General features: G+C 37.4%; 2 protein-coding genes and 1 long non-coding RNA gene across 3 annotated transcripts; 2 read left to right on the top strand and 1 right to left on the bottom strand.

Moving 5' to 3' along the window:
* Window positions 1-17,065: 17,065 nt before the first annotated feature.
* Window positions 17,066-22,686, top strand: LOC140139420 (uncharacterized). Its single transcript, XR_011857113.1, has 3 exons — window positions 17,066-17,246; window positions 20,365-20,454; window positions 22,570-22,686. It is a non-coding gene; the product is annotated as an uncharacterized lncRNA (long non-coding RNA).
* Window positions 22,687-23,959: 1,273 nt separating this feature from the next.
* On the top strand, window positions 23,960-34,968 carry LOC140139419 (uncharacterized). The gene is made up of 7 exons (XM_072161181.1): window positions 23,960-24,071; window positions 25,389-25,511; window positions 26,557-26,688; window positions 28,048-28,194; window positions 29,279-29,374; window positions 31,657-31,875; window positions 34,180-34,968. The coding sequence occupies exons 1-7, from the start codon at window positions 23,972-23,974 to the stop codon at window positions 34,242-34,244; spliced, it is 882 nt and encodes a 293-aa protein (XP_072017282.1). The 5' UTR covers window positions 23,960-23,971; the 3' UTR covers window positions 34,245-34,968.
* A 20,787-nt stretch (window positions 34,969-55,755) lies between these two features.
* Window positions 55,756-60,237, bottom strand: LOC140139418 (fucolectin-6-like). The gene is made up of 3 exons (XM_072161180.1): window positions 60,146-60,237; window positions 58,181-58,399; window positions 55,756-57,577 (listed from the first exon to the last, which is right to left on the bottom strand). Exons 1-3 carry the CDS (start codon window positions 60,201-60,203, stop codon window positions 57,513-57,515), a joined length of 342 nt encoding a protein of 113 aa, XP_072017281.1. The 5' UTR covers window positions 60,204-60,237; the 3' UTR covers window positions 55,756-57,512.
* Between the last annotated feature and the right edge of the window lie 11,852 nt (window positions 60,238-72,089).

Genomic DNA, 72,089 nt, shown 5'->3' with positions numbered 1-72,089 from the left:
TAAATCTAACTGAAGGAATTAAAATGATACACAGGTTTTTCTCTCAAAATCGCTTCCCATGGACTTGGGTGGGTTTTGTATTCATGTATTCATTAATAGACACTTCCAAATTTTAAGAACGAATTCAAACTTAACGGGATATTAAATATAACGAAAAATGTGTTAAATTAACTGAGAAAACCTATATTTCAAACGTGGTTGTATGACCCTCTTTGTTTCGCTCCCTTTTTATTGTGACAACTGTTATTTGATCAGAATAAATTTAGACACGCCTGTTCGATTTATATCAGGAAGGTGAGAACCAGTGTTATTTCAATGCATTGGAATAGGAATAGAATTGAATTTGATTTAGGCCATTTTTCAGTTCAATTCAGTGAAGTGATCGAAATGGTTTTTTTTAAATTGAATTCCATTAAATTCATTTCAGTTCAATGTTTGTATTCTTTCATTTCAATTCAATGCATTGAATCGAAATGTATTTTTTGTTCATTTCAATTCAATTAATTGAATCGAAAATGCATGCAACATTTCACCTTATCAGTTACAATGAATTTTCTCCCTGAACTGCTTTTAGCCAAATGCCCGGTAAAATATATCAGTGTGTCGGTAATAAGAATTGAATTTGAATATGAATTGAATTCAAATGCTGTGAATTGGAATTGAAATTGGTTAGCACTTAATTTCAATGAATTGAATTGGAATTGAATCACAATGATTTAAAGTAGAGAAGAACTGAATTAAAATAGAGAGTTCCCGTGTTTTGGGTTACCCGACATCTTGGAGGGAAACCTAAACTCCGTTTAAAATTTTCAGAATACCAACACTCGCGCAATAATTAACAAATGTTATTTTGTAAAATGTAGCACCAATAGGGTCATTGACCAAATCAAAGGAATGAGGAATACCGCGGTGCGAATCACGTTATAAACACTATTGTAGTCCGTTCCGCTTGAAAACACGGGAACTCTCTATTGCATCAAAATGATTTTATATAATTAGAAGGTGAATCTGAATTTAATTGAAATTCATTTTCCGAATCGAAATAACACTAGTGAGAACTCAATACCAGTGGTTGAAATCTAAGATGTAATTAATGAAGGCCTACAATGCATTATGGAGGACGAATTGCTTTGATCAAAGCATGAAAATTAATGAACAAAGACGAATTATATTTGTGCAAGTACTGTCCATGCAGCAGGTGAGACGATTTCAATGCGCTCTAGGACGAAATCAAATGAACATTGTATGAATCTTTTTGATCAAACTATGAATTTATTTGACCCAAGACGAAATTTAAGTTTACAAAATAGACACTTCCAAATTTTAAGGACGAATTCAACGAAAAATGTGTTAAATTAACTGAGAAAACCTATATTAGCCTAAGATTTCACGCGTGGATTTTGAAAAAATTTCAGCCGGCAGTAAAAAATTGTGGAATCAAAACGGTAATTCTGACAAAACTATGATATATCGCTCACGGTGATATGCGTTAGAAGGTTGGGAAAAATCCTTCTTTAGCGAACTATATTACTTTGTAAAGCTAAAAGGTTGATCAAAAAAAAAGGCTCGCGGGCAGAGTTGAAGCCTATCAAAATTGAAAATCTTACACTAAATGACTGAATTTCACGCCTAAGTTTAACACTAGGATTTGAAAAAAAATACAGTATCAAGCATTACAGTTTTTCCTGACATTTACTGAAAAGATGAAAATTATTGCTTTTCATTTGGCCGAGAAAATTAATTTTACATTGAAAAGGTGTTACTCAAAATTTTGCTCATTTCAACACCAAATTCGATCGTTTGTATTGCCTCATTAAATGACTGAGTGAGCCTTGTGTAGAGACTATATAGGCCTACGTAAAATATGTTGACACTTTCCATGATAAATCAAACAATATATCTACCAGTACCAATCATTATTTTTTGAATGCTTTCGTTAAGGGATCTAAAATGAGCGTGTATTGCGCGCGTTTCGACAGTACTTCAAGTACTGTTAAATATCAAAAATTTATTGCATCATATTTCCAGTTTATTAATTTCTGGCCAATCTTAAATTAGTGTCCTTTATCAAAGTCCTTAGGCAAAACTTCTTTATCCCTCTGCATCTTAGTTTTCGATTGGTATTAGTGAGTGAAGCGCCCTCACTGGCTCGCGTCTTCCTTGCAGTACACTTGCATATCCTTGCGTATAAAATCCTCACACGAAAATGGTGCTGCTTTCTCCAAACATTTATCTCCTTGCGCTGCTTTCTCCAAATGTAACTCCTTGCGCTGCTTTCTCCAAAACTGGTGCTATTTCCACCTTTCACACAATATCTCCAGGAAGCAGGACTTCGATGCAGTTGTCCCCACTTATATTGACAGTTGAGTTGGATCAAAAACCCAGACTTCAGCAAGTCGACAGAAGAATATATATTCCTTTTTTGGACGAAGTACGTTCTTTGACGTATTCTAGCTCTTCTCCGACAACACTGGCAGGTAGTAGTACATTGACTACATAAAATAATTCTGGTTTGCAATTTCCTTTCTATGAAGGAATTGGACTGTAAGCATATTAGCTAGCTAGCCCAGATCAACACTATAAACTTTGAAGAATTATGTTTACATTGTCTTATAATATCAAGCACTGGGAAATCCCATTATTTTAATAGCCAAATGTGATCTTGGGAATACCCAAGTCTTAATTATAACATTAACCTTTCTCATGACATCACTTCCTGAGGGGAATCCCATGACATCACTTCCTGAATCCATATGATGTCATCTTCACTTTACAATCTCAGGGAATTCCCATATGATCCAAAATTAGAAATGATTCAATTTGTTTTTGATCAAGTTGATGCAAGAAAGGGAATCCCTAAAATGTCTCATGCAATAGAATTTAATTGTAAACAAAGATAAATCATCAAATTAAATTACTCAGGGCACATCACAATATACTATCCGGTGTATTCCATGGACTATCATACACGCATGGAAGCAGTATGTACGTCCAAGCCCACAGAGGGTCACAGAGGTTGAAGGTTTTATATGCATAAAGAGCCTTCAAGCAGACGTGCAGTCGTGTAAAATTTTGTAAAGTTACGTAATTATTCTTTTAATCATGTTCATGTCTATTGCCAGTTCGAGGGTACCTTTGCACAGTTCCTTGCATTGCGGACATAGATGAACTCCTGGATGGGGCAGCTTTAATTAGCATGAGGCCGCATTGATATGTAAATAGCGTATTGTTATTTAAATTTGTGCCCAGACGTATTGAGGGCGACAGTCATGTAATCCAGACGGAGAATGGCTGCATATGCCGGGCATGTCAATTTGCTGAGTGAAGGCTGATAATCACCTTTCTATATAGGTAATAAGCTAGTATATTTCGTGTACCAGTTGGTTATAACAAAAAATTAGTATCATATTAAATATATTAAATGTATAAACTTTGAAAGTTACATGAATTTGAAGAGCAGAGCTTCAAAATCTAGCTAAGTCAGGTGATATGAAATTCTGCTGCGTGACCCCTCTGCGTGGTAGAATTATATTCATAAAACATTGAATTTAACAGATATCATGGGCAGCCAACCACGATTTATCAGCATTTAAAATATATGTTAATTAACAAAGATAAATAATAAAGAGTACGACGAGGGGGCCTTCCAACTGAGTCACGTCTATGACCAATTGATCCTGAGGGCGTCATCATCTTCCGATGACGTCATACCATCCAACAAGGGATCTATTGGCATATACCATTAAGAAAGGCAACAGATAGGATTGCCGAAACTGTATGGAAAACGTGAGTTTTTTCTTGGAATTTGTACTATGAAAACTTTGATATACAAATGGCAATTAACTAGTAAACAAGCCTGAAATCTTAAAACGTTGCCACGTGATTTCCCGAACACATGATATCAACATGTGACCACTATTCAGATTTACCGTAAATATTTGGAGTATGCTTGCACATCATGCACATACACTGTGCATTTCTTTACCTCCGTATAAAATCAATAATTCATGCTGGGAGCCAAGTAACATTGTCTGCTCAGTGCAGATTGGTATTTTATTTTACTTGAGAGCATAATAGAAATACATAAGACGAATCATGGCGCCATGATGGAAGGTCAGGTCGGGTATCAAATGTTATTATAACTTAAATACTACTTGTATTTCCCACCTTGCCTCTGTCACATATTTCCTTCATATTTATTGACAGCAAGTCCTAATTTTAACTTTGCTATAGCAAAATGTCATTTCATATCAAATTAGTAGACTTTCTTTGAAAAAACATATCACTGGTGCCTGATGGGAATACCCGTCCGCCATTTCATTAAACTGGATCGTTTTCGCCTGGTTTGTGCCCAGATGTATTGGGGCGCGCTATACTCTCATTGAACAGGCAAAGTTCGCAAAACTAACAACGTTGTTATTTGCCAAACTCAATTAACATGATCCAAGGGGTCGAACATGAATTATTCATAACGAGCTATAACGGATCGATAACTGGCCTCACTTTCTAGCTAGTGAATTTAGTGTCACCCCCTTGGACATACTGCAGTTACTGTCCGTTTTCCTATACACAATACACAGTGCTCTCACCATTGACGCGCGACCTTTACAAATAGTGTATGAGAAGTATATTGCATTTGCCTAGTTAACATCACTGTGTGAAAAATAACCGGCCAATATTTAAACTATTCTCCAAACTTCTAGCAAATATATTTCTCTAACATGACCTAAAATTACAGCTAGGTTAGATGTTCAGAAATAGTCGCACTTTCGTAGAATATGAGTGAGGGCAAAGCATAGCTAGCTCATAGCTAGCCAACTCCCCGTGTTAATTGAATGGAGATTTGACCGAAAATATTGAGCTATATTGGTAACGGACAGCTCCGTTCTGAAGGATGCCACAAAAACGGTACAAGCTACATTAAAACTATTCTATGAAATTCTAGAAAATATAGTTTTGTAACATGTCCTAAATTTTTAGCTAATTTAGGTGTTTGGAAATAGTCGCACTTTTGTGTTTTAGGAAGGATATGTAAACGACAGATAACACCAAAAATATGAAGAAATTATTTCCAAACCGTGTTAAGTCAACAATCATTATGTTGCTAATTTTCAAGAATGCTGGTTAACAAAAAGCAGGCCATTGTCTCATTTCGTGAACAAAGGTGAACAAAGGTTCACATACCATTGTTTCCTTGCGTTTCCTTTATAATCAGTTACCCAACTGAAGCTGTATTATAGCACCTCATAGCGATACCGCACATATAAAACAGACACATGTGCACAACCAGAGAAGATCCGATTTAATCAGTTGAGCTGTTTCACTGAGTGTTATCTTGGTTTAATAGCTTTTAATGGGTTTTAAGTCCTGCAAAGGTCGAGATGAATTCTACTGTAGGCATGACTGCATCATGAACAGTCGGCAGTCCTGTATACACAGTAGCCACTTGCGACTATTAAAGGACCAGCTTCCAACTTTACCATTATGGCCACTATCTACCAATAGTCCAGGAGCAAGATCCCACAAGGGGCCTAAATAAGGACTTGGTTCACCCTCCACTACATACAAGGTTTGACACCATAGGTAATTAGTATGGACCCTCTAGATCACTGCTAGGTAGGTAGTGGACTCAAATTGTGGTATCACTTTTTTTTTACAGGTCATTTTATGTATGGACGTATAATCGCATAAAATCACAAAAAGAGGACAAAATTAAGGGGTAGGGGAGATATAAACTCCAAGAACTCAACTTTTACTCGTGATTTTGAATTCATTTTGGTATCAATATGTAGCTAAATGATTTTCCTAACTTTCTAGTATTATTTTTAAACAAAAACAGGTTTCATTTGAGCATATTTGGAAGTATATAGTCCATAAATGAGTGGTAATCTAATTTTTAAACCATATGTGTAAAGTTTGACATTGGCCTCAAATCTCACAACTATACCACTTTATATTTTCAAAATTGATTCAGTTTCCATTTTTAATTTTTTAATTTAAATTTCAATGTTTTGTTTTGTTTTTAATGTTAAGCATATCAAGGGAAACATTATTGTAACAGTTCCAATCATTATAATATGTATGAGTTCGTTGGGGGTGTCTGTGGGACGAGGTGTGTGTGGGGTGCTGGGTGTACATAGGGTATGTGTGGGGGTGAGGGGAGGGGTGTGTGTGTACATATCTTAATATGTCACTACATGTACACTGCACCAACTTCCATTTACAAAATCCAACAACAATACAACAAGTTTCCATTGATGTAATATTTTGAATATTTATGTGTAGGACGTGAGTAACCACTGGGAAAAAGACAAACAATGTTTAGAAAAAAACCCAAAAAACCCAACAAAAACTGATTTCACTCGTATATCAGCATAACATGGATAAATATTAAGGGGTAGGGGAAAATAAATCATCCGAACTCAATATTTTACTCATGATATTGACTTCATCTTGGTATTAAATTCTATTGAATTCAATTCAATATGTAAATCTAATTGATTGTTCTAAATTTTTAGTATTATTTTAAAGCAAAGCGACCATTAGTTGTCAGGTAGATACACAGACACTGTGAGAAAAGGGTACGTTTTCTATGTCTAACAGCGTAAATATGACAATATTAAGGGTAGGGGAAATATAAACTGCCATAACTCAACTTTTACTCATGAAAATGAATTCATCTTGGTATCAAAATGTATCTAAGTGATTGTTCTAACTTTCTAGTATCATTTTAAAGCAAAGCAACCATTAGTTATCAGACAGATATACAGAAACTGTGAGGAAAAGGTAAGTTTTCTATGTCTAACAGCGTGAAAATGACAATATTACGGGGCAGGGGAAATGTAAACTGTCATAACTCAACTTTTACTCATGAAAATGAATTCATCTTGGTATCAAAATATATCCAAGTTATTGGTCTAGCTTTCTAGTATTATTTTAAAGCAAAGCAATCATTATTTGTCAGGCAGATATACAGAAACTGTGAGGAAAAGGTAAATGTTCTATGTCTAACAGCGTAAAATGACAATATTAAGGGGTAGGGGAAATTTATAACTGCCATAACTCAACTTTTACTCATGAAAATGAATTCATCTTGGTATCAAAATGTATTTAAGTGATTGTTCTAACTTTCTAGTATTATTTCAAAGCAAAGCGATCATTAGTTGTCAGGTAGATACACAGTAACTGTGAGGAAAAGGTAAATATTCTATGTCTAACAGCTTAAATATGACAATATTAAGGGGTAGAGGACATATAAACTGCCATAACTCAATATTTACTCATGAGAATGAATTCATCTTGGTATCAAAATGTATCTAATTGGTTGTTCTAACTGTCTAGTATTATTATAAAGCAAAGCAATCATTAGTTGTCAGGTAGTTACACAGAAACTGTGATAAGAAGGTACGTTTTCTATGTCTAACAGCATAAATATGACAGTATTATGGGGTAGGGGAAATGTAAACTGCCATAACTCATTTACTCATGAAAATTAATTCATCTTGGTATCAAAATATATCCAAGTGATTGGTCTAGCTTTCTAGTATTATTTTAAAGCAAAGCGACCATTATTTGTCAGGCAGATATACAGAAACTGTGAGGAAAAGGTAAATTTTCTATGTCTAACAGCGTAAAATGACAATATTAAGGGGTAGGGGAGATTTATAACTGCCATAACTCAACTTTTACTCATGAAAATGAATTCATCTTGGTATCAAAATGTATCTGATTGGCTATTCTAACTTTTTATAAACAAAGCGATCATTAGTTGTCAGGTACATACACAGAAACTGTCAGAAGAAGTCATTTTCTATATCTAGCAGCGTAAGGGACCGTTGACACACACTAGTCTTGTAAGGGGGAGGGGCCTGATGCAAAAAAATTTCATCGCAAAAGACTGGGTAGGGGAAATATTACCATAACTCAACTTATTAACTGTGAAGGGGAACACGGGAATACAAATCGTTGCACCAAAATTTGAATGTAGTATTCGATTGAGGTTTCTTACGTTAATTGGTGCAATTGGACCATTTTTAAAATTTGACCTTTATGATATTTTTGATATATTCGACGTTATAACCCCTGAACTAAGCTTCGTAGAACTATGACAATTGTCTTTTTTTTTTTATAATTCTTAGCGATGAGAGGAACAATTTGAGATTACAACATTACAACATGATAGGATCATTTTTTAGTATTGGCCCCATTATGACCTTCAACCCCTCGTGGGAAACTTAATTGCTCTTAAAATAATGCCAGAAAATGAGAACAATCAAATAGCTACATATTGATACCAAAATGGAATTCATTTTCGTCAGTGAAACTTGTGTTTTGGTGATTTGTATGTCCCTTACCCTTAATATTGTCATATTTTACGCTGTTAGACATGGAATATCATAACATTTTCATACATTTTATGTCTATCTACCGGACAACTAATGGATTAATTGCTTTTAAATAATACTAGAAAGTTAGAACTATCAAATAGCTACATATTGATACCAACATGAATTCATTTTCATCAGTAAAACTTGAGTTTGGGTGATTTGTATGTCCCCTTACCCCTTAATATTGTCATATTTTACGCTGTTAGACATTGAATATTAACATTTTCATACATTTTATGCCTATCTACCGGACAACTAATGGCTTAATTGCTTTTAAAATAATACTAGAAAGTTAGAACTATCAAATAGCTACATATTGATACCAAAATGAATTCACTTTCATCAGTAAAACTTGAGTTTTGGTGATTTGTATGTCCCTACCCCTTAATATTGTCATATTTTACGCTGTTAGACATGGAATATCAACATTTTTTCATATTGTATGTTTAACTATCTGACAACTAATGGTTTAATTGCTTTTAAAATAATGCCTGAAAATGAGAACAATCAAATAGCTACATATTGATACCAAAATGAATTCATTTTCATCAGTAAAACTTGAGTTTTGATGATTTGTATGTCCCCTACCCCTTAATATTGTCATATGTTACGCTGTTAGACATGGAATATCAACATTTTTCTCATATTGTATGTTTAACTACCTGACAACTATTGGTTTAATTGCTTTTAAAATAATGCCAGAAAATGAGAACAATCAAATAGCTACATATTGATACCAACATGAATTAATTTTCATCAGCAAAACTTGAGTTTGGGTGATTTGTATGTCCCTTACCCTTAATATTGTCATATTTTACGCTGTTAGACATTGAATATTAACATTTTCATACATTTTATGTCTATCTACCGGACAACTAATGACTTAATTGCTTTTAAAATAATACTAGAAAGTTAGAACTATCAAATAGCTACATATTGATACCGAAATGAATTCATTTTCATCAGTAAAACTTGAGTTTGGGTGATTTGTATGCCCCTTCCCCTTAATATTGTCATATTTTACGCCGTTAGACATTGAATATTAAAATTTTCATACATTTTATGTCTATCTACCGGACAACTAATGGATTAATTGCTTTTAAAATAATACTGGAAGGTTAGAACTATCAAACAGCTACATACTGATACCAAAATGAATTCATTTTCATCAGTAAAACTTGAGTTTTGGTGATTTGTATGTCCCCTACCCCTTAATATTGTCATATTTTACGCTGTTAGACATGGAATATCAACATTTTTTTTCATATTGTATGTTTAACTACCTGACAACTAATGATTTAATTGCTTTTAAAATAATGCCAGAAAATGAGAACAATCCAATAGCTACATATTGATACCAAAATGAATTCATTTTCATCAGTAAAACTTGAGTTTGGTGATTTGTATGTCCCCTACCCCTTAATATTGTCATATTTTACGCTGTTAGACATGGAATATCAACGTTGGTTTGTACGTCCCTAACCTTTAATATTGTCAAATTTTACGCTGTTACACATTGGAAAATTAACATTTTATCATATTTTATGTCTATCTTATGGTTTTTCTGTTAAAAATAATACTGGAACAATCAATTAGCTACGTGTTGATACCAAATTGAATTCATTATTATGAGTAAAGGTTGAGTTATGGTGGTTTTGATTTCCCCTACCCCTTAATAATGCCATATTTGACATGGTTATACATAGAAAAGTAACCTTTTCTCACATTTTATGGCTATCTACCTGACAATTAATGTTTGCCTTGCTTTAAAATAATACTAACACATTTGAACAATCAATTAGCTACATGTTAATTCCAAAATTAATTCATTATCATGAGTTGAAGTTGAGTTATGATGGTTTATATTTCCCCTACCCCTTAATATTGTTACACACGCTGCTACATGTGGAAAAGTAACTATTTTTTTACATTTTCAGTCTATTTTCCTGACAAACAGCGGTTGATCTCACCCCGCACATATAAATATTCAAATTAATACATGAATGGCAACTTACCAAACAAATTTTGTTAATAGAACTTATATAGTTCAGCCGAGTGACATATTAAGACATGTAAAACACCCCAACCCTGAACCCTATACACCCCCCGCACCCCCACCCACATACCCCCCCCCCCCCCCCCCACAAACCCACAAAACACAAACCAACATGCAAGCAAACATGCACATACATAAATATTTGAACCATAACATTAAAGTTTGCCTAGATATGCTTGATATTAAAAAACAAAATTAAAAAATGGAAACTTGATTAATTTTGAAAACAGAAATTGGCACAATAGTAAAATTTGAAGCCAATGTCACAAAAACACCCTCCCTACGCATTGTTGTGAAAAATCTGATTTTTCACTAGTGTATGGACTGGCCACTTCCAATCATGATCAAATGAAACCTAGGTTTGCTTTCAAATAATACTAGGCAATTAGAACAATCAATTAGCTACATATTCATACCAAAATAAATTCATTATTATGAGTAAAAGTTGAGTTATGGGAATTTATATCTCCCCTACCCCTTAATGTTGTCCTATTTTTTGTGATTTTATGCGATTATACGTCCATACATAAAATGACCTGTAAAAAAAAAGTGATACCACAATTTGAGTCCACTACCTACCTAGCAGTGATCTAGAGGCTCCATACTAACTACCTATGGTGTCAAACCTTGTATGTAGTGGAGGGTGAACGAAGTCATTTTTTTGAGGTTGCTGCTCCTGTACTACAAAGGACCCGCAAAAAATAAGGTTTCCTACATAGTACATACAGTTGTTGGTGTCATATAATATATTGGAGCATGTTTCTGAAGCATATTGGAGAAAATTTCTACCAAAATCTAGAACATTCCAGGCATATATTCATTTAAGGGGGAATAACACCCTGATTTTCATCAGTACCCCTCTTCTTTTTTTTTTTCTTGCAAATTTATCAAGTACATATATATGTTCATCACCTCATGTCATGAACTTATAAAATATATCTACATACAAAGTGTTTTTAAACCATTTTAGTAAGCCATTTTAGCCCTATATATTTTTTGTTTACTGTAACCTAGTAACTGAGATGTGTGTTTCATAACAAACCATAATTTATTCTATTGAACATGTCCAAGTAGAATGCATGAATAGAATACATTAAATCCTTTGTTATACTATCTATAGAAATGCACTCACTGATTATAACACTGAATAAATTAAATACGCCTAATCTCTTCCACATAGACAATTTAATACTACACCATGTATGTATCTACTATAATGTGTTGTTAGGAAAAGAGATTAAAAAAGACTATAAGGTCATCAAAGGTCAGGATATAGGTCAATTGGTTCAGGTCAAATTCAGGCATCAATTTTGAATACATGTGATAGTCTGTGATATCATACAGGGTGAGTCAAAAAAAAGTGCAATAGAGCAAAGAATCGATATTTATGCAAGAACCAAGTCAAACTTTCCCATTATTGAATTTGTTTATAAATGCCACACTCAAAAGTCACCTTCTGTGAAAATATGAAGTGAATAGCAACTACCGTTTAATTTTTATAAGTCCTTTTGCTGCGATACCCAATTTCATTATTTGTCCACGAGATACCATGTATTTTGAATGAGAGCACACAATGCACGGTAATACATTAGCTCTGAAACTGACATCATCTTAAAAAAGGTTGATTTTTGCGTTATTTTAATTTCTTTTTTCTGTTCAAACAAACTTTCTAACATTACTTTAAGTCCTTGATACCTCAATTGATTCCAACTCCAGTTTTTTAATCCCAATATGTCCAACTTACTGGATATTTTGTAATTCACTCCACTTCAATTTGCGCGCATTTCATTTTGACATTTGAAACAACCCGCCTACAAATGTGTATGTTTTTATTGAGAATAAACATCTTTAAAGTAAATGTAAAATGAAAATAACAACAAATAATGTTTCTTTTCCTTAAAAAAGACCAAGGGCAATAACACTTTGGGTGCTCCGTTTAATTTCAATGCCAATGAGGTTAAGAAAATGTCAGTTGTTCCAAATCTACCTTACACAGAGTGCGCTGACATTCAAATTTTAGATGTCTCTTGGACAAACATTAAAACTGGGTATCGCTATAAAATGTGTCATAAAAACAAAACGGTAAATGCTAATTCCTTTATTTCTTCACACAAGGTTGCTGATGAATATATCATATATAAAATATTTTCAAACCTAAAAGGTTCAACTCGGTTCTTTAATAAAAATGGATTCTTTTCTCTATTGCACTTTTTTTGACTCACCCTGTACATGTCATAATGAGGCATCAATTTTGATATTTTGTCTGTTACTGGATATATAATGGAAATATGTGAGGTGGATATACTAAAATACCTTGGGATGTAAATGGTGAGTACAATTTAGATTGCCTAGTTGAGATGGATTGGGCAAATAAATATAAAATAGTTACCAAAATCACAAAAATGAAGCTTACGGAAAACTACCTAATATGGTGGTATAGATGACAAAAAATACAATCTTTTTCAACATTGCTGTAGTGTGGTTGTGGTAACCTGTTACCTATGGCTTAATTAAATTTCAGTGAAATAGTGTCGCAAGTTCAAAATACAAAATATAGCTCAACATTGGAAATAGAAACATTTTAACCGGTTCGTTTTTGATAGTTGTGGAGCACGAAGTTCATGAAGTCATAAAAGAAATCAGGGACCACTTATTCCCATTTTACATATCAACATTATTTCCCTAATGTGTTAGCAACACATATTCAAAATTTTAACGAAATCCGTTGATAATAAGCTGTCCAAAATGAAGTGAATTTAAAACATCAGTGATGTACCACTTTTGGCTTATACCATTAGAAGTATGTACGCGTCATTGATACTGATGTCACCAATTGAACGAGAAGATTTGCCCCTTCATTTTGCATACCACTTTGTCCAATTTCTTTTCTCATTTCTTCACAAAATGCAAAAAATGCAAAAAAAAATGCAATGGGTGTAGTACCCCTTAAATTGTACAAAATTGAACAGGCTAATTAAGGTTATGTGTATAACGAACGTCAGGGTAATTATCGCACTGGTCTTTTCGTGTCATTGTTCCTAAAACCAATGACCGTGAAATAAGGACAGGACAGGACAGGGAAGTGATTACGGACAAAACTTTGAAGTGTTCTAACGGTCAATTTTTAAAACTTTTACAAAAGATTGAAAGGCAAACCATGGGTGACACCGACGGTGTTTGGAAGATGATTCAGTAGATATTAATAGATTAATAGAACTGACAAAAGTTTTGTCCCTATTCATGCAAAATTGAACAGGCTAAGGTTATATGTGTATAATAAAAGTCAGGGTAATGTCATTGTCATGTTATTGTTCCTAAAACCAATGACCGTGAAATAAGGACAGTTAATTATATTTCTTTAATATAAGTTTAGACTAATTTTTGACCGATAATCTTCTCTCTCACTTTCATATTCTACATAACAATCAATTGCATTTGCAAGCAGCATTCCACTGATCTTGCTTTTCTATCTAAAACAATAGTTCGTCCTCCCTTGCTCTTAAGGGATCCAAAATGAGCGTTTATTGCGTTTCGACAGTATTTTTGTGGGACATGAGAGCACCTCAGACCTATCGAATTGCATTCTGAATACGAAGCATGTCTTTCTGATATCAATAATTTTCATTTTTAAAAATCACAATATAATACAAATTTTATGACAAATTATAAAAATTTGATATTTTTCAAATTTTGATATATAACAGTCCTCGAAGTAAATTATATAAATCTAATGATATATTTTAAAGTGTATGTAGCAGGGAAATGCCGACGGTCAATTGAAAATTTTGACCTTTCATATTGAAGATATGGATTTTTTCCCCAAAAGACCTAATTGTTTTTGGTATTTTGGGAAAAAATCCATATCTTCAATACGAAAGGTCAAAATTTTCAATTGATCGTCGGCTTTTCATCCCACCTACATACACTTTAAGTATAAATCATCAGATTTATAAAGTTTACTTCAAGTACTGTTAAATATCAAGAATATCAATTTTTAATGATTTGCCATAAAATGTGTATTAAATTGCGAATTTCAAAAAATCAAAATTATTTGATATCAGAATGACATTCTTCGTATTCAGAATGCAATTCGATAAGTCTGATGTGCTCTAATGTCCCAAAATAAATACTGTCCAAACGTTCATACCCCAGCCCTTAAGCATCACCATGACCACACTATTGGCATCTTCCTTGACCTAATGCTAATAATGGACAAAAATGAGGACAATAATTATGGTCTAAGACCGAACCAAGAAAATTGCACATTCTAGCTTTTGGTCAATTTTGTCCCAGTATTTCGAGTCTAGTTTGGCTAATATATACCAACAAATAATGGTTTGTTTTATGAACCGTTTTTACGCATGTTTATTATGGTTAGCAAAGTGATAACGTCCATCGGTAAAATGGTCAGAAAGCATTTTCATCGGTAAATTGAAAATAAAATGCTATAAATTATTTACGAAGGTACACTGGGAGGACATTATCAATTCTCCCAGTGTAAATGCGCCCAAACATGTGGAATATTGGTGATAAATTTATATTAGTGTAATATTTATAATTTAGTGTTTCTTTTGACCAAATCTTTCGATTTTGACCTTCAACGGTTTTGGCTCGACATTCACTGCTACCTCTCCACCCCCACACACCGACACCGCCTGGCTAATAATTATTTGGTGGAGCAGAGACACTAAAATGAATACACGGGATCGATACACGTGAATTGCTATGCACGATTTTGATATCAGACGAAAATCTTCCGATACTGGGTTAGAAATTGATGAATATCTCCCGCAAATGAATTTTTCTCAAGAAACCAGATGTGGTCTCATACACTTGAAAATACCTGTTGAACAGATATGATAGTCGCTAGAATGCGCTTTGAAAATTGGCCGTGCGCTTTGAACTCAAAATTTGACCATTTTATATTGCGTTGGTCCTGTAATGGACTACAGCGTGCAGCGTGTAGTACAGCTGCACTCACTGTAGGCAGTATAAAGTCGATGACCATTGACCTCAATGGGGTATACAAGCTTATTCACGCACAACCAAGATCAATTACCTGGCTAGTGTGAGTAGCCTTAGTTATGTCCCTCGACTAATTATTAGTTTTAAAGAGCTTTAAAGGTTTGAACCAAATGGCTAATCGTGGCTGTGGATTCAACCTACCATGGCGATTCCTGCCATGAAGATATAGGGTCAACCACAATAATCGAATACTAGTTAGGCCTATGTGAAATTACAACTGCGATAAATGTCAAGTTCTACAGTGGAGTAGCCTAATCCCACCGTTCCCACGGTCTTAGTTTCCGTGGTAACCGATATATAGGTGTGGTCAATCTTATTATAAATATTTTTTCAAGTTGCAGTATTTCTCAATTCCACAATTTCAGTGGAGTAGGTCTTCCAAGTCGTCGGGCTAGCGCCCGGGGCGCTCAACTTTGGAAGTGACGGTATGTGCCTGTCAATAGGCCCCTCTTTGAAGTCGACTATACCCGATGACCCCTTTTTTTAAAGCCATACCCGATGACCCCTTTTTTAGTTGCGGCTGCCCAATGACCCCCTTTTTTGGTTGAGGCTACCCAATGACCCCCTTTTTTCTAGAATAGCATCATCAAAATGGAACAAATAAATGCCGAAACTGTCAAATTTTGCTCAATTTTTTCAAAATTATGCCGAAATTTTCAAAATTTTGCTCAATTTTTTCAAAATTTTCTACCCGATGACCCTTTTTTAAAAATCTTATACTCGATGACCCCCTTTTTTCAAAATATTGTACCCAATGAACCCCTTTTTTATTTTGTTTGTACCCAATGACCCCTTTTTTAAAATAACGCTTTGTACCCGATAGGCCCCTACTTCGCGACTCCGGTAGGCACATACCCGTCACTTCCAAAGTTGAGTGCCCCCCTGGGGGCTAGCGTCATGTGTACCGATAGCCCATATTAACAAAAAAGTACATAGGCATTAAACTTTAGAGGCTCGGTTCTGAATATACGCAGGATATATAGAATACACACTGAGAATTGCTGACATGATTTACACATGCGCATGGACCAGAACCAACGAACACGTCGGGAATGTAAAAATGTTAAGGCGAGTCAGAGATTTCAAGTCATATCTGTCCAGTTTTGGTTCAGTTTTTTTTTTTTTTTTTTTTTGCTGTAATAGGACGTGAGACAACGAAGCCACTGATCATCAATATTTGTTTTACCTGATTTACTCAAAGCTGAGATTTATGAATAGGATAAAATGCATCTACACTCAAATATTGACACAAATAAAGGTGACACACAAGAGGAACAGTATGGGTGCTATAAAGGAGATCCCAAGGCTTGGTATAAGGAATGCCATTTCCGCCCCATGTTCACGAGTTTTCTTGGGAGTTGGAACAAACCCAAGACTTAGTTTTTATAAATATATATTTGGCCTTATATCGGAGAGAAATATGCAAACATAAGTGGGATTATTGGCTTCTGTGATTCATCAGATCAATGTATTCATATTAAACTGCAGATGGTATAGCTCAAGTTGTAAAACTGGACAAATATGACTGCCACCCCACTCGCCTTAATTGAAAAGTATCACGCTTTATTGAATAGCGGCATGGTCAGTGACGTTCTGCCTTTATATAAAGACCGATTATCATCAGATCGTCTCACTTTTGCTGAAGAACAGTTACGTTGTACGCACTGTTGAATCAATTATCCAGAATCAGCATCGACAGTTGAGCCTTAATTGCAACGCCTTCCATGTTTTCTGGCAATCATTTTTCCTGATCTGAGTTTTGCAGTGCTACTAAACAAGTAAGTGCCCTAGAATGTTAGGTTTTTTCTTTTTAGTATTGTAATATTAATTACAAAATTCATTTCAGTTCAGCGTACTGAAATCTGTGCCACTTTATTACCATGCTTACAGGCCCATTCAGTGATTTGCTCATCCCGACGATCGAAAAAATCATAAAAATTCAGATTTTGGTGTTATGACAGTGGTTCAGCCGAAAGCTGTGTATTTAAGACAAAATAGGGCAATTTACATGAATCTGTAATTTATACACTGACAGTACAGCCTGTCTAAAAAAAAACCGTGCAAGTGAAAAGCGCCCTCTTTGGCAATTAGAAAATACTGTTGTGACATAATGCTTACATCGATGTCAAGGGCATAGTCTTAGCTCTCAAATGCCGTTTGTCCTGTTCAATTTGCGTGTTCCAATTTTGAGATATGTTTATTTAACAACGAAAGGGTAAAATCACAATTGTGCCACTTTTACTAGGGAAGAGAGCTAGCTGTACATGTAAATCAATGATAGCTGATGTTGATGCGTCTAACGCAATCCCCCTTTCGGGGCGCACGCATTAGACGCATCAACATCAGCACGCGTGCAATATTTTGTCTAATATCTCTCCCAACAAGTAATATGCGTTCATTAACCTATAACATGATGTATAAGTGCGCAATATTTGCTTGTCTTTTAACATGTCTACTAAGAAAACAGTATTTACCATGATAAAATCATTGACATGCACATGCAAAACAGCAGAATGTGAAATCCATTTTTACAACAGAATGTGAAATATTTATTTATCTTTTAATCTCTTTTAAGTGGAAAAAGAGAATCATCATTCCTGCATCATGATAAAACAGTAAAAACAGTCAAAAACGTTTTGTATTGTCTATTATTTTGATTTCATGAAGGAATTCTTGACAAACCTGATGCTATCACTGTTACATGTAAAGCCCTCTTCCATAGTAAAAGTGGCACAATTGTGATTTTACCCTTTCGTCTTTAACTAAACATATCTCGAGATTAAAACAAGCAAATTGAACAGAACAAGCGGCATTTGAGAGCTAAGACTACACTCTTGACGCTGATGTAAGCATTTTTTCACAACGGTATTTCCTAATTGCCAGAGAGGGCGCTTTTCACTTGCACAATTTTTTTTGAGACAGGCTGTATATAAATTAGCTACAAGTATTTGAATGGACCTCTGCTTTGTCAATATTACTGTTTCCTTATTTTTGCCGGTTTTTTTGTTTCATTTCAAGAATATTTAATGACAATTTTTTAAATTAAAATGATTTACCCTTCACTTTTAGACAATTTATAAAAAAAAATATATATATTTTTGCACTTTCGCTGAAATCACTGAAAGGGTCTTTAAGGATACGGAAAGAAACGTGTGAAAGACGTATAAACTTGTTCTCTAAAATCAAGTGTCCACAGCAATGATTATCCTAGTGAGAGAAATGCTGAGTGCTTTGCATTTAGCTTTACATGATTTTTTGTGTTTTTATAAATTGTCAGAATCCGTTTTAAAATCCTTCATTTTCATCCATTTTACGCACCATGTTCACAAGAGCAAAAACGCGTTCCATGGGTTTTTTTTCAAATGTATGCCCTGTATAAAACCACGCCGTGTGATTGCTTTCTCCTTTTTTTGGATTGTTCGAGAAGTCTAGCCAAGAATTTGCTCACCGATAGCTTCACTTTCGAATGCGTAACTATCGTGTGCAAATTCGAAGCTAGAGTTCTCGAGTAACTACAAACCAATCAAAGAAATAATGTCACTATTTATCAGAGCCAAATGCAGTACTGATTAAATTTTAGGAGCTCGTTTTGGGGAACATTTTGGAGAATCTTGCATGACAAAAACCTGTTTTGTTATATTATCGATATGCCCAACTACCTACATTATTTCTCAACAATCTGGCACTCGCTATTCCATTTCATTTTTACTCCAAATTGAAGCTAGTATTGCAAAAAAAAAACTCCAAAAAACAAGATTTTTTGCCATCGGTGTGACGGTGATTTTGAGCTGATATGCTTGTTTATTCTAAAAGCCATTGTGCGAACGCGATTGCAATCACCTTATTGCATCAAATTATAACCTTAGGCCTATAGCCGCTTTGAAGTTTAAAAAAAGCAACTGTGTAAGTTGATGCGTAGCCGAATGGTTAAGGCGCTGGACTATGAATCTCTGATTTGAATAATTTTTGTGGCTTCGAGTCCCTGTGTGGTTGAATTTATTTTTCCTCTTTTTCTCAGTCTTTCTTCATTTCTTAGCCACTTTTCTCTTTTCTATCCTTTCTTTCTCCTTTTCTTTCTCCTTTTCTTTTCTTTCTTTCTTTCTTTCTTTCTTTCTTTCTTTCTTTCTTTCTTTCTTTCTTTCTTTCTTTCTTTCTTTCTTTCTTTCTTTCTTTCTTTCTTTCTTTCTTTCTTTCTTTCTTTCTTTCTTTCTTTCTTTCTTTCTTTCTTTCTTTCTTTCTTTCTTTTAATCTGATTGATTCGCTGACTACAGTGATGGATTGTTTTCCCACTTTATATTAAAGACATTTGTAAGCCTAGCGCTTAAGGGATCTGGAATAAGCGTTTTGCGTGTTTTGACAGTATTTAGAAAATCCTATAGGAAAATTGTCGAAAAAGGGCTTTTGCTCCCCAGCATCAGGCCCGTTGCCGCTCCTCATGACCCCCTCATATATACCTCCCCCAGGATAACACACAAGCTACGCAAGTTTCGTGTCTTGAGCATGTGTATCGATTTTCTATACGGTACGCCCCGGTACGCTTGAGCTCAGCTCATGCTCTGGATGGCTGTTTGACAAAGGTACCAAAATCTGAATTTTGATGATTTTTACGATCGTCCGGATGAGCAAATCACTGATTGGGCCTTTAATTTGATTATTACATAACTTCGACAGCGAACAGTGGCTGTATGCGGAAAGATTACACTGCAATAACAATTGATTTAGTACTTATACACTAATATACGCAAAATAACGGATAAGCTGGTTCCCTTAAAAAACACGCTATGTTCAAAATCTAATGCGAAATGCGGTTTTGTTCATATGTAATTTTTAAAATTTTAATTATAATTATAAACTTAACAAAGACTCTTAATTGTTTTGTTTCTTTCCTATCTTCAGATGCACTTTGTTACAAATCACACAACATGAAGGGGTTTGTCATTGCGTACGTGGTCCTTTTTTCTGCCGTTATTATAAATTCAGTTTGGGGTGAGTAAAAAAAAGTCGCTCTGTATTCGTAGTAATGGTAGTAAAGGTAACAGGATTAATTACCATAGCGATAGGGGAAAACAATTTTTGAATGTATTTCCCTGGACTAGACGTCCGCTGTAACTCTGCAACGCATCATTGATTATCAAAGAATAGGCATAAAGACCATGAAAACATAAAAATTTAACGCATCGACATATTGAAGAGAGTAGAAAAGCCCTCAATCGCGGTCACGACGGGCGGAAATGGGGTCAACTACTATGATCCCATCAGGCAGCAGTGATTTGTTTTTCCAAGAAAGTCTTCTAATTCGATAAGGGAATCACTTTTTCCTATCATAATGTCGAAATTAGGATTTCATATCAATAATATGAAGGAAATAAGTGACAGGCATGACATGTATGAAAATACAAGTTAAATTTGGGCATAAAAACCTGGACACCTGACCTGACGTTGCATCATGGCGCCATATTTGTGTGGTTGTTCGTACTTGTGTTCTCGTGAGTAAATGATTATCCATCTACACTAATCCAGACTTATTAGCGATAGCCTGCCAGCATGATTATTGTTAAGTATAGAAAAACACCATACTACTGACATTTCATTATTATACAGCCACAATGATCAAAAAATGCGATCTTTATTCATCACGTCCATCGGCTCATTTTCTTACGTAGGAACAATCGAACAAACGCCGCCCGTTATCCATGTATAGAGGTCAGTCGTCTTGGCGACTGTGTGTTTGCGCTCTCAGTGATTTTATGCTAGTTAGGATGTGTATGAATTCTACTCTCGAACATTCTGTTACGGAGTAGCCTATGCAGTTTTATAAATACTTTGATTGGGTATGGTCCGACAAAACTGTTTTTTTTTTTTTGGTAACTAAGAGGGGTCAACAAAGTTTGGTCAAATTAATAAAGAGTATAACAATTAAAAATGTACGTTTGGCACGTTACACATGGCCTATCCCGTCTGGCATAGAGGCCGTCAGTGTGACGTCACAGTTGCCATCTTGTGGGTACTAGTAAACTCTGTTCAAAGTTTCAGGGCATGAACAACGGGTAAATTAGGTATAGAGCAATACTAGCAGTCAGTCAATCATATCAAGCAAGTGAATGACGAGCTTGTGGGTATGAATCATGTACACAAACACTATTGTCATGAGTCGCGCTTTAAGAACGCTGACGGCCTCTATAGCTTCTGGTCGACATTATTTCCGTGACATGACATGGAATGTGCATAATAAGTATGTATAGTAGCCGATACAAACAGAAACTGCCCCTTAATCAAACGTCAATTATCAACACGTGTTCGTGAAATTGCCTGAAATTACGTTTTTCAACATAATATTCACGTCTCGTTTTACAGAGTTGAGTGTAATCATGGGGATTGTGTATACTTGATTATTTGTATTAATTAAAATAAACTAGTAACAATCTTCGAAAAAGTACTTGGAACGTTTGGTACACTCTGCCGAAATTCCATGCAGAATTTCTTATGATCATGGAAATGACGTATATTGTGTTTGGGAACAAAATATGACATCTACAACAATGATCTACCATTCCCTCTCCCCATCAATCAATGTTGGAGCACAATGGGAAACCGCTGAAGACATTGGCCTTTTTTCAACATTGCACGTGGGTGAGGTGGTGACAGTTTTCCGTTTTTTACACGCAATCGTTCCAAGACTTATTTTGAGGATTGTAGATAATGATTAATGAGTGGCGTAGCCATGCAGGACTTTTCTTCAGTGGGTGAAAATGAGTGCAAGGTCACTGATCTTCAATATCTCGAAAATTAATTGGAAGAATACCCGTATACGTATTCTGAATCCATTCTGAGCCTTTTCGATCCATTTCGACTCATTTCGGCCCATTTCAACCCATTTTGATCCATTTCGACTAATTTCGATCTATACAACTTCTCATAATTGATATAGATAGTATCTAGCCGCTACTGTTTTGTGTATTGAAAAACACATTTGTTTAAACGTTGACACAGTTTATAATACTTATATAATTGTACTAAGTTTCACCCACTTCGCATTTCGTATACGTCAATTTTCAGGCTGCAGGTTAACAATATTATATGACATTTTGTTACTTTTCCTAGCATGGAAATGTGAGGATCTGGCAGGTACTGAATATTGTACAGAAAATAAAGGAGATTGTGACAACCCCAACGACCAATATTTCAAAGATGCATGTTCCCTAACGTGTGGAGTTTGTAAAGGTAAGAAAAACATTTTTATCTTTCTTGCACAAAACTCACTAAAAGACCTAGCACGGAGCATATGAGCAACAGAGTAATCGACCGCAAGCTGACACATTATGAGGTAGCAGCTGCATTAAATGCCAATATAATTATTATATTATGACAGATATGATTTACATCAATCCCTTGCTTTTGAATGCTGATCTGATTATTCTGATATAAATCTTTGTGTATGATGTCAGAATAATGATGTAGCGATAGATCTTGGGCTGAAAAAAGCGCATCTTCTTATGACGATCTTGTCAAAGAGGTTTCCCAGGCAAAAATAATTCATGGGTATTCCCAAAATTCTGGTTGTTATACAAATCATGCCATGAACATGGCATGTTTCATGCCATAAACATGGCAAGACATTCTGATTCTTTTGTTTTGTATATGGCATGAAATTCCGCTATCAAGGATTCATGGGTCGTTAATTTTGAACCCATTAAAATTGTAATTGACGCCCTTGACAAAAATTAATGGGCATGGAAGTAGAGAAAGTTTGACATTGACCATGATTCATGCCATGAGTTACCCATGAATAAGGAATTTATGGGCATGAAAGTAGAGAGAATTTGACATTGACCTCGATTCATGCCCATGAAGCACAGTGGTCCAATGGTTAGGGCGCGAGCTTCATAATCGAAAGGTTGTGGGTTTGAACCCCCACCGCGGCCAGTGTGTTGTGTCCTTGGGCAAGACGGCTTAATTCCCAATTGCTTCACTCCACCCAGGTGTAAAATGGGGAGCTGTTGGGGGTAATCACAATCTAAGTCAGCTGAGAGTACCTGCGCATCAGTTGCGGACTTGTGGAAGCGGAAATGGTTCTGATATATCCTAATGGCAGCGGAATAATTGTTGAAGGGTGCTGGTACTTAGGTGTAGCGCACGTTAAATCGCCGACATTTATTTATTTATGAGTTACCCATGAACATGCCCTGAACATGTCAAGGCTCTGACTACACACATGACAAAAAATAAAATGCAAGGGCATGATTATTCATGGGTGAGCATGAACAACTCATCAAAATTGCCCAAATTCACTTAAAATTCATGCCCGTTGCTAGCGAAAATAGGGCATGTTCTTGGCATGTTCATGGCAAGATCTTGGCATGTTCATGGGCATGACTCATGCTTAAATTTTTGCCTGGGCCCCAGGGTATACCGATACCGATCTGATTATTCTGAAAATCATTATGCAGGCTGCTGGTTAACTATGAGATTTTGTTACTTTTCTTTAGTATACGCATGGGAATGTATGGATCTGGGCAATCATGATTATTGTACCGCATATACAGACAAATGTGACACGGACCAAGATTTCAAAGCTGACTGTGCCAAAACGTGTGGAGATTGTGGTAAGAAAAGCATTTTATCTTTCTTCCACTAATTAATAGGACCAGAGACAGTCTAGAATTAGACTGTCCCTGATAGGACGTCACGAATGGGGCCTGGAGCATATGTGCAACAGAGTAATCAAGAGTAAGCAGACACATTTTGAGGTAGCAACTGCATTTCTAATTCGAACATTATTATATAGGGTCCACAACTTATAAGTTCCCCCTTAAATACTTTTAAAAATAAAAATATTTGACGAATTGCAAACTTGTAAAAAGGTATGGGTAGCCTTAATTGTTTTACACAGATGGATCAAATTATAGCGTAACACGTCATTGCGTTACGTCATAATGGTTCATTATGTAAAAAAGAGACCGTTTTAAACAGTGTTAAAAGTTGCATTTGAGTCCATAGGAGTCAATTCTCAAACAATACAGTAGGTCAGGTTTATTCATGTGTTTGTTACAGAAAATTTGACTGCTGTGGACTCAGGTGCAACTTTTGAAACGGCCTATTTTCTTACACAATTCAATTAACCATCGTGACTGAGTGCAATGATGCGTGGCGCTGTAAATTGGTCCACATGTGTAAAACAAATAAGGCTATACAAAGCTTTTTACATTTTTACATTTCGTATAATATTTTTCGACTTATTTTAATAACACTTACTTTAAAAAGGACTGGGCGTACCAAAGGAAAGTGCCTATAATGTAGGGTATCGTAGTAGGAATAACAGTAGGAATGAGTAAACTATGAAATAAATAAATAAGGAACCACTTTAGTCGAGAGATAAGATTCAATCTAGTCAACCAGATTTTCCAACATACCTTGGAGCAACCAACGTTGCGGCCAGTACCACTGACCTTCAGCTGGGTTGTGATGTTAAACACATTGACTCCCGAAGTCATTTGGCGAGTTAGAGTTCTGATGGTTCTGTCCCAGGCGTGTGAGAGATTGTTTCCGAGTCCTCCACCACGGTTGAGGGACGGTTGTTCTGCTCTAACCCAAATGTCTTCTTTGACTCCTCGTTCGTACCACCGTGACTCGTGGTCGAGGACTTTGACATCCTCGAGGTCCACTTCGTGTAAATGTGTGTAAACCGCAGAATCCGTGGGACCCGAACTAAAACCTGTTTCGTTTTTCCCGAGTGGATGGGATGTTTCTCCTATGTATTAGTGTCCGTACAGTCCACTCTGCATGCCTTTGGGTTGCTTGTCCTTGGGGTGGACAAAGGCCTGGCGGATGGTGTTGACCTGTTTAGATACCGTTTTCATTTATATTCTGAAATTCATTTTGCAGGCGGCAGGTTAACTATGATATTTTGTTATTTTTCCTAGCATGTAAGAATAGGAGAGATTATTGTGTTGACGAAAATAGACGTTATTGTGAAGATGACTATTATTTCAATGCTGCATGCCCTATGTTGTGTGGAGTTTGTCCACAATCCGGGGGTCCACAAGGTAAGTAAAGCATTCTGTATCTTTCTTAAACTAATTAATATGAGGAAGTAGATATGAGGAAGTAGTTTTAACAGTAAATCACTAAAGGGCTTACCCCTGGGGGGAGGGCTTCAAGTAGCACGGAGCATGAGCAACAGAGTATTTGGGAGTATTAAAGCCGACACATTTTGCGATTTGCAGCTGCATTTACTAATGCGAAGATAGTATGACAGATAATGATTTACACCAAACGCTTGCTCTTGTACATGGTGAATGCCGATCTGATTATTCAGATATAATTCTTTGAGCACTGTAGGTTAACTATAAAAAAATCACTTATTTTTGATCTAGAGACAAAAGTCTACTTAATTAGGCCCTCAATTATGGTCAAAATTATCACCAAAATTGGTAAGAATTATATTTGGTATGTCGGTCCATATTTTGACAAAATAGTAACAATAACAATAACAATGGACTTACATGTATGCAAATCATTTAGAAGTGTAAGCGTAACTTGTAAAAATTGGTAATTGTTTCCAAATTTCACAAGATAAAAGAGAGTGAAAATAAAATTTAAAAATTTCTAGCCAAGCAGGATCCTGTATAGGCCTACACCCTTAAGCTCCTTTTGTTCAAGGCAAACACAAATTAAATTGGTATGGTAATAGCTTAAATATGAAGGATGTGCCAAATCGTCATTCGGTAAAAGAGAAAAGAAAAAACGACAAACATGATGCTCTATTCAATAATAGCATCTTACAAAAATTTCTGTTTTTGACGATTTTTTAGATTGTCTGATTTAGCGATTCGCTGATCGTGTCTTCATTGAGCACGAATTTAATTGTCCCTATATTGTGGAACACATCTTACATTCTTCAGAACGTTAACATGCAATGGCATAGCCAGGGGTAGACAAGGGGAAACTTCTTCGCCATAGAGCATCTCAACCTTGACCAATTTCGTCACTTGCAAGTCACCCGGCCTTTCCAAAAAAAATCCTGTTACGCCACAGACGCAACGTAAAAACCAAGCTCATTTTAAGTTTATATGATTTACATCTCCACAGAGGCGGAAACTACCGCAGAGCCGCCATGCAGTGGATTTCTCTGTCCCAATGGACGGTGCATATCCGCGCTTTGGAAATGTGATGGTGATAACGATTGTGGAGACTACGCTGATGAGCAATCTTGTCCTACAGGTAAGAGCACGTTTTTACATAATAAATATGTATTACATTATTGTTTAAATGGCAGCGAAGAAAAGTAGCCGGAAGAGGTATTCGAAACGGTGACCTATGGATTGCGAGGCCAGTGTTCTACTCTTTGAGCTATCTCTGGCTCTTTGATGGGAATATAAACACATATCAAAGAGGTGACACTAAATTCAGGGTTGTTATTAACAACGCAAACCTATGACGAACTCCATTAGTGTGCCTTAAAAGTGAGGCAAACAATCGATCGATAATGAATAATTCACACTAAAGCTCGCCCTTGTATCATGTATTGAGGTCACGACATAAAGATGTCGTTAGTGTAGCGAATCTGATCTGTTGAAGAGAGTAATGCAAATTTCTTTAAAAAGGAATAGGGCGAGCAAATGAGATGTCAAGATAAAGGTGTAGTTTTGCTCGAGAGGTCTAGCCAAGAATTTGCTCACCGATAGCTGCACATTCGAGGCAAGAGACCATTGCATTCAAAGTGTAGTCGGATTTGCTTAAAAAATGAGTAAAATCGGGATACCGGTAACGGGTCAACTACTATGAGCCAATCATTAGGGGGTATTCAGAACAAATGAGCGTACGGGGAAGAGCCGCAAACATGGGTTGCATTTTTTGGCATTTTGGTACATCAATGACTCGTTTTTCTAAGCCAATTTCGCCATATGGATGGGTCTTTTTTTTTCAATTTTCTTTTGGAAAATAGCTAAATTTTGCCTCAATTTTAGAAATGTCTCCAAATTTTTGTGGACTGTTTGTAGAAACTAAGTCAATTTGTGTTAAATTTAGCCAAACATTTTGACTTCTTTTGGTATATCGATGGGTTCGCCGTTTTATTAAAAAAAATGGTATATTGATGGGTCTATTTTCAAATTCTCAGCAGCATATTCCTATCCAAACCAAACTGAGTACCCCCCCTCATCACATCAGGCAGTAGTCTGGTAGTGGTGTGTTTTGCAAAGAAAGTGTACTCATTTTATATGGGAAGTCAGGGTCGGTCGATCAGTATTTGTATCAGGTTTATCAGGCTTGGTTTTGAATATATCAGGGTCAGTAGTCATGGTAGTAGGAATTACAAACAGGCAAATATTTTTGCGAATTTGATACCAAATAGGGTCTGTATTAAAATTCAAATATGAAAAAAAAAACGCGACCCTGTTTCAATTTGTTTTTGAGTCTGTCGAAAAGGGCAATACAAACAAGGGCAATTACCTTCTCCTCCCTTCATGTACCTTTTTACCCCTCCCACCGGAAAATTCCCCACTACACTACTGGTATGCTATACCAATCCGTAGTCCTAAAAATCTGACGTTGTAAAGCCTTAATTTTTTCACTATGCAGTTGCTCCGCTCCAGAATGAAATTTCCCTGATAGGCAAACCTACCAGCCAAAGTTCTACACATGACGCTGACCGTAGTACCTCTGACCACGCAGTGGATGGCAACACCGACGGATATTATTTCTCTGGTTTGTCCTGCACATCCACAGGTAAGAATGCTGAATTTATAAATAACTTTAGAAATTAATAATAATAATAATTATTATTATTATTATTATTTGTATTAGTATTAGTATTATTATTATTATTGCCCTTTTATTCATCCAGTATTCATGGAAGATGTTTTCGGCACTTATTGGATTATTCTTGTTTAGTGAATATTTTGGAGGAGATCAAGACATGTAAATGTCAGAATTCACATCAGTGCTCATTGGTTACTTTTAAATCCCCTGAGCACTACCTGCCGATCTAACATACCTCTGATTGGTCAATTACGTGATATCTTCACTTTAATCACCAATCAGAATCGAGCTTTGCAAATAATTCACCTCAATTTGTTGCGTGGTGATATTATTCTAACCATGTTGCTGATTGGTCCATTGGTAAGGAAAACTTCTTTTTGACCAATCGGCAGGTAGTTCTCATGGGGTTAATCCCATATTAAAACATTTCAAGTTCAATGCTTTTGTTGTGACCAAGAAGGTCACAAGTAGTGGAAGTCCAAGGGTTACATCTACTGTGATCACCTCACAATCCATGAATCAGTAAACTTTGAATCTAACGTTACCACTGAAAGGACAATTGACCAAATACTGTAGGTCATTTAGGACCTTGTTAGTCAGTAAACAATATTGAAATGATCACTGATGTGAATAATGGCAATTGTTATTAATTATCACATGTTTTGATTCTCTCCAAACATGCCAAATGCATGGAACAAAAAGAAAATATTCCAATAGGAGGTGAACAGATATCCTTCGATGGATACTGAATACAAGGCAATAGGATTTTGCTGCAACTTTTAAATCTTGGGTTGCTTTCATTGAAATGTATGGTGTGACATCAATATTGGGACCATTCCAACTAAATGCAAGTAAATTTTGCTTCGACTGCATATTCCACATTTGGTGTATAATTAACCGTTCAGGATTAAAGGGGGTAATTACATTTTGGTAGATGTTGATTTTGACTAGCACTATACATGCTATACTGAGTATATGTTTTATAATGATTCGAAATGACTTGATGCAACAGACTACAATAATGTCTTATTTATTTGTTTTCTGTGTTTAGCATATAATAACGTAGGAAACCCTTGGTGGGCCGTTGACATGCAGCAAGATGAATGCGTTGGTAAAGTTATCCTCTACAACAGAGCCGATTGCTGTGGTATGTATAATCTAGTAGGCTTACAACCAATGGCGCATATGGGCAGGGGGCACGTGGCCAAACCGCAAAGAATTTGAAAATTTAGAAAATTACGTAGGAAAGTTGCCGAAAAATAGATTATGCCCCATCCGACCTGGTGCCTTCAATCATGTCCGGTGCTCCCCCTTCCCACCCCACCCTCTCCTAGGATCACTACGCTACGCTACTGCTTGCAAAAAATCATTGCCCGGGCCCATTGTTATAGTTGGAAGCCGGGGTTGGAGGCGAAAATGCTACATATATCAGCGGCGTATTTATATATAGACGAATCCAAGTAGCCAAGTCATGGTCAGGATTTGGTCGGACATCTTTGGGTAGCCGCTAGCACCAACCTGGTGCTTTGAGCGTCCAATTGTGCAAATAAAAGCCGCCTAACACCTAGAGAAGATGCAAGGACGAGGAGGGTTAATAGAATAATAGCTAATAATATATATAATGGAGATAATTCCGCAGGTAATCCCGTCGCATCTATTCATAGGCCCTACATATAGTGCTTTTGTTCTCAAGTACATCAATGCATAGATACCGCGTGTAGTTAATCCGATTATTATGTCACTTCAACAGCGAATAGACCATGCAGTTGCTGTGTGTTGTGTCGAAGGGAACTGTATTGTGTTATTCTTTTGTCTGCCTGTGTTTTCGCGGAAGGTGTAAAACGGGTGATGGAATGCCGTTTAAAATTTCCGCCAAGGCCGAATCATTTCACATTTTGAGTGCATTGTAGCCGACGGCTACCCAACTAAAGGCTGCTAGTCAGGTGTAGGAATGCGTGAATTTAGATTCGTCTATACCTTTATTCTCATTAACTGACTACTCTCAGGCCATCAGGAAGTCGGAACAACAAAACTATTGGCAGAGAAGAAAGAAGTGGTCGAAGGCAATACCAAGCCACGAACTACGGCTTGCAAAAACTCATTGCACGGACCCATTATTATAGTTGAAAGCCGGGGTTGGAAGTAAAAATGCTACACATATCAGCGGCGTATTTATATTATACTAGAACCTTTATCCTCATTAACGGACTACTCCCCAGGGCCAGGTAGTAGGTCTATCCGCTGTGCGTATGCTTCTGAATATGAAACGTGCCACATGTCGCACGAGCTGAAATGAAAATTCCTTTTAAAAGGGAAAGCCAGCCTCAATGTAGAAGAGGTCTTGTAATTAGTTTTAGTCACCGTGAAAGGCATTTTACTACAAGGCTGACAGCCCGTTCAAAATAACCATGACTAGATATTTAGAATAATGTTTGTTGAGATCATGATTACGTGTTAAAATTGGCGACATCGCAACCGACACCATCCCCCCTCCATCCTCCACAAACTTGCAGAAACAATAATATTGAGCACCGATGCGCCACTGTCGATTGCAATAAAGAAATCTTACTAGGGGACGGTGTGCCTCTAGCCTTCGGGGCGAATGGCATTACGATTTCATTGTACCATATAACGATTAGTACAACAAGTCATACATAGAATCTTTTCTCAGTTTGAATTGTATCCCTACTTCCCCCTATATGAAACCAAAACAACATAGGATATAGGTTCCTGTAATAAGCAAACGTTGACGACCTGGGCGCAAGAAGACTGTAAATCCACTCATGACGAAATTGAGTTACAGGTGGTTTTAAAGTTATTGGATAAAGACAAACATTTTGACAATTTTTTTTACATTTGTGCCCCCTCCCATAAGGGTCAAGAGGGGTCAAAATGAAAAATTGTCCAATGTCGTCATGTCAAATTACTCGTCTCATCACAACGATTACGAAAATATATAATTTATCATACATTTTGAGCTCGGTTAGTGAGTTAGATGGTCACTTCCGTTTTAAGGTCAACCGAGGTCAAATTTTAAAACAGCCTTCAAATTCAACAAATAAAGTGTCAAATTGTTCGTCTTTGCACATAGATTACTATTATGGTTAAATATTTCCAACATCTGCATTCAGTTTTGAGTTATAAGCTTTTGTTTCAATCCGAGCGCAAGAAGACAGTAAGTCTAAAAATGATAAGTCGATCAATATCGATCAATATTACAGATATTTACTTGGTTGATATACAAAATGATACTTCTTGCCTATACCCATGTACCTGAGAAGTGTCAATATTATGGGGTTTTTTGTTTCCAAATTATTTAATTTTAAAAAGTTCAAACGATCATATCTCAAAATGTAGACTTACGGTATTCTTGCGCTGAGGTATCAAATCATATCCCGAATATTCTAATACTATTATATTCTTTTGCAGAGGAGCGACTTGAAGGGGCCATAGTACGAGTAGGATCCGACCCTGATTACGGACAGAACCCAGAATGTGAAAGCCGAGTATCAATGGATCAAATCAGGTCTGGTTCTCTGGAAATCGACTGCAATCTGAGTGGACAATACATCAGTGTTGAATTACCACGATGGGATCTTCTGACACTATGTGAAGTCAAGGCAACCTCGTGCAGTGGAAACGCCAAAAGTAAGTATTTTTTTCTCAATGGTCGCCCTAACGCAGGAACTATTTGTCCACATGTTGGCAAGTATTTGCTTGGTTTAAGGGGTTTAATAGTGTTACGAGTCGTACTGGACTCAAGGCCAAAATCACCTTTTACCCGAACTCAGACGAATGCACAACACGAATACACTGTTTGATTAAGCTAACAAAATCTAAGTCTTTAATAAAATCACACAATCACAGTTTTATTCTATGAGTACTTAACCAGCGGTTTTCTTGTTGGTGATCCTAGAGTTCTTGCAATGTTCTGGACGACTGATGTATTATATCCTTATTCACTTGTCCTGCGAAAATCAGCGAAGTCCAGTGTACACTTGCGTTTATAAATATTCTTGCGTATGAAATCCTCACACGAAAATGATGCTGCTTTCTCCAATCACTTTTCTACTTGCGCTGCTTTCTCCACAAATATATCTCCTTGCGCTGCTTTCTCCAAATATTAAATCTCCTTGCGCTGCTTCCTCCAAAAATGGTGTTTCTTTCACCAATCACTCTTTCTCCAGGGAACAGGCTTGTTTAGCACAGCTCCGCTGTATTTGACAGATGTGTGGTTTTCATAAACCCAGCAACCTCCAGCAATTCGACAGAAGAACTTTAATCCTTTGATGAGGAAGAGCACATTTGTGTGCTCGCTATCTCCTTCGTTGCTGTATTAAAATAGCTCAATTATTGGCTATGTAAACTGGTACTTCTTGTTTGAAGCACGAAGACCATCACACACATGTGGAGTTTACAAACTCTCATGACATTCTGTAAAGTCCCAACTCCAGCCTCCAGCTTTTATACACCAGAAAACCCTAAATCTATTAATAAACCATCATTTCATTCACATCTTCACAGATGATGCAAGCTTGGGATTTCCCCAGATTAATTATACACATTAACCTTTCTCATTACATCACTTCCTGGGTTTTTTTCTCTATGGTGCAACTATGCACAGAATATATGGAAAATCCCTTATGACATTAATAACTCTGATTCAGTTTGTTTTGATCACCTGGTGAATGAAAGGGAATTCCCCCAGAACATGCCATAACACACAAACTATTGCATGATTGCTTCCAAGGTGTTTCCCCTTATCTCACACTTCGCATGACATATACCTTCAGCTTGTAAACAAAGTTAAATAATTAAATTAAATTACTGAGGGCACATCACAATAGTCATGAGAATGCATAGGGCAGAAGTTGTAGCAGAGGCATGCACTCTCCGATTAGTATGTAAGAAAACATGTCATTGGTCCTGCTGTATGATATCACAATTGCTCAGTGCTCAGTTCATCACTGTTCATTGACTATTATCTGTATTAGATCAGATAAAATGCAACTGTTCGTCATCCATTAATCGCGACTCGCTACTTCGCGGATCGATGTCGCGGCGAAGCCGCTCGTCGATCCCTCTCTCGATTTTGAGTAGTCTTTGACAAAGACTATAACCACTGGGTCAAAAACTAACAAAAAGAGTCATCAAAATGTACAAGGCACGGTCTTTCCCCAGAACTCTTTCTTGACCCATGTCAGTGAATTTCAACAAAGTTGCACACGATATGCACTGCCAGTGGTCAGTCTTTACACTGCATTGGGATTTGTGTGTAGAAAAACATCAGATAATACTATGACTATGAGTAGGCCTATTATATTTTCAGTGATTTTCATTAATATTCAACGGATTTTCATCGTTAAAATGGGAAACTTGAATGGGTGTAACTGTGTTACTTTTACCAAACTTTGGCGGATGAATTGAAACTATCAAAAGTAACATTTGTGATGGTAGGCAATATGTAACCAGTATATAATTTCATTTATAAGAATGCAGCTGTTTATTTCGACCAGGTATTATTGTTATATTGAGCAAACACAGTTGAACTTGGTAATTTTAGCGGAGTTTCTCGAAGACAAAGTTACAAAAATGGTAAAAAATGTTTGTCTTTGGGTATTGCAGAGAGCATTTTCAATTCTCGTATTTTTTTTCAAATTCTAATCGGTTTGAAAGCATTCTCATTTTTAATTTCCACTAGCAAATGTTAATTGAATCAGATGCTATATTTATCTTTATCCATGTTAGCAGTAGACTTATTCACTATATATATAAACGTGGTTGCAGTGACATATAGTTAGCCTAACTGCTTTTGCTTCACGATGCAGTTAGTAAAAAGGCAGTATGAGTATTTGTTTCGTCATCAATATTTTGCATTTACTACGTTTTTACTTGTGAGGATGTTATCGTTCTGTTCAATAATTATGCATTATGTCTTATCTGTTTTAACAGGGATGTCTGAGGAAACGCGTTTATTGAATTTGCTGAAGCGTAAGCTTGAGATTGACAGTGAGTAACATGGGATTCGAACACGTGCAGGTTAATGCTGAGATGGACTATGGACACCTTGGATTCATAACACATACAACAATTCATTTTTAGTACAAGCCTACATATCCAAATACTCCCATCGTCATGCAATGTTGTACTATTGGATGATGTGGTTAAAATTTCATCATATGATAGTCAGGTAGTACTCGGAGTACCCCCATAGTGCTATACCCATTGAACACAAAACGTTTCGTAGCAAAAGAGCACTCAAAGGTTGCCAGCATATGTGACATGATCAAAGGGAATGAGTCACATGTCGACCCTGGTCGAAAATGACTAAATTGGACATTTAGAGCTTTCAGAAACTGAAATCCCTTGATCATGTCACATATGTGAATTTTACGTTATACCCCCACAACAACGCTTTGTTGCCACAAAACATTGTATCATAATGTTGTTGAAGTAACAAAACTTTTTGTTAAAAACGTTTGCCAAAAAATATAATATAGGCCCCTTTTTGTTGCCAATCCTCTCCCCGATTATCCCTTAAGTTTTGAATTGGTGTCCGCACAGGCCAAACCTTCAACGGTGGGAGCCGGGGTTGCACACCGATGATTTTTAGATATTTTTTTTTATCAAACCATGGGCTCGTTTCCCTGAAACCATGGTACTCAACTGCGATTCAAAGATTCATACTAACAAACTAACAAAAATCCAAGAATAAACATGTAACATTCATTAAAAACAATATGAAAGCAATAAGTAAAATTCTTAAGTGTCTTTTCGTATTATTTTATCAGTGGTTATAATGGCTGTCACATAGAGAAAGGGACCCGTGTCCCGATTGGACCAAGTTCCTGACTTTTACACGGAAAAACAGTGGCATGATCGACGGGAATTATATTAATAAACATTATTTTTCACCAGGTTCGCCGTCGTAAATAATATAGGAGACAAGTAGAAAAAGTGGTCCATCCTGAGAATCGAACCCATGACCTCAGGTTTACGAGATCTGTGCCTTAATCACTTGGCCACGGGAGCTTCATGATTAGGCTGGTTGAAATTCGAACCCATAAGCGGTCACTTAAACTTATCTCCTCCCCGCAAATAGCCCATAGTAACTAGGGCCGTTAATCATGAAATGCGAGAAATAAATTGCCATCCTCCTTGTGAGGAAATATAGAGTGTATGCAATAAACCCAAGCGGAACGAGAGTTGCTAAGTAACCGCTAACCGAACCATAAACACATGCATGATCAGAGAGCGAGTCTTCAATTTCCCCATAGCTTCCCACGTTGTACACACGTCAGTCGAATTTGGCGGTGTTCGTTTGTTTGTCCTCCAAGTTATAGCATTGTTCACTTTGTGTTGAACATTGTAAGTGGGCCTCACTAATGACATAAAGGTTACTGTTATATCATGTCAAGAGGCCACTTTCATGAATAAGCTAAACAGCCTATGTGGAGGAATTGTATGCATGAGCAATCACACCAATGACGTAGTAATGAATACCCTCTATTACACGGAAAAACAGTGGCATGATCGACGGGAATTATATAAATAAACATTATTTTTCACCAGGTTCGCTTTCGTAATAATAAAGGAGACAAGTAGAAAAAGTGATCCCGCATGGGAATCGAACCCAGGACCTTAGGTTTACGAGACCTGTGCCTTAACCACTTGGCCACGGGAGCTTCATGATTAGGCTGGTTGAAATTCGAACCCATAAGCGGTCACTTAAACTTATCTCCTCCCCGCAAATAGCCCATAGTAACTATTGTCTGTCCAAATAACTTAGACACCCGGTTTTTAGGATATATTTCGAAAAGTTTTCACTTTGGCAAAAAGTCATGAAAGAAAAGTGGCTAAACACGGTCAGACCTAACAGAAATTATTAGTAAAGCGATAAAAAAATATTCTTCCTTGTCTACTTTTATTCAATTTTGACCAATTTACAGCAAGATATCTGGGTCCAGCCGAATATTCCTAATGACTTAAAACTTTTGATGGGATAATCTATTTACAGTAAGGGGTGTTTGAACATTGTAATCATGCATATTGATCAGTGATTCCACCCTTTTTTTTTTTTGATCCTTTTACTAATTCACAATAATGGCGGTCTACTCAAATGCATTCAACAAAAGCATGTCTGCAATCTACCGCGAGAGGTCGTCACACGCATAACAAATACACTACTATCAAATAGGTTGATGACAATATTTGATTGAATGGACTACACTGTGCCATGATTTCGGTGAAGGGCACCGGTTCAAATCCTTTGTTTGGAGCCAATCAATAATTTCATGCACAACCTCTATAACTCAAAAGATGTCACAGTTGGTGCATTATAACAAATGATAGGGCAAGTTACTATGCGTCTGGAGTGTATTGTGAATTATATTCCTCACCAATAACATCAGAACATTCATATGGCATACAATTTGTATTTTCTTAGAATTGTGCCAAGCCAAAAGCATGCACAGAAGAAGACTCAAGTACCGCGCCGAATTATTGTAATTGGATGAGGGACAGCTGGGATCACTGAGTTAATACACTAAGAATAAATATATGCCAATTAGAAACACTGTTTGCATTTTATGACCTGAATTATATTTTTCACTTTTATAAAATGTTTTTGGTGAGGAGTATAATTAATTTACTATTCATCCATTCACTATCCAAAAGCACCATACCTACAAATCTGTATAATGAGACCTTCCAAAATAATGGTACCCAACTTCTACCGGATTATTTTTAAAGTGTTGAGAAAAACCTTCCAATTTCAATAGAATTTCTGGTAAACTTTCACTCAATGTTTTGGAAACACAAAAATCCCGTTAGGTCTCAGCGAATGTTAACACTTTTCTTTCATGACTTTCTTTGAAAGTGTATATTTTTTCAAATAAGTAACAAAAACTGGGTGTCTAAGTTAATTGGACAGACAATAGGGCCGTAAATCATGAAATGCGAGAAATAAATTGCCATCCTCCTTGTGAGGAAATATTACACGGAAAAACAGTGGCATGATCGACGGGAATTATATAAATAAACATTATTTTTCACCAGGTTCGCTTTCGTAAATAATAAAGGAGACAAGTAGAAAAAGTGATCCCGCATGGGAATCGAACCCAGGACCTTAGGTTTACGAGACCTGTGCCTTAACCACTTGGCCACGGGAGCTTCATGATTAGGCTGATTGAAATTCGAACACATAAGCGGTCACTTTGCGGGGATGAGATAAGTTTTGCAAGGTGGCACTCACATTCCCGGGCTCACATTATGACGTCATAACGATATTTTGTGGGGAATGTTTGCACTTCTTTTGGTACCACTGGATAGAAAAGACCCATAGCTATACATTAGTATGAAATATAACGGTAAATGACTCAGTAGTTCCAGGCTTAAGAGAGAAACAAATCATCCTACTTGGTCCACAGTCTCCAGACTCAGTAAGAGGCGATGTCTTCGGAAATACACCGAGTTGGAACTTCTAAGTACTTCCATACGTTCATAAATGTGCACCAATGGATCGAGGTGATTGCATTGAAATACCTAATCAATTATTCATAATAGTTAGGTAATCGATCCATAGTGCGGACACTCTTCACTTGCAAACCATCAAAATTCGTCACGGTGATATTTTTGCGTTTGAAAATAAACCACGTGAATAGAGTGCCCTCTCAAGGATGTCTACTCTCTGGCCAACCAGAGGATGATTTAAGCACTTCCCAGATGTCTTGCGGTTAGCACAGCTGTGTGAGTGAACATGACACCACTGCCCGCCCACTGCATACACACGTGCATGGTTAAATTTGAATTTGGACAGATATATTTACAATAAAAACACCTTCAAAAGGTTGGTCGATTTCACATTTTATGTTATCTACATAAGGTGTGAATTATCCTTCATGCATACATCACTTTAGATCTAAAATCGACCAAGTAATGGCGACACACGGGCAATTCTAAAACAACATCTTTTGCACAGAGTTCAGTGGGATTTGAAAAGTAAAGTGGCAGTTGAAACTCTAGTGATAACACTTTTACGGTGCATGATGGGGCTTCCTTAAATCATGCTCTGCTGGCCAGCGGCGTAGCTGGGATTTTTTCCAGGGGGGGGGGGGGCATGCCTGTATGGGTCGGGGGCCAAAACCACAACATTTCCCTGCACTGGGGGGGGGGGCGGGGGCAAATAGACAATTTTTGCCAGGCTTATTGATAATAATCGTATGGTATTGCATATATCGTATGGATTCTCCATCACTATGCCTTTCCTCTCCCTCTACCTCCTCTTTTTCCTCTCCCTCTCTCCCTCCCTTTTCCTCTTTTTTTCCTTGCACTAGGGCGGGGCCCAAATAGGTAATTTTTGCCAGGGGGCAATTGCCCCCCCCCCCCTGCCCCTGGCAGTTACGCCACTGTCTCTGGCCTATATATAATACGTATTATGGTATTTTTATATGCCTATGAGCAAACGAGGACATGGAAAACAAGATCAATGCCTTTGGAACATCTTGCTACAGAGTCATGTTAAACATCAAGCGTGTGGATCGGATTCCAAATGAAACCATCTACAACCTGACCAACACCACTCCACTGGTTGCCAGAGTCAAGCTTCATCAACTCAAATTTCTCGGCCATATACTGCGTCTTGAAGATGGCGAGCCTGTGAAAGAATATGCCCTTTATACCCCACCACATGGGAAGAGGAAACCGGGACGGCCACGCACACTGTACTTACAGTATGTCCAGCACCTCCTAGCAGTCTCAACGCAGGACAACCGATTCTTTAGAAATGCATAGTCGCGCTAAAAGTCGATTGATACATGTTAAAATCAGCACAATTCAGATATACACCTTTTTGCTATGAAATTAATTTTCTCGGTCCAATATAAAGCAATATTTTTTTTTCTTCAGTAATGTCAGTTAAAAACATTGTGCTTGGATATACATTATTTTTTAAATCCTGGTGTTAAAATTAGGTATGAAATTTTGTCGTTTAGTGTAAGATTTATGAATTTTATAGGCCTTACATCCGTCCACGAGCTTTTTGCGGAATTCATTTTTTAGCGTTTCAAACTAATATAATTCGTTAAGGAAAGATATTTCCCACCTCTATAAAGAACATCGTGTGGGTCTATCTATTATTGTTTTGTCAGAATTTCCGTTTTGATTTCACTTTTTTTCACGTCATGCTCCTAAAATCTCAAACTCAGTACTTTATCTCGAAAGCAAGCAGCATACATAGTCGATAATTCCATTGATCTAATCCAGGTCTCTTCTGCATTGAAAGCAAGGAATACTCGACGGGTGATTTTGTAGCCCAAATCTCCCATTTGGGTGCTTTGGAAAATTAAAGTGAATTTTGGACATTTGCTTCCGTGATCATGGTGATAGCCTGCAATGGCAAATATGTTTCCATGATTAGGCCTATGTCGACCATTTTGTATGTTTGTTTGTTTACCTAGTCCGTATTAAGAGACGCACGTTGTACTGTCTAAACCTAGAAAAATTAGTGGTAAACCATGTAGCAAAGCAAGTGGTAAAGTTATAGGGATTTTATTTTCTGTCCCTCCTATCTCCAGGTGAATTTTGTATGACCCCCCCCCCCCCCAATCGCGGGTTGGCATTTTCATTACACCCTTCAGACTTTGGGGTTTGTTCCGGGGGTTTGTTTTTAACTTGACATGTAGGCCAATTTGTCATAATAGGGCTATACTATTTAAATGTATAGCTATAACGTGCAGTAGGGGGTGGGTAGTAGGGGGTGTATATAGGGAAACTTTGGGGTGGTACTCAACACATTTTGAATATGACTTTCAATGCACGGCCCTGATTTGATAAAATGATCTAACTTGAAATTAAAATCGCTGTTTCGAGAAAAAGAGCTTTAAAGTTTGAACGCTTGACGTTTTTCTTTTTGAATAAAATAAATTATTAAACAGATCTAATGTCTTACAAATCTCATTATTTGGTGGCATGGTGGTGATTTTAGGATGTCACCAATGGAAAGAGCGCCCTGACATTACCCATGAAATGGATTTATCTCAAAATGTCACAATTTCAAGTTAGATCGTTTTACCAAATCAGGGCCGTGCAAGGCTCATTGTTGCCACAAATGTGTTTTTTTTCCCTTTAGGTTATTTAATAGGGTTTTTTTCATAAACTTCCATGTTTAATCTTGTATTGTTTTGGCTGCTTTCTTATGACTTTCGCTGGTTTTCCAAAAGCAGTTTCAAACAAACACAAACAAAAGGCACCACACCCAGTCGGGATGATATGTCACATGCAAGGCCTCTAGAGGAACTTGATTGATTTAGTGGTGTGATCCAACAAGGTCAGAATGATTACATAATCAGTTGCTGGGGAAAGTCCCTGTTACTTGGGGAAAATCACATGGCCAGACACACGTCACTATCATCATTATGTAAGCAATTTTCATGAACAAAATCAAAACATTGGGGGAAATGAAAGCAAAACAAATGCATATAAAACCATAATTTACATACATAAGATGGAAATAATAAATTGCCATATATGATGGAGATAACAATTTGAAATGAAACCAAAAGTATGGGCCGCATTGACGGTTACATATGTACGCATAAAGAAAACATTGTAGGGACGACCGTGGCCAAATAAAAATTTCCAAATAATGTAAATTTCTCATCCAGTGTCTCACTCAAGTAACCCTATTTCTCTGTAAATACCATGTAGTATCTGTTTTATACATAGGCGTAGATCCCGGGGGGATGGGGGATTTATCCCCCGCCCCCAAGTTTTTCCCCGGGGGAATGCTCCATACAATCATCCCTGCCCCCCCCCCCAATGTTGACGCCTGAATATGGGTTTCTGATCAAATTAACCTCATATTTGCCCATTTTAGCCCCAAAAGTGCAAATTTTCGCGCGCTTCGCGAGCATTTATTCCGCTTTTGCACCATACTTCATCAGTTTAGCTTCAAAATAGCAAAATTTTTCGCGCGCTTCACGCGCATTTGCACCATGAACTTATTCTGTCGCCAAAAAAGTACTGCATTCATTATATTTCCAAAAATTTTTCCAACCCATCCCCCCCATGTCAAAAAGAAATCTACGCCACTGGTTTTATAACACCTAATACAAATGTATGAGAGAATTACACCAATTCATAACATTTAATAAGAAAATAGGTACTAGGTCCACTATGACTTACGTTTTACTTACTTACTTAGGCGTACCTTTCAAGAACACTTGAAAATATAAGCTTATAGTATTAACGGCTGGTACGGTGTCTGATCTCCGCCAAATCCCCCCTTTTCTTATTCATTCCCCTTTTCCTTTCCCCTTTTTAAAATAGTTCCCCTTTTTTGACTTCCCCCTTTTCAAAGAGTTTCCCCCTTTTTTACTTTCCCCTTTTACAAATAGGTCCCCTTTTTAAGTTCCCCCCTTTTTCAAATAAATCCCCCTTTTTGACATTCCCTTTTCAAATAGTTTCCCCCTTTTTCAAATAGATTCTCCTTTTTGCAAATAATTCCCTTTTTTACTTTCCCCCTTTTCAAATAGTTTCCCCTTTTTGCAAATAGTTCCCCGTTTTTTACTTGCCCCCTTTCTGCAACTAGTTTCACCTTTTTTGGCAAATAGTTCCTCCCGTTTTAAAAATAGTTTGCCCTTTTTCAATCTCCCTCTTTTTACACTCAAGAATGGTTTCTCCTATTTTTACTTTCTCCTTTTCAAATTAAATTCCCCGATTTTTAGTTTAACCCCGCATTCTTGGTGCGTGTGGATTCATTTACATGCTGTGCTTAGGCTATTAGAATTACGCTTGTACCCATGTCATGCATGTGGAGTGTGTCTGATATGCAGTTTACCGTTCTGCTACATAATTAGCTATAATTCATCGAACTCGCGATGTCAAATACAAATCTTTTCATTTAATACTTAGGCCTACATATATTAAAAAAGATTGCAGATGTCATCATTTAGTAAAAATCTACCACAAATTTGCGTGTTGGACTCATCCTGGTCTGAACTGATATCCGCATACAAAATAAAACAAAGAGAATGCTTGAAAACATACTTCGTGCATTATAGTCCCGGATTATAGTATAGTGTTAAGATAATTACCACTGATCCCGCCCCCCCCCCCCCCAACTCAACACAAAAGTTGACAACCATGAGAGTTACCAAGCCCCCTTTTGCAATGATTTTTCATCAAATTTACCCCCTTTTTCATTCAAAATCGAGGACAAAATATGGCCAAAAACAACCCCTTTTTTGCGGTTTTCAATGACTAGAATTTCAAACACCCGCTTTCAATGATTAGAATTTCAAACACCCCTTACATGCCTTATCAATGACACTAATTTTTCTCAATTACCCCTTTTATCAAAATTTCGCAGACAGTACAAATTAAATACCCCTATTATGCTAATTTCACTGTCAAATTTTACGGACAGTGCAAATTAAATACCCCCTATTTTGCCAATTTCAAGGTCATTGCTACTGGTAAAAAAATAACCCTTTTTCGCGCAATTTGGTAACTCTCATGGTTGTCAACTTTTGTGCCATTTGAGTTGGGGGCAGGGCCACTGATCAAGTCACATCATGACATGTGTGTGTTTGTTTGTTTGTTCATTTATTTGATTGTTTCATCGTTCACAGACTTTCAAACATTTGCTATGAATTTGCCCAGCATAACTGTAGTAACTGAAGTGAGACATTTACAAAACATGTCATGTTTCATCCAGTGGCGTAGCTGCCGGGGGTCAAGGGGTATTGCCTATTTGGGCCCCCGGCCCCTAGTGCAAGAAAAAAGAGGAGGGAGAGAGAGGAAAAAAGAGGGAGAGAGAGGAAAAAGAGGGAGAGAGAGAGAGAGAGAGTGGGAGAGGAGGGGCAGAGAGATGGGGAATCCATACGATATGCGTCTATAACCCCCCCCACCCCCTGGGAAAATTGGTGGATTTGGGCTCCGCCCCATACAGTCTTGCCCTTCCTGGAAAAAATCCCAGCTACGCCGCTGGTTTCACCCGTTTAAACATTCTGAACATGGTTTCATCTGCTCTATCAAAATCGGAGTAAAACCCCTCTATACATATGCATAAATGTTGACGGATCCCTAACCCATTGAATGTAGAGGTCGCTTGCACTACAGGCTATAAATCTGCCTACATTGGTATCCAAATTTATGTCGAACGCCAATAAATGGATATAGTGGAATGAGCTCTAGTGAGTACAGTGCACGGCACTATCCAGGGTCCATGCTTACTGGTAAAGCCTACGCACGGAAAACGGGGAGTACCCAAACAAAAAGGGAGTATTATTAAACAAAAAGGGAGTATTATTTAATAAGGGAGTAACTATTAAAAATGGGTATCTATTTGTGAAAAGCGGGAGGAAAGTAAAAAGCTATTTGTTAGAAAGGGGAACTATTTACAAAAAGGGGGAAATTAAAAAGGGGAGCTATTTGTAAAAAGGGCGATCCGTTATAGCTCGTTATGAATAATTGTGACCCCTCAGCACAACTGAGCCCGGAAGTCACGAATCATCATTTTTGAGATATTCAACCAAAATATTCTGCTTGAAATTAGCTTTAAAATGATGTATATCATGTCTATAGTACTTGACATTTAAGTAGTGAAAAATCAATAAAACAGTCAATAAATCCTTTGTTTCCTATTGTTTATTGTTAAGTTCAATGGAGCATATCTCAATAGTGGCACTGGCGACATCCGGGCTCAGTTGTGGTGAGGGGTCACAATTTATGTTCGGCACCTTGGATCATGCAAATAACAACGTTGTTAGTTTTGCGAACTTTGCCTGTTCAATGAGAGTATAGCGCGCCCCAATACATCTGGGCACAAACCAGGCGAAAACGATCCAGTTTAATGAAATGGCGGACGGGTATTCCCATCAGGCACCAGTGATATGTTTTTTCAAAGAAAGTCTACTAATTTGATATGAAATGACATTTTGCAATAGCAAAATCAAAATTAGTACTTGCTGTCAATAATATGAAGGAAATATGTGACAGAGGCAAGGTGTGAAATACAAGTAGTATTTAAGTTATAATAACCTTTGATACCCGACCTGACCTTCCATCATGGCGCCTTATTCGTCTTATGTATTTCTATTATGCTCTCAAGTAAAATAAAATACCAATCTGCACTGAGCAGGCAATGTTACTTGGCTCCCAGCATGAATTATTGATTTTATACGGAGGTAAAGAAATGCACAGTGTATATGCATGATGTGCAAGCATACTCCAAATATTTACGGTAAATCTGAATAGTGGTCACACGTTGACATATCATGTGTTCGGGAAATCACGTGGCAACATTTTAAGATTTCAGGCTTGTTTACTAGTTAATTGCCATTTGTACTCTTTATTATTTATCTTTGTTAATTAACATATATTTTAAATGCTGATAAATCGTGGTTGGCTGCCCATGATATCTGTTAAATTCAATGTTTTATGAATATAATTCTACCACGCAGAGGGGGTCACGCAGCAGAATTTCACATCACCTGACTTAGCTAGATTTCGAAGCTCTGCTCTTCAAATTCATGTAAATGTCAAAGTTTATACATTTAATATATTTAATATGATAGTAATTTTTTGTTATAACCAACTGGTACACGAAATATACTGAGCTTATTACCTATACAGAAAGGTGATTATCAGCCTTCACTCCGTCTGGATAACATGACTGTCGCCCTCAATACGTCTGGGCACACATTTAAATAACAATACGCTATTTACATATCAATGCGGCCTCATGCTAATTAAAGCTGCCCCATCCAGGAGTTCATCTATGTTAATAGCCAGGCTATGTCGGTGTGCGACGCTGCATTGTACTAGAAATACCTTTTCTGTGAAATCGCTATAGAGCCACTTGAACCGGGAACACCTATTCATTTTGAAAATATAGCATTAACAGTTAGGACGCTGGACTACCGATTGTTATTGTTCTGCAAGGCTCACTCAGTCATTTAATAAGGCAATACAAACGATCGAATTTGGTATTCAAATGAACAAAATTTTGAGTTACACCTTTTCAGTGTAAAATTTTTTTTCTCGGCCAAATGAAAAGCAATAATTTTCATTTTTTCAGTAAATGTCAGGAAAAACTGTAATGCTTGATACTGTATTTTTTTTTTCAAATCTTAGTGTTAAACTTAGTCGTGAAATTCAGTCATTTAGTGTAAGATTTTCGATTTTGATAGGCTTCAACTCTGCCCGCGAGCCTTTTTTTGGATCAACCTTTTAGCTGTTCAAAGTAATATAGTTTGCTAAAGAAGGATTTTTCTCAACTTTCTAACGCACATCACCGTGAGTGATATATCATAGTTTTGTCAGAATTTCCGTTTTGATTCCATAATTTTTGACTACCAGCTGAAAAATTTTCAAATCCACGCGTGAAATCTTAGGCTAATACTAGCATTGTGGATCGATATCTCTGGGTGCCCGGCCTGGATACAGTGTTGCCAGAACTTCAATATAGCAAAGAAATTACCTAGTGTTTCAATTGTCATGAAGGTGACTGGGTATAGTGCCTTTTGTTTGTGTTTGTTTGAAATTGCTTAAACCCACCGAAAGTCATAATGAAGCAGCCAAAACAATACAAGGTTAAACATGGAAGTTTATAACAACCTATTATAATGACCTAAAGGAAAAATCATTTATGGCAACAATGAGCCTTGCATTGTAAGTCATGGTTAAAATGTGTTGAGTACCCACCCCACCCCCACAGGCCTACATAATATTACATACCGGTACCTTATAATATTTATATAGCACGGCTATAGCTATACATTTAGAAAGTAGGTCCTATTCGCTACTTGCACGGTTCCGCCATTATGCACTATGTGCGGGGAGAGCCTCGAACTGGCAGCATACATGAAAGGAAGAATTATGTAACCTTACACAGAACGTTCTGACTAGTTCAATTCCCATTCATGTATGCTGCCAGTTCGAGGCTCTCCCCGCACATAGTGCATAATGGCGGAACCGTGCAAGTAGCGAATAGCGCTAAATTATGACAAATAGGCCTACACAAACCCGAACGCAAGTATGAAGGGTGCAATGAAAATGCCAACCCGCGATGGGGGGGGGGTCATTCAAAATTCACCTGGAGATAGGAGGGACAGAAAATTAAAATCTCCTCTAATAACACGCGAATTTTTCTAGGTTTGGACAGTGGATTTTCCCAAGGACCTCATCCTAGGTAAATAAACAAACAAACAAACAGACAAAATGGTTTTCATAATCATGGAATCCATAGCCCCTATAAATTGAAATTGCAGGCTATCACGGGAGCAAATTTCCAAAATTCACCTCATTTACCAGAATTGGGGATTTGGGCTACCAAATCGCTGGTCAGGCAATCCTGGTTTTCAATGGAAAAGGGACCTGGTTGACAACAATTGAAATATCGATTATTTCTGCTGGTTGCTCTCGAGATAAAGTGCTGAGTTGACATTTTCGGAGCATGAAGGGAAAAAGGGTAAAATAAAAACGGAAATTCTGACAAAACTATAACATATAGACCCACACGATGTGGCTTACAGAGGTGGGAAATATGTTTCTTTAGCAAACTATATTAGTTTGAGACGCTAAAAATAAATTCCGTAAAAAGCTCGCGGTCGAACTAAAGGCCTATAAAAAAAAATATCACACTAAAAGACAAAATATGATGCTTGAATTTTAACACCAGGATTTAAAAAAAATGTATATCCAAGCACCAAGTTTTTAACTGACATTACTGAAGAAAAAAAAAATATTGCTTTATATTTGACCGAGAAAATAAATTTCATAGCAAAAAAGTTGTATCTCTGAATTGTACTGATTTTAACATGTATCGATCGACTTTTAGCGCGACTATGCATTTCTAAAGAATTGGTAGTCCAGCGTCCTAACTGTTAAAATTAGTATCACCCTTGTGGCCCCCGTGCAGTGGAAAACCTTAGTTCTTTCATTAAAAAGAAATGAAAAAAAAACAACAAAAAAACGGATCCACCTGTGCACCTATAAAATGGGCATATCAATTTGTCTCAAATATGAATGAATTTTAAGAAACATACGGGTTATGATGAACCATTGACCTGGCGCCATGATAGTAGGATCTATTAGTCGTTTTATATACAATGTATATACCGTATTGTCATAATACCAATATTTGTCATAATATATGAGTAATATTTAGCAACGTAAGGTTACACGAAGAAACGTATAAAAAACGTATAAAAGACGTATAAAGTTGTTCTCTAAAACCGCGATCAAATATCGCAGTGATTTAAATGTTGGTACATGGATGTATCTTAACATTATTTTTGTGTGTTTATACAAATTTTTAGAATCCGTTTGAAAATCCTTCGTTTACATCATTTTTACGCACCATGTTCACAAGATCAAAAACACGTTCCATGCACTTTTTTTCAAATATTCGCTCCGTATAAAACTACGCCGAGTGATTGTTTTCTCCTTTTTTGTATTGTACTACAAATCGACCAAAGAAATAATGTTGCTATGGGGAAGAACCAAAAACAGTACCGAATACATTTTATTAGCCCGTTTTTGGGAACAATTTTCGAGAATCTTGTACCGCAAAACACTGTTATGTTACATTATCGATATCTGGACTGTGGAACGTTAATTTTGATTTCTAACTGCCTACATTATTTCTCAAATGTATGTCGATTCTTTTACCATTTGAATTTCACTCCAAATTTAAGCTACTTTTGCAAAAATCGAGGTTTTTCGCCATCGATACCTCATTTACAGCGGTGATGAGATTGTTTATCATAAGAGCCTGGTATGCACTATTCCATAATAGTCAGTTTGAGATCAATCGATTTCACAGATCACTCAGTAGCTCAATAGGTTAGCGCGCTGGACTCACGTTCGACTAAATACTATAGTTTTGAGCTGGAAAACTTTGGTACGTGTTCGAGTCCCTATGTGGTTATTCCATCTATTTTATTTTATTTTTCTCTCACTTTTTTCTTTTTTCTTGTTCGTTTCTTTCTTTCTGACTGCAGCGATTGATTGTTTTTGCCCGGTTTTTTTTTTTCATTATATAATTCAGGAATGTTTTGGCTATAGTCTAATAGGCGCGGCCTATGAATATATTTTTACAAATTATATTAACAAAATATTGGTTGTTGGTTTTGTTACTGTTGTTGTAGTTATTATTGTAGGCCTATATATTGCATAATCAGGGTATAAATAGGCATACTAGGCCCATTATAGCCTATAGAAGCATTGATTTATTTCACGACAGATATCATCCAGGATAATTTTAAAAATTGAAAATTTAGAAAATCCAAAGGAAAATTGCCGAAAACGGCTGCCCACAATCACCCCCATCAGCCCATTATGGTCCTATCATGGTCGCCCATTCCCTATCCCTTCAACATATAGGATGACTCACGAGCCGCGGATTGTCCGTGGTCCTAGTTCAGATTGATACACTATTGTACGCGTGAGTTCATTCTTTTCTGCATGGCTGTTTCCATTATTACCTTACGCCCCTCTGGAATCAAGCCTTAAAAATCAATTGTATTTAACCGTAAATGTGCAGTTCATATGTACAAACGAATACTGATCTTTATGATATTCAGGTTTTTGTACACCACCCGTCGTTTTATCTTTTCAGTTTCTGTTTCCGTAACCGTAATAGTTTTTGTAAGTCAGTGTTATTCTGAAGTGGTAGTCTCCCAGGTGTGACCAATCTTTTATTCTAGCCTTTTGTTAGTTACTGAAAATTTGAAGCTCGTGAATTTCAGTTTTCGTTTTGGTAAGTTATATTGATTTTTTACATAAATCCTTGAGATGTGCGGTTGGGTGCTAATCTAGACAAAAGAAGAGTCTAAATTTTACGGTCCTAAATTCGCGGGAAATTGTACGTCTTCAACTGACTTGTGTTTGGTGTATATGCACTTGTGCCTAGACGTAAGTGGCTCTTAAAAATAGTCTTGCAGTGAAATATATACTAACCATGTTGCCAAGTTATAAGCAAATTGGCGATGAAACGAGCGTCTAAAATAGTCAAATATCTCCCAATGAGGCGCGTACAAGTGGTGATTTGGTAATCATGTTTGATATTGAAATGCAATACAAAAGAAATGCATTGGAGCAAAGATAATGTATTCTATTCATTCGTACCAATGGCAAGCTAATCTGATAATTGGTTGGGTCTATATGCAAGGCTCGGGTTAATTTTAAATGTTTATTTTTGCAGAGCTTTTTTTCAGTCGTGCATCAAACGATAAATCTCCCAAAGGAAGGGGGGAGGGAGGGAGGGGATACTTGAGACTGAACAAGTGAGAGTAGGAGGGGGTGAGGAAGAAAGAGAGGAGAGGGATAGACGGAAGGACAAGAAAGAGAAGAACTCGAGAGGAGAGAGAAGGAACCGGGGAGAGAGTGGGGAGACTGATCATTCGGAGAGCGGGGGGAGGGGGATGAAGCAAAATAGGGCGATAGACATTGATACGAGGGCAGGGCGAAACTGCGGCCCTGCACAGGTGCATTGGGGTGCGACATGCTTATAAGCGGACCTTTTGTGATTTTCAACGTTTTTACAGAAAAAGGTGCACCTTTTCATTCGGATTTGCATTTTGTCATAATCATGATAATAATGTGAATCAATTTTTAAATTGATAAACAGTGTCAAACACGAGAGGGCGCTAGACCATTAAAACAACGGTCAGACATCGGTTTTCCATACTCTTTTATCTCCACTCCAGCCTTTTAATATTGACACAGGCAATCATCTCTATTGAAATAAGCTGATAGGTACTTCAGAGTTAACAATGAAATCAGATCACAGTAAACTTACTGAATCCCTTGCGTTTTCGTATCTGAACAATAGAGTTACGGAAACTGAAAAGATAAAAAGACCCCATGTATAACATGTTACATAGGAGGTCATACGTGTTGACCTTCATCTATTGTATTTGTTCATTTGTGTATGGAGAGGAGAAACGCCATTACACGCCATTAAAACTCCATCAGTATTTGGGCGTAGTTCAGTGAACTCACCGGATTGCTATTCCAAGTACTTTGATAATACAGATAATATGTATGGGTCGAGGCGATTGCATTGAAAAACCTAATAAATTATTCATAACAGTTACGTAATCAATCGATAGTGCGGACACTTTTCATTTGCAAACCACCAAAATTCGTGATCTTTTGGCGTTGGAAAAGAAACCACGTAAATTGAGTGCCCTCTCAAGTGAATCAGACGTCGACAGCCACTGGACGTACAAAAATAACATAGGGTGCGAAGCATATCCAAATAATCCAACGAAAAAACAAAATGGTGCACTATATATAAGGTGCGAATTCATTTAAAGGATATGTAGTCCATGAAGAGGCTACATCTCCCTTATTGCTGGCGCTGCAACACTCTTGAAAATGGGCACAGATTGTGCGATGTGTAGAACTGCTGCTGGTGGTAGCCTGTTCCAAACTGCAATGGCTCTTGGGTAAAATGCATATTTGTATGCATTTATAGTAGGAATGAACAAGTTGACAAATTTCAATGGGTGATCAGTTCTTGCTGGTATGTGAGTTGCCCTTTGAATACAAGATGGGGGAGTTATGTGCACTAGTCCATACTGGATCCTGTAGAACATGCAAGACTGTTGGATTAGTCGTCTAACATGTAGTGAGTCCCAGTTGAGTTGACACGTGTTTTTCTGCGGTAATCAGAGAAAACAAATCTGGCTGTTTCCTGTTTGAGAGGAAACTATTTATCCATGCGAGGGTGCTGTTTCTGATGCCATAGTACTCTAATTTTGAAGACATATGTTGGTGCGAAAGTTTATCAAAACCTTTGCTAAAATCGAATAGGATGACATCAGTTTGGTCTTTCCGATTGATGGTTTCTGTCCAGTCATTAACGAAGGTAATGAGCTGTGTCACAGTTGATAAGTGATCACGAACTCCATGTTGTTCATCAATTAATATTTTATGCGAGCTGAGATGTTTAGCAACATGACTTAGGACCACATGTTCCATAATCTTGCAACACACGCAGGTCAAAGATATTGGACGGTAATTCGAGGGTTCCGATTTTGTACCACATTTGTGAATCCACGTAACTAATGCCTGACGCCACTGTGTAGGTGCAATTCCTTTGTCACACGATTGCTGGAGCCAGTTCATTGGCAACAATTTTGAGAAATCTAGGTGACATCTCGTCAGTACCGCATGCCTTGGATGGGTTTAGATTCAACAGTTGTTTAGTTATCCCTTCTGTACCGATGATCAAGTGAGGAACAGAGGGAAAAGGCGAAGGACCTTTGCCATCGATCTGGGTGCTTTTAAATTTGGAGTTAAACACACTTTGAAACTGAGCATTAAGATTTCACACCACCAAATAGAATTATATGGTTGTGCGCCCTTAATTTTACTTCTCAGAAAACTCAGCATTAAAATGAGCAGAAATTTGCATAATTTTAGCCAAATTTGGATTGGTCATGATTAGTAATATTAATTCCTGCAAGTGTACCACAGATGGGAGAGATCGAATAACTTTTAATGATTTTCAGCAGCCTTTTCTTTACAGAAACACTGGCATGGTTTTGCCTGAAAAATATGAAATTCCCGGACATCGTAGACTTTGAGGGCCAGTCGTAAAAAATAATGACGGTCAACCTATATTTTTTGTCCCAGCCAGAGGGATCAGGCAAGGGCTGATTTCAACCATCATAGATGTTGCTTAAAACTGAGTCGCTCCTGTGAAGAAAAAATAACGTTTTTTTAAGGCAAATTTAGCACATATCTCTATGGGACTCTGATTTGGTGGTGTGAGATCTGAATGGAGCTGTGTGTGTGAGTCTCAACTTTTGATTGAGCAAGTTAGCCCTGTGCCTAATTCGCGTTTGCATTCACCGAAGAAGTGCATTGACTGAATTTATGTAATTAAAGGCTAAAATTGAAGAGAACTGCAAGATTTGCTACAAATATACTAGTGCTAAGGTGAGTTATGACCCGAAATGTGTGTTTGAGTGAAAGATTCCATTTCGTAGAGTGACTTAGGCCCATGCAATGTTTACAATCATAATATTTTGCAAGCTTACATCATCAATGGCATGCAATGACTCGGTGCCAGATAGAGAAGACATCAGTATGGTGCTAGGGTACTGGTCGGAACTCATGAAATAGGCGCCTGGATCAGGTAAGCTTACGGTTTGTGTGTGTGTGTGGGGGGGGGTAGGCTAAGCTTATGATTCCACTACTGGTAACCCATGTAATGTTTACAATAATGATGGTATGCAATGACTCAGTGCCAGATGTAGAAGACATCAGTATATGGTGGCACGTGGGCTAGGGCACTGGTTGGAGCTCATAAAATGTGTCCATGGATCAGGTAAGCTTATGGGGGGGGTAGACTTGAGATTTCACTAATAGGCCATATAATTCAACACTTATAATTCAGACATTGTGGTCATGTTCTTCTTTGTTTCTGTGTGTATTTGTCCCTCTTGACTGTAAATTGCTGAAAGCCTAAGTCTTGGTAAACTTTTAATATGGTAATCACAATGCTATCTTCAGTAGATAGCAGATGTCAGAGACACAATGATTCTGCTTGAAAAAAAAAATCAGCTTCTTGCTCAAATTATGCTAAAAATAAGTAAATTAGATTAAAATAGTCTGAAATTAAAGACAATCAGAAACATGTTGGATCATTCAGATTTTAACACCACCAACTAGAATTATATGGTTGTGCGCCCTTAATTTAAGCATTAAAATGAGCAGAAATTTGCATAATTTTAGCCAAATTTGGATTGGTCATGATTAGGAATATTAATTCGTGCAAGTGTACCACAGATGGGAGAGATCGAATAACTTTTAATGATTTTCAGCAGCCTTTTCTTTACAGAATCCCTGGCATGGTTTTGACTGAAAAATAGGAAATTCCCGGACATCGTAGACTTTGAGGGCCAGTCGTAAAAAATAATGACGGTCAACCTATATTTTTTCCCAGCCAGAGGGATCAGGCAAGGGCTGATTTCAACCATCATAGCTGTCGCTTAAAACTGATTCCCGGACATCGTAGACTTTGAGGGCCAGTCGTAAAAAATAATGACGGTCAACCTATATTTTTTCCCAGCCAGAGGGATCAGGCAAGGGCTGATTTCAACCATCATAGCTGTCGCTTAAAACTGAGTCGCTCCTGTGAAGAAAAAATGACGTTTTCTTAAGGCAAATTTAGCACATATCTCTATGGGACTCTGATTTGGTGGTGTGAGATCTGAAGAGCTTCTGCCTTGTCATAGTCAGTGCTGCACATTTTTTGGCTAGTTTTTAGTGTAGGAACCCCCAGGTTCTTAGTTTTTGTGAATTTTATATAGGATCAGAACGATTTTGGGTTCTCGCTAATATTTTTACCAATAACATCATTCACATAGTCATGATGAGCTTTGCGAACACTCTTAGTAACATTGTTCCGGTAGGATCTATAGTCCTTCCAATCTCTTGAGTTTTTGGATTTACGAGCTTTGGAGAACTTTCTGTCACGTTTACTCGTTTTACGCTTCATTTCCGGAGTTATCCAAGGCAGACTGTGTTTATCTTTTGTCAGTTTAGATGGAACATTCTCGTCAACAATTTTTGACAAGCTATCACGTAATTTCTCCCAGTTAGTATCAACTGTATCATAATTTGATGATAGGAAATCGTGCACAAAATTGCTCACTTCAGATTGCAAAATGTGAGGGTCTACATTATCATAGCAGTAAATTTTTCTCTGAGGTTTCTTTAGTAACTTTGGCTTCAAATTGATATCAAACAAAACAATGCAATGATTTGAGATGCCGGGCACAACCTGTATGAGTCCAATATTGTTTGGGTTTGATGTCACTATGAGGTCCAATACACTATTTGACACTGGTCTTGTTACCTTGTCTTGTAATTGTGACAAGGAATTGTTGAGCAGAAAATCAATGAATTTTGTGTGCAGAGCCTTGGTTTTACTATTAGTGTGAGTCCAGCTGTTCCAGTCTATATCTGGTACATTGAAATTACCACCGATCACTAAATTTGGATGTTTCCTGCTTTTTTTGCTGAAAACCTTTGTTACCGATGACACTAAGGAATCCAGGGATTGAGGATTTTTGTTACTTGGTGATCTATAGTAACTAGCTAACAACAATGGTTTGGAATTGCAAAATTGGATATGTGTCCAAATAATTTCACCGTTTGCATCAAAGTCCGGTTCCTCGGAAATTATGAGGGAGTCCTTGGTGGCTATGAACACCCCACCTCCGTGTTTTGACCGATCCTTGCGACAAACACTGTAATTACTTGGTAACAATTCATAAGTGGCTAAAGTACTATCCAACTTAGATCCACAGCCAAGTATGACATCTGGTCTGTGTTGGTCAATAGCGGCACGTAAATCAGCTTGTTTTTTAGCACTTTTAACTTTCATCACAATTAATGATCATGGTTCTGAGACCATGCTTGCGGTTCTTAAATGTGGGTGGTTTCCAGTCAGCACCTGTGGTTTTTACTGGTGTTGATGTCTTGGGAAACATGGTATCATTTGTTTCAAAATCAAAATCATCCTGACTGTCTGGATCAGATAGCACAGAAAATGGATTGGATGAATTAATTGACTGGGTACAAAACAGTAACAGTATGGAATCAAAGTTGGGAAATCCACATTCACAGCAGATCCAAGAGAAACTAGTTTTGTTCATCAAAGTGCTATAATCTAGGCTAGGGTTTTCAGTACATTTTGTGAGGAACCACAGTTCACATTTATCACATAAAAGTGCTTCATCTTTGACTTCATTCTTACATGACCCACATGGGTACAGAGTTTCAGTACTGTGATTAATGGGAACTGAGTTCTGAGGACCAGGGCTTGTTTCGACTTGGCCACTTAACATGATAATCAGAAGGAGATGAAAATGGTTTGCTTCAAAATTCAAGCTTAAGATACAGGGGTAAAACATGCCTTCTGTTTGGATGCATAGAAGATGGCAATACTCCATGCGTTGACATGTAAATCTGTTGTGTAAGTCCTGTGTATGCATGACCCATATACTGCACTCATGTCAAAATCACCATCTTTCATTGGGTGTATTCTGCTTACAACAAGGTTACACATATATATATAACAAAACTTAGGTGCTGTCTGTTGTGATGTTTTACAGAGAGGGACACACTATCACCAGTATGCGGGGTGGGAATATTTAGCACACCTTCGAATTCAAACCTGGGTGTGGCAGCAGTGGAATTTTCTGGCGGACGATTTGAACTATTTTTTTCTTTACGCCGCCTTCGGCAGCGATTTTTTTTTCAATTTTAATTTCAATTTTAATGTATACCTTTGGATGGGGGACTTTTTTTTAGTCATCAGTGAGGTGAATTTTTTTTATTCCCTCTCCAATATGGCGGCCAAGTGGTTTCACATTTTCGGTCTCCGCCCGCTATCTATGTATAGAGGTCAGTGGTGCAATCATGACACATGTCCCTTTCCCTATGTTACCAATAGTGACAGCCACTAAAGCCACTCATAACAACATAATACAAAAAGACAAATTCTACTTATTGCTTTCATATTGTTATTAATGAATGTTACGTGTTTATACTTGATTTTAGTTAGTTTGTTAGTAATTATCTTTGAATATCAGTTGTGTACCGTGGCTTTAGGAAATCAAGCCCGTGGTTTGATAAAAAAATAGCTTAAAATCAGCATGCAACTCGGTGTGCAACCCCGGCCCCACCGTTGAAGGTTTCACGCCTTAAGTGACGAGGTAGTCTTGCCAGCAAGACTTCAGTCTTTAGCATAAACATAATGACATCTACGGACCTGAAGTCTTGCAGCGGTACATAGGGATGCACTGTACGTTTAAGAAATCCAAACTTCAAGAATCAAGAAATATACCTTGCATTTGTCAGTTTTACCTCAGAGATGTTGTAGACCCTCTCTACACAGTGCAGAAACATCACAAGGAGAATGCTGCTCAATATGATAAATCCAAATCAAGAAAATAAAGCAATTTTGCAGAGCAATATTTTGACCACTTTTGCACTAAGTAAATTACTCCATGAAGATTGCAGGTTTTGCCAACTCAGGGAATGTTGAACCCGCCCAAAAGATAAGATCAATGCAGATCAATTATCTCAACTTTGGTATGCTAGCATAGTACAATGGGATTAAAATCATCCATGTACGCCCAAACTCTGGTACAATGGGATTAAAATCATCCATGCAGGCCAAAACTGTCCTTGAGAGAGTTCCTCGGCTACATCCTTGGAGCCCAAAATGAGCCCACATATTGTGATGGTTCTTATTTGTGGAACAGATATTAAAGAGTGCACTGTAACCATGGAGAGTATGGTTACAGTTACTGGAACTAGTGACGAGGATGTGCAGACATCAGTTCAAAACATAGCGGTCTTTCGGGGAGAGGCTTGACACATACTACTTATTGCTTTCATATTAATGAATGTTACATGTTTTTACTTGATTTTTGTTAGTAATTATCTTTGAGTATCAGTTGTGCACCGTGGCATTAGAAAATCAAGCCCATGGTTTGATAAAAAAAATAGCTTAAAATCATCATACAACACAACCCCAGCCCCCACCGTTGAAGGTTTCACGACTTTTAAGTCACTTAAAAGTGACGGGGATGTGCGGTCATCAGTTCAAAACATAGGGGTCTTTCGGGGAGAGGTTTGACACCAAAAAAGAGGTTATTTGGTGAGAAGGCCCCAAAAAGTGGGCATTTCCGTGAGATTAGGGGAACATTTTACCGAAAAAAGGGGGTCTTTTGTGAGACTAGGAAAATGCTTTCCAAAAAGGGGGTATTTCCGTTAGACTGGAAAAACTTTTGGGTCAGAGTTGTCAGGTTCTTGATACCAATTTTCAAAGTCTTAAAAATTAGATTTGTTCAAAAAACATTAGAAAAATAAGGAGAAAAAATGGGTCATTTAGTGAGAGATTATCAAAAATGTTTTCAAAATTCTTGAAGAAAGTCTTTTGACGAGAGAAAATTGATTTCAAAAAGGGGTCATTCGATCAGAATGAGTTGAAAAATGGGCGTTGATATGGCCAGACATCCCGTCGCCCTTTTGAGTGAATAACGCCTCTGTTCTGGAGACGCTCCTAGAATGTTCGTTTCGTTGGTTAATTTTTAAATGTTATTGTCATTTAGATAATTTAATAGATTTAGATAATTAATAGGTTCTATGCCTATATTATGTTGCTGAGAAGAACTACAGAGGTCGACCAAATGAATCCAAGGTGTCCATAGTCCATCTTCTCATTAACTTGCACGCGTTCGAATCACATGTTACTCACTGTCAATCTCAAGCACACGCTTCAGCAAATTCAATAAACGCGTTTCCTCAGACACCCCTGTTAACACAGATAAAACATAATGCATAATAATTGAACAGAAGGATAACTCCCTCCCAAGTAAAAACGTAGTAAATGCAGAATATTAATGACGAAACATTTTTTTTACTGATATGCATCATGCAAACAATAGCAGTTATGCTAACTATGTGTCACGACAACCGCGTTTAAATATTGTAAATAAGTCTACTGCTATTAGTTAAGTGTAGCATCTGAAGTTAAAATGATAATTCTTTCAAACCGATGAGAATTAGACAAAACTACGAGAATTAAAAAAGCTCTCTGCAATACCCAAAGACAAACATGTAAACTTTGTAACTTTGTCTTCGAGAAATTCCGCTAAAACTACCAAGTTCCCCTGTGTTTCCTCAATATAACAATAATACCTGGTATTATCTGATCAAAACAAGCAAATATTTGGTAACATAAAAGACATCATTTTACCGCTTAAAGGTATCTTTCACAAAACATAATTCACGCTTCAAGCCAGGGGCTTCAAGCAAATTTTACTAATAGGGGATATGCTAAGAACTGGTACTGGGTGTTTTTTTTCATCAATATGAACAAATGCGTAAGGGCAACTATTGCGAACAAAATACTTACTTTTGTCGTTTCCACTGCACGAAGTTGCCTTGACTTCACATAGTGTCAGAAGATCCCATCGTGGTAATTCAACACTGATGTATTGTCCACTCAGATTGCAGTCGATTTCCAGAGAACCAGACCTGATTTGATCCATTGATACTCGGCTTTCACATTCTGGGTTCTGTCCGTATTGAGGGTTGGATCCTACTCGTACTATGGCCCCTTCAAGTCGCTCCTCTGCAAAAGGAGATAATAATTATTAGAATACTTGGGATATGATTTGAGATTCCGTCAACAACATTTGCTTAGTACAGGAACCTATCCTATACGTTGTTTTTTTTTCATAGGGGGAGGGATAAAAGTCTAACTGAGAAAAAATTCTAGGTATGACTTGTTGTACATGTTGTACTAACCTTTGCCCCTGGTTTTCGTTTTCATTATTATTACGATACAGTACATTGAAATCGTAATGCCCCCCCGCCTTGAGGCACAACGACATCGCCAGGTTAATAATTACACTGTAAAGCAGAGACACTAAAATCAATACCCGGGATTGATACACGTGAATGTGCTATGCACGATTTGATATTCAGACGATAAATCTTTGGATACCGGGGTAGAAAATGATGAATATCTCCCGTATTTTTTTTTATTCTAAAGAAACCATATATTTTTGTTTGCACTTGAATATATGTGTTGAAAGGATATGATAGTCGTTAGCTTGCGTATTGAGAAAAAACCGTGCGTATTGAGTTTAAAAACTGACAAAAAATCTGATTTTATATATGCCGAACTATAGCGCAGCATAGGCCGCTCGTGGAGGCAGTCTAAAAGCAGATGGCCTCATGGCGTATACCATGCTCACTAACACACACAGATGTCAGTCACCAGGCTATTGTCAATAGCCTTAGTCGGGTGTCCCTCGGCCCATTATGCGTCTCAAAACTATTTAAAAACAGGTCGGATCAAAATGGCCATGCGTGGCTGTGGATTCAACCTAACATGGCGATTTCTGTCATGAAGATATCGGTGCGATGACACTGTGCGAGGGGGCTATAGGCATACCGCCCCTTGTAAAATTGTTTATTTTAATGCATCGGTGCTCAATTGTTTCTCTAAGTTTGTGGGAGAGGGGTTGTCGGATGCGATATCGCCAAGTTTGACGCAGCCATTGAATTAACACGTAATCATAAAATCTCCACAAACAATTCTAAATTTGTTGTCATGGTTCGACAAAGTAATCCACTGTAAGTGTTTTCAATATTAACTGCTAGCCGTCTGTACGAGTATAATTTGAAGGGGCTGTCAGCCTTGTAGTTTTTAGCTCGTACGTCACAATCATGTAGCATGTCCTATACACTCTGTAGCATACGCACAAAAGACATACTGCATGTCAGGGAGGGGGTACTTTGTTAATGAGGATATAGGTATATGAAGACCTGAGCGCAAGAAGACCGTAAGTCCACTTAGCCCCTCAACATGTATACACTAAAGTTATGTATAGTTTCTTATGGTTTTATAATGTTTGATACATGTTCCAGGGTGAAAACATCATGAAAGGTTGTGAAAGATTTGTTTTGGCCCCTGAACAAGTATAAAACATTACCAAACTATACGAAACTATACGCAACTTTAGTGTATACATGTTGTGGGTCCAAGTGGACTTACGGTCTTCTTGCGCTCGGATCTTTATATATAAATGTGCCGTTGATATGTGTAGCATTTTCACTTCCAACTATAACAATTGGTCCGGGCAATGAGTTGTTGCAGGCAGTGGCGTAGCGTAGTCTTCCTATGAGGGGGGTGGGGAGGGGGAAGGGGGGAGTTTGGGGAGGGGGTGTTCAAAGGCGATTTTCGGCAATTTTCTTACTGGATTTTCTACATTTTCATATCGATGGGGTGGGGGTTCGTGCCCCTATAACACTACGCCACTGATTGTAAGCCGGATTTGTTTTTATAAGGGCCTACTACATTAATACGTACCACAGCAATCGGCTCTGTTGTAGAGGACAACTTTACCAACACATTCATCTTGCTGCATGTCAACGGCCCACCAAGGGTTGCCTACGTTATCATATGCTAAACACAGAAAACAAATAAATAAGACACATGTGACGTGTCATGTCAAAAGGAGACACTTTTGGGCAGGATCGTAAATGGAGAAATAGCCAAAAATCTTCCCGGGGTGATTTTTTTACAATTTTGGTTTGTTGCGAATTTGTGATGTTATTAATGTTAAAAATATTGTCTGAGAGTTTCAAACCGGAATATAACTGGCATCTTGTATTTTTTTAGACATTTTTCAAGGTAATTCCTACTCTCAACATTGTCAATAATATTTTTAAAGGCTGATATCTCAATTTCCAATTTTATTATACCATAACTTACGAACTCAATATCTTCGCTTAGGATTGTCCGATTTCATTGGGGAAAACGGCGTTGTGGAGCAAAATATCTCTATATTTAAGATATGTAAAAACCTCAAAATTGATAACCTGCCCAAAAGTGTCTCCTTTTGACATGACACGTCACATATTAGTCTTGTTAAATCAAGTCATTTCGAATCATTAATAAAGCCTACTCGTGTTTACATAATCACCGAGGGTTGAAAACCAGAAAGCCTTAAGTCAGGAAATGCCATTTAGAGAAAAAACAAGTTTTAATATTTTTTGCGAACTAAACCTATTTACAACTCACAACATAAATGTCTGATATAACTCCAATTTGGTCCTATAACCAGAAGTTGTACCCTATTCATTATAACAAATGTCAATAAGGATTAAGAATTGTGGAGAATTAAGGGTAGACGAGGTATTGTTGGTCGAAGCAACCTAAAAATCGATTTTCATTATCTATATCAATATATTATTGAAAATTAACGCCTTGATGTTTTGCAAAAGTTCATTCTACAAATCATATACTTTGCAAACTTGCTTAATTTATTGTTGTTAATGAGTTATGTACGTTTTACAAAAGTGTTGTTGTTTCAGCCCTCTTTACAACGTAACTCAAGAACCACAGCACCTATAAAAGTGTATCTGTGATATTTTAATTCTTCTACACGCTCGCTATGAATTGAGCAGAAAAATTGGGCAGTTTTTGCCAAAGCTCACTACCATTCGTAAGATGCTGTGAACTACCAAATCACAACAGTTTAAAATAATTAATAACCTTAAAGATAGTATTTATAGTATTCCTTTAAGTATTGAGTTACGTCTTTCTGGCGCTAACTCAAATGTAAAGTAATAAGTGTACAGGCCAGAAAGCCATATCTCAGAGTTTGACCAAATTGAGTTAGTGCCAGAAAGCTACTCAGAGTTAAGTTTTAAGTTTGCTATTTTTGAGATGCGGCTACGTAGAAGTGTGCTATATCTGCAATGTGAACATAGGCGTAGATCCGGGGCCAATATTTTGCCAGATGGATTGTCCATACGATCATCCCCCAATGCTGACGCCTTTATGTGCGTTTCTGACCAAATTAACCTCATATTTGGCAATTCTAGCCCCAAAAATGCTAATTTATTCCATTTTTGCACCAGTTTAGATTCAATATGGCAAAACTTTTCGTACGCTTTACGCGCATTTGTACCATAAAGTAGTTAAGTTCTGTTCCAAAAAGGCGCTGGATTCACTATGATTCCAGAATATTTTTCCAACACCCCCCCCCCTCAATGTTAAAAAGAAATCTACGCCACTGAATGTGAAGATTGATTTGTTTAAGGGATGTGCCTATAGGAATAAAGACCAAACAAACATATTCTTGTTTATGCCGTAATATTGTAGTCTTTCAACCCTTTCACAACTTCAGCTGTGCAACTTACAAAAATTCCCGCTGAAAAGTGGTTCTTTTAATTTTAGAAAATAAATGAAAAATCGCTCTGGACTTTTAGTACTGATTATACTGTAGACGATCACAGACTATTTTGTACTGATCATACTATAGACTATTGTGACGTCATTGCCAGACAGTTTGTCTGTATTATGGCTATTGTTCCTTGTCTGGAAATATGTTCGGGCTTTATGTTATGTTCAGGGGCCGTGTTTTTAAAACTCCCGCCTCATCACAATAAGGCATAGGACAGTGTACTGATCGCATTGAGTTCAGTCAAGCATATATTCCAGACCAATCCCTTCTCGCCTCATTAAATATGTGTCACATTAGGTCAGGGACGCTATTTATAATGGTTCGAATCCTTTTATTTGAGGTCAATAGATAAAAGAGAGGCATTGAATTGAATCAACACAGGTGTTGCTCTAGATATGATCATCAAATCTCCCATAGCAGATTTCACACAGGAGGCGGCTCTTGCTCATTCATAGCGCTCAAAATTCCATATTGTAATAATATTGGTGATTACAATCTTAGCAGCGGATGTGTGCGCCGTGTTCGGCTGCAACCGGCCTAGTTGATTCATAGCGCTATATAAATCTAACATGAATTTAATTTTGTATATATATTTTCAGGGCCGGATTTAGCTTTTTGGGGCCCTGGGCCAGGCCAAAATTGGAGGCCCCCAAACTCACCGTGGGGAAGGCATGTGCACTCAAGTGACCAAGTTTTGGGTTACAAATAAGGTGCCTAAAATAAGATGGGTTTTACTAAGACATTTACGCAAGAAGCGCGAGAAACATTTCGATTTCAGACAATTTTAGCCCAAAATGAAGGTGAATTTTGTTATAATTATAAAAGGCCAGTGAGCGCGAAGCGCGTAAAATTTGCAATGTTAGCATATTTTGGTGCAAAATATGGTGTATTCGGGCTAAAAAGAAACATGCACATGCCAAATTGGGGCCCCCAGATTTCGGGGGCCCTGGGCCCTGGTCCATCTGACCCAATGGTAAATCCGGCCCTGCATATTTTATAAATATTTTTGTTAACATTATCTAATGTGGTGCTTAGGACTACTACATGTGGAACCGATGCGAAAGGCCGGGTCTGCAAAATAATGATCAGTGCATGATGGCTGTAGAGATTTAGCTTCATCATGTCCATGTTCAGTGTAATCAAATGAAATACTAGGCCTATAAGCTGGATATCATAAAATCGTGGAAAATGGTATCGCCTATCGCAAACCACCAAATCTGTCGTAGGTTTGAATTGCCAATATAAAAACCGTGAATTTAGTGTCACACATCTACGACTTGGTTTGAAATAAGGCGAGCCTGACGCCAGCTGACGCCATTAACAGTTTTGGGAATATAGCACACCGTTCGGTGTGCAAACTTGTGCTAAAATGCAATTAAATAACTAAAATCGGATTACTGGAATAATTCCAAACAGCAACGGACATTGAGTAAGGACTACGTGAGAAGTTTGGGGTAAGTAAAACATTTCCTTGTTATAAAAAACAGCCAAAAAGCTGTCCAAAATTGCACAAGGCGATACATCTCGAAACTAAATTTTGAGAGGGCCTACGCTGATTCTTTTAATTCTAGTTTAAAATCTATCCGTCACCTGCAGTCTGATATGGTATCTATGGTTTCATCCAATTCTTGGGAACTAATGTGGAAGGTATTTTGGTTAAAAACCCGATACTGTTAAAAATATCGGTATTTATGCAAGCGACATTTCTATCGTGTAAAATGCATTGAAAATTGTCGGCTAAAGAGTGCATAAATAAAAATCGCGAACAGTAATATCAATAATAACTATCTACATTCCAAGCGGAAACGCTTTTCAAAAACATACAACCTTTTTTCGGGCAATCGCTGAAACCGAAATATGCAATTCTAGGCCATCTGTAAAAAAGCGCGTGAACGTTTGTGACTATGAACTTGGGTCACCGAAACAGATGTTTATATTGGTGTCAGGCCTTTCAAATTGATACAATAATTAGCCCCCCAATAATGGCTTTCATTTTAACCGTTATTTGTTAAACTGCGATTTTTACTTTTTTAGAAATCAAAGAACGTATAAAAAAAACTTTTTGTAGATCGCTTAAAAATGGCCCCATGCCTTAAATCTTTATGGTCATATGAATCGGTGAATCCTATTACCCCAACCTTCGATATATAAAATTAAAAAAATGTCGCTATGCTCAAAGGGGACGTATCTGCCCTAGTACTGTATAGTAGCGACCAAGGAACCCTAATCATGGCCGAACAAGTCCGAGGTTGCTCAGACCGATAAATCATTATTGGGGCTGTCGCTTCGTACGGAGTGGAGAAGGATACAGACACTGAGCTGGGACCCCGGGGAGGGGGGGGGGCACTCCAACTTTGGAGGTGACGCGTATGTAGGGATGTTAAGACCCCTTTTTCAGCGTCGCTGTCACCCAAAGACCCCAATAATTTTTCACGAACACATGCTCTGTCACCCGAAGACCCCCTATTTTCCCATTTGATCTGTCACCCAAAGACCCTTACAAGTTCAAATTGAACAGCACCTTTCATTTATCACTGATTTTGTTACTTATTTTGAAAAACAAAGAAATTTGAAGCCATTTAGAACTGGAAATTCGATTTTTGAGGTTTCTGTGGCGCTGTTTTGGCTCTCACCCAACGATTTCATTTAAAAATGACGTCATGTTCTCACCCAATGACCCGATATTTTTTACATTTTGCTCTCACCGAATGCCAAAATCATGCTCTCACCCAATGACCCCATATTTTTTACATTTTGCTCTCACCGAATGCCCCTTAGTGCGAAAGTGCCAGCCCTACACCTATATCCAGTTCATATTGAAGTGCCTCCCCCCCCCCGGGACTGGGACCAAGGGGCCACAATTTGCGTGTGTAAGAGTGAGTTTTAACCAAATTAATCTCATATTTGACGATTTCAGCTTAAAAGTGCCAATTTGTGGACGCTTCGCGCGAATTTGTTCCAACAACCATATTCAATGAATATTTTAGTTTCAATAAATGACAATATATTTCCACGCGCTTTGCGCGCTTTTGTACCATCCGAAGAGCCAGGGGTCAATCATTATGTTGTGCCCAAATGCCCGCAAAATGTAAATTAACGGGTAAATGGGATAGCCAAGTTTTCAAATTAGCTTTGTCTACTTAATTGTGGTGAGTCTGGCCATGAGTCACGAAATTCACCCAAATAACGAAGTTAAGAAGGCTTAAACCATACATTAGAGATGCTTGTGAGGTCGAAATTTTGGCCAAATAACGAAAATACAAAATGTTTGGCCAAAATTTTCGGATGTCCAAAAATAGTTTTAAAAAACTGTAGAAGACTTGAACGATACATAAGATTTTTTAGGTCAAAATTCTTCAAAATAAGGAATTTCAAAAACTTTACATTCAACGTATTGAATTATTCAATTGCGATTGTCTAATCTCTAATCTCTAATCTCGAGCCAACTTCGCCACGCTCATAGTTATCATGTTCATATTTTCATCGCAGTAATTGAGTTATGACAAAAACAGGCCCAAACTAAAGTTGACGCTATATCTCCCCTCACAGAAAAATCATGAATAGAAAACCCATAATAATGAGCCTTGTGATCACATTTTTGTCTCGTATGTTTCAAGTTGCGTTTTAGACTTTTTCTCGTATAATATAGTAGACATCTTCTAAAAGATAAATCTTCTGCGTGCTAGCCATAAGCTTCAGCATAAAAAGTTTTGAGATATTTTCTCAAAATATCAAGAGATATCTAAAGAGCCACTGAACCAATAGTGTTTGTACTCATTTTAATGCATTTTTCATTGATTTGATTTGTTGTTGATTCTAAATATCGTAATTAAAATTTACAATTCTGAAATTTTTGAATTTTTTTTTTTTTTTTTTTAACTTGTCGTCTGCAGTCGACACCCGCGTGGAGAGAGTTAACAACAAAATCGAGACTTTACATCAATTTCACAAAGTTATTTAAAAGTCAACAATCTTACCTGTGGATGTGCATGAGTTAGAGAAATAATATCCGTTGGTGTTGCCATCCACTGCGTGATCAGAGGTGCTACGGTCAGCGTCATGTGTAGAACTTTGGCTGGTAGGTTTGCTTATCAGGGAAATTTCATTCAGGCGCGGAGCAACTGCATAGTGAGAAAATTATTAAGTTTCTATACTGTCAGATTTGTAGGTCATTTTGTAATGAACTACGGATTGGTATCAGTGGCGGCGCCAGGAATTTATTTTTCGGGGGGCATGGGGGGCAAAGTGAATTTCAGGGGGGCAAAATTGGCAAATTTTACGCAAAATTGCCGCAAAAAGTGGAAATGTCCTTGCCCCCCCCCGTAGCGCCGCCACTGATTGGTATAGTATGCTGCACCAGTAGTGTAGTCGGGGGGGGTTAAAGGTACAAAAGGGAGGAAGAGGTAATTACCCTTGTTTGTATTGCCTTTTTCGATCGACTCAATAAATATATAAAAAAAAGGGGCGCGTTTTTTTTCATATATAGGCCCTATGTAATTCCTACTACTCTGGAATATTAAAAAACAAGCCTGATAAACCTGATAAAAATACCGACCGACCGACCCTGACTTTGGAGCTGCAAGGGCAATACAAACTTTTTAATGCCTTTCCCATATAAAATTAGTAGACTCACGTTTGGTGTGGGTAGGGGTGTGCTGCTGAGAATTTGAAAATTGACCCATCAATATACAATTTTTTTTAAGTTGGACCCATCAAAATGTTTGGCCAAATTTAACACAAATTGTCTTAGTTTTTACAAATTTTCCCCCAAAATTTGGAGACATTTCTAAAATTGAGGCAAAATTTGAAAAATTGTAAAAAGGACCATGCAAATGTGACCCGCTGTGACAAAACCAGGAACAAGTCGCATTTTGATATTTCACGATTTGAGTAAAAATGTAAGCACTAGACAATAAGCTTTAAAATGATACCCAAATTATATAAATAGCATCAATATGTTTAAAGATATGGATAATTTTGTAAATGATACCTTGATGCCAATGATGCCAAATTACTATTCTGAGTAATGGGCCAAATAGTTTCCTGCCTTACACAGGATTGAATATGGATTATCATAGTTCAAGTGTTATTTATTGATTAAATAAACCTCTTTTTAATAAGCACTTTCAAAGATTTGAAAGTCCACTTAGTCCCACAGTCAAATACCATGAAATTAAGAATTTTTACTGGAAACTAAAAAACATGTATGGCGACTTGTTCCGGGTTTTGTTGGAGCTGGCCAATACCTAAAAAAAAGCTTAGAAAAAAGGGTCATTGATATACACAAAAGGCCAAAAAAATGCTACCAATGTTTGCGGCACGTCCCCGTGTGGTCACTTGTTCTGAGTACCCCCTGGGGTGGGATCATAGTATTTGACCCGTTACCGGTATCCCGTTTTTATTCTCTTTTCAGCGAATCTGACTAGATTTTGAATGCAATGGTCTCTAGCCTCGAATGTGAAGCTATCGGTGAGCAAATTCGTGGCTATAGACGAATCCAACGATTCAGGTCATGATCAGGATTTGGTCGGCCATATTTGGGTACCCGCATGCACCAAACAGGTGTTGTGAGTACCTAATTGGGTGGATTAGGGGTGGTGCAATAATTATGTGTACCCCGGGGGTGAATTATAGGGGGGGCAAAGATTTTTGGCAGGCCAAAGGGGGGGCAAGCATTTTTGGCAGGTCGAAAGGGGGGTCAAGCGACTTTGGCAGGTTGAAGGGGGGGGCAAGGAATTTTGGCAGGTCGAAAGGGGGGGCAAGCAATTATTGGCACAGATATTTTGGGCACCGTTTCTATATTACGCCCTAAAAAGGCGTAGGAAAACGTTACGAACACGTTCAAATATGCAAAATTTCCTGCTCGCTGCGCTCGCATTATATGTTAAGACAAGTTAAGGTTTTAAATTCGGGTTCCCCAAAATCTTGCATGTGTAAGGGGGGGGCAAAGATTTTTTGGCACGTCAAAAGGGGGGGCAAAGGTTTTTGGCACGGCCAAAGGGGGGGCAAGCGATTTTGGCAGACCATTTTGAGAATTCACCCCCCCGTACACATAATTATTGCACCACCCCTTAAACCCGCTTAAAATTCAATGTTAGATAATTTTGTGTTGTAAACTATCATCATTCTTTTGTCTACGTGTTACACGGGTGATAGAATGCAGTTTATAATACCCTTCAAGGCCACATCATCCCACATTTTAGGTGGGATAGTTGGGTACCCATCGCGGCTAATGGCTGCCATTGAGGAGCAGGAATGCGTGAAATTGGATTCGTCTATAGACCTCTCGAGCAAAACTGCACCTTTATCTTGTCAGTTCCTCGTTTGCTCGCTCTATTCCTTTTCAAAGGAATTTTTATTACTCTCTTCAACCGGTTCTGATCACTACCGCTCACTAAACGACACCTTTATGTAGTGACATATGGCCCGAGTTTTAAGTGTGAATTATTCATTAGTACCGTTCGATAAAGTTTGGTTTTTTTAAGGCATACTAATGGAGTTCGTCATAGGTTTGCGTTGCTAATAACAACCGTATACTTAGTGTCACCCCATTGATATTGGTTTATATTCCCATCAAAGAGCTCAAAGAGTAAAACTCTGGATGGACTCGCAATCCATAGGTCACCGTTTCGAATACCGCGCGCTTCCGCCTACTTTTCTTTGCTGCCCTTAAAACAATAATGCAATACATATTTATTATGTAAAAACGTGCATCGTACCTGTCCGGGGCGTTTCCGTCGCAGGCGTTTCCGTCGCGGGCGTATCTGTGGAGATGTAAAACATACAAATTTAAAATGAGCTTGGTTTTTACGTTGCGTCAGTGGCGTAGCAGGATTTTTGTTTAGAGGGGCCGGGCAACCGTTGGCATGAAGGTGATTTGCAAGGGAAGAAAATGGTCAAAGCGGATGTTCTATGGGAAAGTCGTTTCCCCTTGTCTACTCCTTGCTATACCACTGTTTAATAACGTTCTGAATACCGTTAGCTAACGTTCTTGATAATGTTTATTCTGTGTTACACAATATAGGGACAATCAAATTCGTGTTCAATGAAGACACGATCAGCGATTCGCTAAATCAGACAATCTAAAAAATCGTCAAAAACAGACAGTTTTGTAAAGAATATGCTAAATATACATTGCAAGTGATAAGATCGTCATATTAAAAGTAAAACGTCACGTTTTGGTCAATGTGACTCATGTTGCAACATGCAATTCTTGAATGAAGCATCATGATTGTCAACAATGCCCTCTTTTTTCTCTTTTGCAGAGCTTTGGATACGAAAAAATATCGAATGACGATTATCCTTCACATTTAAAGCCTTAAGGGATCTAAAATGAGCGTTTATTGCGTTTCGACAGTATTTTTGTGGGACATGAGAGCACCTCAGACCTATCGAATTGCATTCTGAATACGAAGCATGTCTTTCTGATATCAAATAATTTTCATTTTTGAAAATCACGATATAATACAAATTTTATGACAAATTATAAAAATTTGATATTTTTCAAATTTTTGATATATAACAGTCCTCGAAGTAAATTATATAAATCTAATGATATATTTTAAAATGTATGTAGCAGGGAGGAAAAGCCGATGGTCAATTGAAAATTTTGAACTTTCATATTGAAGATATGGATTTTTTTCCCAAAAAGACCTAATTTTTTTTAGTGTTTTGGGAAAAAAATCCATATCTTCAATACGAAATTGATCGTCGGCTTTTCATCCCACCTACATACACTTTAAGTATAAATCATCAGATTTATAAAGTTTACTTCAAGTACTGTTAAATATCAAAATATCAATTTTAATGATTTGCCATAAAATGTGTATTAAATTGCGAATTTCAAAAAATCAAAATTATTTGATATCAGAATGACATTCTTCGTATTCAGAATGCAATTCGATATGTCTGATGTGCTCGAATGTCCCAAAATAAATACTGTCCAAACGTTCATACCCCAGCCCTTAATGTACGATCTTTTTTCAGAATTTACCTTTATTTTTTTTCAAACCCGATCTTTTGGCATATTTGTAATACTTACACATGTTCTAACTTAAATCTACGAGCAAACTGTCAAATTCGCCCTATTTGTAGTAAAACGGAATGATTTTGTGTTGGTCCGACATAAAATCATAATTTTTTAGATTATGATTTTATGTCGGCCACGATCGCAAACCGTAGTCTCCCACACAACTAGTTTGGTTACGCTCCCTCCACATGTGGAGGGAGCGTAACCAAACTGGCCGCTTAGGAGACTAACTCTGAGGCCGCACTCGCTGTCCTAATCCAAATAGTGCGAGATGTTTCGAGTGATAGAGGTGAAGTTTATGATGTTGTTTCTTTGCAAATTCCCAATGTTTTTCGCGTCCAAATGTATTGGGAACTTTCATAATGATTGCATATTATCATTTTGGAAGAAAAAAGAAAATCTAAAAATTTAAAAAGATCGTACATTAAGCCTTTAAGCTATTACTATACCAATTTAATTTGTGTTTACACTTTCGCTTGGACGACTGGTAATGCCTTGAACAAAACAACTTAAGCTGTTAAGGGTGTAAATAGGATCCTGCTTGACTGAAATTTTTGAGATTGTATTGTCATTATCTTTTTTCTTGTGACAGTTGAAGACAATTACCAACTTTCTACCAGTTACGTTTACACTTCTAAATGATAAAAATTGTATACATGTAAGCCCATTTTTATTCTAGAGACTGAATGGGACAAATTCGCGCAAAGCGCGCAAAAATGTGCAATTCGAAAGTAGCTATTTTTGCTCCAATTTTAAACTTCTTGGAACAAACTCCGCGCGAAGCCCTGAAAATGCCAATTTTAAGCTAATTATCAAATGTGAACATTGAAGGGGACAATTTCCTCGAAGCGTGCAAAAAATGTGCAATTTGTTGGCTAAAATATTAGCCTAAATTCGTCGTCTGTATTCCATAGTGGCGTATAGTGGGGCGCCGCGAATAAACAACTTTTCGAGAAAATCGGGTTTGAAGAAATGTTAATTTAAAATCTAGTTGTGTAAATCAGACATTCATTATATTTTGTAAATGATGTGAAATTTCTGTAGTAAACTAAATATATTTTATTGTTATATATTTTTCAAAAGAAATAAATACATACTATTGCTGGCAAACTGAAAATAAAAAGCACAAAACTATACGTCACTATGGAAAACAAACAAAACGCAATACCCTAACCTAACGTTAACCTTATGCACATATCAAATGCAACCCCGGCCCCTGGGGACCCGGGGATGGCCGGGTCGTGGGCCGTGGTTTTTGGGTTCAAAATTTCAAGTCATGGGTAAGCACCTTGCCAGTCCCGGACCCACCCGGGCAAAACTCTCAGCCACTCCCCGGCCACCCGGGCGAATATCCGATGCAACCCGATGCAAACCCCGGGTATTCCTCGGCCCAAGTTCCCGTCCCTGAGCATCGGATATAGGCTTGGATCTTAATATGGGTTTAATATCGCGGCAATCCTGTCATGCGGGCTCAAAATTCAGCAGGTATGTCTTCAATGGACTGCCGAGGTTATTCTGTAAAGGCCCATACCCCATGCAAATAGACCTACCTTGTATCTTGTTTAAAATCAAATGACCATCTATAAAAAAAAATTGCGCACAAGTTATTAAATATATTTTGTTTCACGAGGTTGCCCTTTTTGTTTGATTATTTAAAACATCCTTTCAACGATTTGTGATTAATGATAACCGCAGATGTCACAAAAGTATCATGGATTCTTTTATTATAACGGTCAGTTTTGTTTTTGAGTTGTAGGCCTAATAATTTAAAACTTTACTCTCGGCGGGTGGATAAAACTTTTAAAAAATAACGTACAAAAATAACCAATACATTTGGCATAAATAAGCGTATATAACAGGCTGTCGTTTGCACGTGCATGTCAAGAAGGCAATGTGGTCTGGTTAAACATGTTAACTTTAGAGCCCCGCTAAATAGCAGATACTAGTAGATGGCCTACTGCAAAATTTGGAAACAACAGCCAAGATATTGTTTTTGGAAAGGATTTATATGAACAGTAACATTAATGTGGCGA

This window comes from Amphiura filiformis, chromosome 18 (assembly GCF_039555335.1).
Source record: "Amphiura filiformis chromosome 18, Afil_fr2py, whole genome shotgun sequence".
In the NCBI taxonomy this organism is placed as follows: domain Eukaryota; kingdom Metazoa; phylum Echinodermata; class Ophiuroidea; order Amphilepidida; family Amphiuridae; genus Amphiura; species Amphiura filiformis.
This window is presented reverse-complemented; position numbering and strand designations above follow the sequence as displayed.

Coding starts and splice junctions, on each gene's coding strand:
- LOC140139419 (XM_072161181.1), top strand. CDS start 23,972: ATGGATCTGGGCAATCATGATTATTGTACCGCATATACAGACAAATGT. Junction 25,512..26,556: donor ACAATCCGGGGGTCCACAAG/GTAAGTAAAGCA, acceptor ACATCTCCACAG/AGGCGGAAACTACCGCAGAG. Junction 28,195..29,278: donor TTTGTCCTGCACATCCACAG/GTAAGAATGCTG, acceptor TTCTGTGTTTAG/CATATAATAACGTAGGAAAC.
- LOC140139418 (XM_072161180.1), bottom strand. CDS start 60,203: ATGCAGCAAGATGAATGTGTTGGTAAAGTTGTCCTCTACAACAGAGCC. Junction 58,400..60,145: donor CAACAGAGCCGATTGCTGTG/GTACGTATTAAT, acceptor CTCCTTTTGCAG/AGGAGCGACTTGAAGGGGCC. Junction 57,578..58,180: donor GTGCAGTGGAAACGACAAAA/GTAAGTATTTTG, acceptor CTGTGTTAACAG/GGGTGTCTGAGGAAACGCGT.